Here is a 72,089-nt window from a genome sequence, read left to right as displayed (position 1 = left end):
ATGCATGCCCTACTAATTGTTGTTTCTATAGGAAAGAATTTACTAATGTAATTGAATGTCCTAAATGTGGTCAATCAAGGTGGAAAAATGTTAACGATACAAATGAAGGGAGAAAGAAAATTCCCTCAAAAGTGATATGGTACTTTCCACTAATTCCACGATTTAAAAGGCTATTCAGAAGCATAGAATGTGCTGAAAACTTGACATGGCATGCTAGTGAAAGAATTGAGGATGATAAGTTACAATATTCAGCAGACTCTCCAACATGGAAGTTAGTAAACTTTAAATGGCCAGACTTCAATTTTAAACCCAGAAATTTTCGTTTAGCATTGTCAGTCGATGAAGCAAATCCTCATAGTGACATGAGTTCTAAATACAGTTGTTGGCCGATAGTGATGGTTGTTTATAATATTCCACCATGATTGTGTATTAAAAGAAAGTACATGATGCTATCGATGCTAATTTCAAGGCCAAAACAACTAAGAGATGATGTAGACACATACTTAGTACCACTAATTGAAGATTTAAAACTTTTATGGGAAAGTGGTGTTGAATGTTATGATGCTTATCCATAAGAACTATTCAACTTAAGGTTAATTTTGTTGTGGACAATCAATAATTTTCCTGCATATGGTAACCTTAGTGGATGTTGTGTGAAAGGGTATAAAACAAGCTTAATTTATGGAGATATTACAAAATTCTACAAGTTAAAGCATGGGAAGAAAATAGCATACCTAGGACATCGAAGATTTCTAGCACACAATCATCCGTATCGACAACAAAAGAAGTAATTCAATGGTAAAAAAGAACTTGGTACAATTCTAGGACCACTTTCTGGGGAGGCTGTGTATTTATAGTTTTAAGATCTTGAATTTCCTAGAGGAAAGAACCATAAGAAGCTGTCGATGAACAAAAATGAAAAAATTTATTGGAATAGGTTATCTTTCTTTTTTGAGTTGTTATTTTGGAAAGATGTTCATGTCAGACATTGCTTAGATGTGATGCACATTATGAAAAATGTTTGCATGAATATCTTATGTACACTACTTGATATTCTTGGGAAAAGTAAAGATGGGTTGACTACTAGACACGATTCAGATCACTTAAGGTGGATTGCTCATGGCCCTCATCCTTTGTTATTACATAGAGTGGTTATGCAATAAATAGATGTCTGTATCACACAAAAAATTGTGATAAAAATCAAAGTGTACAAAATAGTGGAGTTAGCTTAGTTCCAAAAACAAAGCAAGTGTCTAGTCCTAAAGATAAAAATCTCGTCATTGAGATATGTCATTCTATGGAGTGATACAAGAGATATGGGAACTCAATTATAATATGTTTAATCTTCCTGTGTTTAAATGTGATTGGATTCAGAACAATGGCGGTATTCGAATCGATGCACTTGGTTATGTTTTAGTTGATTTAAATAGAATAGGACACAAGTCAGACTTCTTCATACTAGTAAGTCAAGCAAAACAAGTATTTTATGTTGAGGATCCATTTGATGTTAGATGGTCAGTTGTGCTTACTCCATCATAAAGAGACTTTAAAGATAGATATAATGACGATGAACTTGGTTGATACAGTACTACAGTGTCAAGGAATGCCCAATGATATGTCAGATGTTGATTTAAATAATGGTTTGGATGAAAACATCTTAACGTACGAACGATCAGATTGTGAAGGCACATATGGATACCTACATAATATTATAATGGTGTGTTTTCAAAATTTCAAACTAATAGTACCATAAGTTCATCATGTTCATTCATTCCATTTCATTTTTTATTGTTTAAAACTTGCATATCCTGCTAATTATTTCTTGATTTTGATTGACAACCTTTGATTCATATGTTACATGGACGATTTTAATGAAGAACTTGGTGTTGGTGAGTTGAATGAAACATTTGAAATTGAGGATGGGGAAGAAGAGATTCATATTGGAAATGAAACCCCAAAATAGATAAAGAGACCACGAGGACCTACTATTATGTTCGATGTCACTCGTATTATAAGTTTGGAAGAGAAGAAGGTGGTGAGGTACAATGAAGACGGAGTACCTATCGGTGAGAATGGACGAAGTTAAAGTCTTTCATAGGGTCTGCGACACATTATCTTGTCCCTATCACATATATGTCTTGTAAAAGTGTGCCTACAGTACTAAAAGATAAGATATTCACTACAATTGAGGTATATATAATTTCCATGTGTTTATATTAATATTGTTTCTTGATGTACTTACACTTTACTAAGTACTTTTAAATATTTAGGCTGCATTCGTCACTAATCCAAGATCTAGGAAAAACATTCTCCAAACTGCAAGCATTTCGTTTCATCATTTAAGAACTAGCTAACGACGAAATACATTATGCCACATAAAAATGAACTGCAACTCCTACAAGTTCCATAAAAAAAGTATTCATATATTCATCAAAATCATTGGGAGGAATTTGTAAGGTCAAAACTATGTGAGACTTTTAAGGTATGAACAACGTTTATTGATCAAAATCATTAAGAAGATTATTTATTACTTTCTCATTAATAGAAACATTTGAATATAGGAAACAATACAATTGCAACAAGATCAACGACTTAAGAACAAGTACAACCATAGAATTTTAAGGAAAAATTATGCCAATCTTATTGAGAAATTGGAATTATTGAGGAATTGGAATGTAGAAAAAGGAGGATTCAAATGAAGCTAATTTCGATCGAGCCAACATGTGGAAAGAAAGCTTGAGTTAACAAACAAGGGGAATATGACAATTACGATGTTCAGTAAGTCATCCATTAAATAGTAAGACTACTTGTAGATTACACATTTGAATTAACCATACAAAAGCATTTCTATAACTTAGATTCGTATTGCTATCTTTTTAGAATAAGATCTCAATGAATACAGATTCATTGTCCCTTAAAGGACACTCTTCTAATGATGTCTTAACCCAAGCATTGGGTACGAAAGAGCATCATAGCCGTGTCTGTGGGGGTAGCCTATATGACATAAGTCAATTTCATTTCTTTGCATTTAAATTTATGTAGCTCGTTTACGAGCTTAGAATATTTTGTAGGTACTTATATTCATTTATTATTGGTTCGAAGGAAAATTTACAGTACGTTTGTAGATTTGTCTCTCATCACTTTTGGACATAACTCACAAGAATATCGAATTCGAAACTTGTGTAGTAGATTGATGGTCTCAAAAGCAAATCAAATAGTTCTTGCTCCTTTTAATCCTGGGTAAGTCAAGTTATTTTATCAGTTGCATTGACAATAAAATAGTACTTATATAATTAGAGGTCATTGGCACTGCTTGCCATAAATGAGTACGACGATACAATTTTCTACCTTGACTTACTAAGGACAACATCAAAAGCAATTACAAGATATGTAACTGACACGTAAGTTGATCTTCTATGTCATGTAGTGTTGATTCTAATGTATGTACAATATTTTAAAATTTGTGCAATCTTATCTTTGCAAAACAGAGCAATAGCAATCTTTTAGTTACAAAAGAACATTCAGCAAAGCCGAAAACAAACTTTATGACGAACAGTAAAAGCAAGTATAAACATTTATTACATATTTATTGTATTTTGTAGACTACTAGCAATTATGATTACTTTGTTATTTTAATTTGTTGTTTTTATATAGTGTCCTCTAAAAGGTAGAAGCATGGATACTACATCATGAGATTTATGAGAGAAATTGTGACTAGGGGAAGCATTGTCATATCAGAATTGGTATGTTATATATCAAATTATTTCTTTTGTGGGAATAATAACTTTCATGAACACTAACTTAGAGAACATTATGAGAGCATTTAATTTGTTGAGACTTGAGTTAATTGGTTTGCTTGGATGTGAGTTAATTCATTTATTTTGCATGTTTATGGATTGATACACGAAGATCATACTTACAGGCCGAGTTAGACGAAGTGCGAGTTGAGTTAGCTAACTTTCTGGGTTCATACATGTGATTGTAACTTATTTGTGATTTTGAAGTAGAATTTTTTTTTTCGTGGCTGCCATTCTGAAACTTTCTATATAGATAATATAGGTCAATTTTTTGAATTGTTCATATGGGAGGGGAGGAGTTGATTAGTACACTTAAGGACACAATCATATTATTGATTAGTATACTTTTTAAGATTGACGATTTTCAAAAGTCATGAACACTCATACTCTTAACTATTTTTAACTGTCATGAACATTTGTATATTTGATGTTTTATTAACTGTTAAGAACTTCGACTTTCTTAATGCTGGCTTCAATGACGGTTTTAAAATCGTCAAGAATAATAATTATGGATGATTAAAAAACTTCAAGAGAGTATTTTTTGAAGTACTGTTTAAATAACATGTAACGACCAAACTCCTTATACTAAGCCGAGGTCCCTACTAATAAAAAGGAAAATAAAATTTCTTAAATTTAAGTAGAAAATAATACAAAACCTCAAATTACTCATAAAACTTTGAAAACAAATGTATATAGAAATAAATCAAAATAAATAAAATAAAATTCTAACTCGGGTCCTATCTAATTTTAAAAGGAGAAAATTAATAAAAAAATACATAAATACTGAAATATGAACAAATAACATAAGGCGGAAGCAAAAGTGTTCTCTATGGCTCGCCACGGTCACTTCTTGTCATTCGCCAACTTCCCTCTGCCCTTACCTCTACCTCTGCCTATAAAATTAAACAAGAAAGAGTGAGTATAAAAATAACTCAATAAGGGACCTACTAATAGTCCCACTAGGTGTCTCTTAACTTCCTATTAGAGTCATGTAAAGTAATACCCTTAAACTGGGACGTTCCCCAACATGTGCGATCTGTGATCCCGTAGGAACATCTCTGGTCTTCGGTGAACCCAAAGGAACACCTAAGACAATCGAACTATGAGTGACCCTGTCGAATCACTCATAATTATGTCTATATCATACTGGACTGGTGATCCCATCAAACTACATAGTCGTAAAAAGGTGGTGATCCCGAGGGATATCCATGTGGGTACAACTCTAATAGGTAAAGATAACAATGCACCCTAACCGTAGCATGAACATATCATCACATCATCATAAACATGACATAAGTATCAATCATAGCATTCGTATTCAAATTTTATCATCATAAACATACCTCTATCGGATCTATTAGTCATCATAATCATGGAATAATCCTGACTACCAATCACCATACATATTATCATATTATGCATACAAGCTACATCAAAGCATAATAGAAGAATTTCATGCAAGCTCTCACTTCAATATGAAGGTATAATAGGAGATTAGCTTAACCAAATGTAATCCTAACAGCAAGGTCAAGCTTCCAAGGAATAATCCTAAATAGTAAGGGTAAAATACTAAGCAGATAACTTGCAATTGATTTAGGATCCAAAAATCCAGTTAATTCAACTTACCCAAAATTAATGTCGGATCCAACTCAACCTTAATTTAGGACGACGCTTTACAGCTCACTTCCAATCCTTCAAGAAAAATAATTCAATTTAATCCAAAATTAAATTATTTAGGGTCCAACTGATTCTTTCTTGGACATTAACTAAAACCCAACTAAAACTTACCAAAAGTATAGGTGAAAATGCCAAAATAGGCTTGGCAGCTAAAACATGGTTAGGCAGCTCGACTAAATGAAGGAATCGGCTCGGGTAAGGCACGTGGATGGCTCAACGACTCGCACAGGCGCACACAGCTCGGACATTGGCTCAGGTTCATGTGGATGGCTCAGCGGCTTGTATAGACGCGCACGGCTCGGACTTCACGCTTGAAGGACGAAACGCAATTGGGAATGGCAACTCGCACACGGTTGCGAGGATGGCTAACGCGGCTGGGCTTCAACAGCGATGCACGAAACGCAGACGACTCGACGGAATGACAGACGGAGAAGTGGCTCAGCTTGATGAACGACGTGAGGAGACGATGCACGACTAGGGCGAACGCGAACGATCGACTACGAATGATGATAGCGGCGGTGGTGGCTTGCGGAGGAAGATGGTAGCTAGGGTTTGTGAAAAAATTTAGGGTTTTCTTTTGTGAGGTAGGGTTTAAATGAAGAAGATGATGAATAGTGGAATTTCACGGTTTTCAAGGGGCCTTTTTAAAGAAAATTAATAATAATATAAAATTATCATTATTTTCTTTTATTTTTCTTTATTCTTTTCCAAATAAAAACTCAAACCCTCTCTCTTCATTTAAACCCATCAAATCCCCTCTTTTTACTCAAATCTCCCTCTCTCTCCAATCAAATCACCTTTACCTTTTAAAAAATATATATATATAACCTTAAATAATTATATTTTATCCTTAAATTCAATTAATTATATACCAAAACATATAATTAATTAAAATTCTTTCAAATACAAATCTCCCAACACAAACTACCTTAAAACTAACTAAATCAATCATTAATTCCAAATTCAATTAATTAGATAATTTTCTAAAGTATCTAATTAATTCAAATTCCACAAATCAAGGATTTCCACAATTTAAATCATGTAACACTAAAAAATTTCAATAGTTGTTAAAATTTAACTTAGGATAAATAAACTTAAAATTACCTACTTTGAGGCGTTACATAACATCTCTAACATGGGAACTAAATAATTATAAACATATACACACACTGTATAGAACAATTCCGAAAACGAAAAAAGCTCACAAGTCTACAATGAAAAATACCAAAAATGGTCTGTCAACCATACCGTCAACAACACGCGTAATATATTTTGTACACGAGCGTTTAGATTTTCTATTGTTTGGTACACGATCGTTTGGATTTGGTTATTGTTTAGATTTGGACAGCCAAATCTAAACGATTTTTTTTTTAAATTCTATGTACATGATCATTTAATCTGGTTATACGATTGTTTAGATTTAGCTAAACAATTTTTTTCAAGATTCTTCTGGTACACGATTGTTTAGATTTGGCTACACGATAGTTTATTTTTTGTACACGATCATTTAGATTTGGCTACCCAAATCTAAACGATTTTTTTAAAGATTCTTTGGTACACGATTGTTTTTTCAAGATCTTTTATATTTAGTACACAATCTTGAACAACCAAATAATAACAGTCTGAAAAAAAATTAAAAAATAGATCTTTTATATTTAATACACGATCTTGAACCAAATAACATATTAGAAAAAAAGGAAGAAGAGAAAGAGAAGAAAAACGATGGAAAGAAAAAAAATAGTAGAGGAAGAAGAAAAGAAAGACGATAAAAGGGAAGGGCGAATCTGGAATACTTAAGAAAAATGACAAACTTTGAGCTTTTTCATTTTGTTACACAGACCGTAAATATTACATATTTGTTATATTTATGAAAAATTTCCATATAAATCTATGTGTGTATATGTATATATATATATATATGTATATGTTTATTTTAGGTTAACTTACAACAATATAAATTAATTAGTTGCACGCTTTTTTAGAATATTTAAAGCGCTTTGGAACACAAAAATTCATGATCATTGTCATTGGTTTTGCAATATACTTGTTTATTGTTTTTTTCTATAAAAGTAGAAAACTCTTAGGGTGTGTTTGGGGGAGGGAAAGAGTTATGGGAGAAAATGATTATGATAATCCTAAGATTATGATAATCTTAGTGTCATGATAATATGTGTTTGGGGGAAGTGTTATTATTGGTAGTGTTGTTATAATATGTGTTTGGGGAAAGAAATATGAAAGGTAGTGTTATGATAGTATGTGTTTGGGAAAGGGATTATTATACTACTGTTATAATAATATGTGTTGGGGAAATGATTATTATTGTAATATTATTATAATATGTGTTGGGGGAAGGATTATTATTGTAGTATTATTATAAATTGTGTTTGGAGGAAGAGTTATGAGTGTAATATTATTATAAAACTTGTTTGGGGCAAAGATTACGTTAATTGGATTTTTGATATTTTTTTAAATAAGGAATGTTAATATAAGAATAAAAAATTTATAATTTAATATATTTTTTAAAATGATCAATATTCAATTATGTAATTAGAATAACCAAAACATATTTCTGTATATACTTTTGAAATATTTTTTTTACGTACCTGTGAGTAACAAAATATTCATTTTCTAAAATAGTTATATTAAGTCCCATTTAATAATTTTGTTTCTTCTCTTATGTTATGTCGTGCAAAATTAATTCGTAAATCCGTAAATTCATTAGCACATTTAAACAAATTATTTTCAAGTGTACGCAATTTAGAAATATTGTAAAAAAGAACTTGAACGAAAACAGTACATTAATACGATAATACAACAATATCAAACCATTACATTGGAAAGCGAAATGAAAATACAAACCAAGCTTGAACAGAAAGATAAGTTTGTTAGATAATAAGACAAAACAAGTAAATTAATGAACATATAGTCCAAGTACAAAAAACCACCAATACAAATACAACAAACAAACTAGTCATCGGTTTTCTTGAAGAATGATGTTGCAGTACGGGTACTTCATATTGTTGGGAACCTCAAGCCATTCAGCAATGCGGTTCAGTTGTTCATTTCCATACTCAATCGCAGTGTGAAGTATGTCCCCACTGTCTGCGGCCTGTCTCCACGTTTTCACTTAGACCCGCTGGAAACATACCTACCTTCATTTACCCGAGCATTTCTTGTTCTCATCAATTAATCAGGCAACATGTTCAATCCTTGACTGTACATAGGCTGGAAGTCCATATCCCACGCAGCATCAGTGGCAAATGGCTCGTACCTAGTAGGATCGTTTGACCCAACGTCTGCAAAACTCTCGGTCCGACCTCCTGTTGCACGATCTTTGTCAAACACATACGACAATTCGTCATAGTGGGGAAACAACTTATTAAGGAGGCCCTTGGCCGCCAGATGACTCTATATAAGTGCAATAATAAATTGTTAATCCAGTTTTTGAAATATACTACAATAATAACACAAATGACTAGCAACGCACCTTGACCCAATTGTCGAAGACTTCTTTCTCTGCGATGATGCATTTTTGTTCATCATTCCACCCAAGTCCACTGCAAGTTGGGCCAAGCATCTCTGCAATTGCATGAAACATTCTCTTCAACAATTTTATTCGGCTATTGATCGTTGAAGCATGGACGTTAGAACCTGGGATCTTGAAGGCCATCATTCCCGCCAGCTGATTTAGGTACGGGCCAAATCGTCCCGTTGTCGGACCTCCACCCACCAGCATTGACTAACTCCACGAGGCACTTGACGAGACCTGCCTCTTCCTCTTTAGTCTAATTGTGCTTAAGTAGTCTCGATGAACTTTTCATGCTAGAAATGAAATGCAAACATATTAGTTTCATTAATTTCCTACGATTACATACGTAGTACATTCAAGTCGTACTGAATAACAGTTTGCCATTAAAAAGTTCAGTAATCGATACATTGAAGATAAATATATTCTGAAAAGTATGACAAAATTAGAGCCAGTGCAAGCACTACTTAAGTATGAAAATGAACGGTGAATATTTAATAGTTCTACTGGTTACGCAACACCCATTCACTAAACATTTCTTCAGCAAGGTCGTCCCTCCACTGAGTCCACTCATTGGACGTCTCTATGTAATGTATGTCATGGGCGACACTAGTCGCGTGGGTAAAATCAACCTCATCTATGTCGTCCACTATATCAAAGGTTGTCATCTCTCTATTGATAAGGTTGTGGAGGAGACAACATGCGAGTATTGTGCGACATTGAACTTCTACAGGGTAGTATGACTTTTTCCGTAGTATCACCCATCGACCCTTCAAGACATCGAATGCTCTTTCGATTACATTACGAGCAGAAGAATGCTTCATATCGAAGAACTCTTTCGAAGTTGAAGGTGCATTTTCAGCGCCACGCCATTCTTGCAAGTGATAGCGTTGGCCTCTGTATGGTACAAGGAAACCCTTTGCATTTGGGTACCCAGCATCAACCAGGTAGTAATAACCTGTCATCACATTGTAGGATTAAAATGTCGCAGCTATTAATTGGAAAATTGCATTTATAGGTACAATGCCGTTGGTAGTTACCCTTGGACACCTTCAGGCCAAGAGATATAAGTCTTGAAATGGCATCATGGAGGATGCGTGAGTTCGCAGCTGATCCCTCCCAACCGGCAAGTACGTAAACGAAATCTCCATTCGTGTCACACACGCCAAGTACATTTGTGGCGACCTCCCCCTTACGTGTTCAGTACCTAGCCTGGTCACTTTCTAGAACGTTGACTTTTATGTACGTTCCATTTAATGCACCTAGGCAATTCTACAACGCATATATGATGATTATTGACAAGATCAAAAATCGTTGGGGTGGAAATACGAAGTTCTAGACAAATGTGTACCTCAAACCACTTCTATCTTTGATCTGTGTAATCGTTACCACTGGTTGTAGTTTTTCAAAAGCTTGTCATGAAGTCGAATAATGACCAACAAAACCATGTGAAAATGACGGAAAATTGTCTTACCCAACCGCATGAACTCCCGTTGAATGACACGATTTTTTACGTCGTGCGCAAGAATGTGGAGGAACATTGCTACCATCTCCTCAACATCGACGACTTCGGACGACGTTAGTCCACCAATGGTCCTTAGTAGGTGGCAGAGAATGGCGAAACATCTTCAATCCATTCTCGTACTTTGGCGACACACTAGGTCTGAGGTATGAATCATGCGGAAATAGGCTAACTGTCTAATCCTATGCCTAGTGTCATGAGGGATGTGTGTTATCCTTTTCGTGTCGTTATTTAACAGGTTTGACATTAGTAGTAACTGACGTTGGGATGTTATAAACGCATTTAGAAGTGACGCAAATTCGTGTTCGTCCATTACAAATACTAGATTTACAACCTGTTCAAAAAGAATTCTAAAAACGAGTTACATTCAAATGCTATTAGCTTAATGAAATACTTGAAATTAAATTTAAAAATGTTGGCAATATGTTGCATTTTAACATTTCTTTATAAATTAACCAGTGCATGTTGTAAAATATGTTTATAATTAACTAGTGCATGTTGTAAAATATGTTTAAAGTAAAGAGGGGAGTTTGTAAAAAATGTTTATAAATATAAATTTGTTTGTAAATTAATTTAGGTACTTTGTAAAATGTTGATAAATGGAATTTGTGTTTAAAGTAAATGGGGGAGTTTCTAAAATATGTTTTTAAAACTTATTTGTTTGAAAATTAATTGGGGGAGTTTGTTTCATTATGTTTATAAATATACATTCTAACAAATTAATTGTAGGAGTGTGTAAAATATGTTTAAAAATATGAATGTTTTCTAAATTATGTGGGGGAGTTCATAAAATAGCTTTATAAATGGAATTTGTTTGTAAGGTAATTGGAGGAGTTTGTAAAATATGTTTTCAAAATTTATTTAATTTTAAATTAATTGGGAAAGTTTGTAAAATTATGTTTATAAATATACATTTCTTTTGTACATTAATTGTGGGAATTTATAAAATATGTTTATAAATACAAACATTTTATAAATTAATTGAGAGAGTTTGTAAAATTGGTTTATAAATGGAATTTGTTTCTAAAACATTTGGAGGAGTTTGTAAAATATATTTGTCATTAATTTGTTCTAAAGTAATTGAAGGAGTTTCTAAAGTAATTTTTTGTAAAGTAAAATGTTTGTAAATTAACTAGGGGAGTTAGTAATTTTCTAACCCACTATATATTACATAAAATAAAGTTAGTTAAAAAAATTTACTTCAATTTTATTATCATTTAACATTACTTAATACAACCCAAATTATTTGTAAATAATAAAATAATAGATTTTAACATTGGTCCTCAGTAGGTTACTTAATACCACCCAAACTATCATTTAACATTACTTAATACCACCCAAGTTACATACATCAATGTGTCAATAATATTGTTTAAACAATAATGTCAATTTTCTTATCTATAGCTCACTGTGTTATTATTTCTATGTATATACAATCAACATTTCTTAAATAAGAATGTTAATTAAGTTTGATGTATGATAAAATTTGTTACGTTATTATGTTTTTAGTCCTAATAGGTACATGTTATACTAGTTACTTTCAGAACAGTAGCTAAGTAATGAATATGCTATTCATACATACGGGCAGTGCGAAATATATTATGGAAAGAAATGAATAAACAATAGTATCACTTAACATAGTAAGAAAAATACGATTTATAAGCTATAATGCGAAGCATTTGATACAAGAAACATAAATCAATAATAACTGAAGAAAAGAATTCATTACAAAAATAATTAAGTAGACCACATATATATCAACTTCATAAATGAATGAGGTTTAAAGTTGTTGTACCTCGTTTACGAATGCTTTAAGCACGACAACCTGAAGATTCAGACAAGAAATGACATTGTAATTACATATGCATGCCCGTAAAGATTATGTATTGTAAAAAATAAACGAAAAAAATGCAAATGAAACATACCTTAATTAAAAACGAAACCTTACAAATCCATCGAACCGTACAAAAAATGAATGTGTTAGTACATAATGTATGGGAAAGGAAGTTGCCTCAGAGTTAATAAATTCCCTCAAAGACGTTTAAGAAGAACGCATTTGCGGTAGAATTTAGTGCGGTGGACTCGATAACATCATATGTAAAACATAAGCAACCAAAGAGAGATATAAAATAGAGTACATGTTCACAAAACCATCGCCAGTGTTACAACACAGTGCGCAAAGAAACATAGACCATTGAAAACAACACTTATTTGTTGTGACAATGCATGAGGAAAAAAGCTATAGGGAGAAAACAGAGTACAACAAAAAGAAGTCATAGAGAGAAAACAAAGTACAACAACCAGATATGTTTTGTAAAAAACAAATAAGTAGGAGAAATTTGAAAAACATAACAAAGATTCATTAAACGAAGAGCAATGGAGCATTCAAAACAGGAAGAAAACAAATGTACTTTCTAGTGTATTGTAAATAATTACATACAGTGGCAAAGAAGGCAAAAGAAAAGGGTTGAAATAACTGTATCTTTCACCATAGAAGACATATATGAAGTGTGGCTTTAAAAGTTAGATTAAAAATGATTGAATTGTAAAGTACTAAAAATCGTGGCTAAAGTGGAAAATATAATGGAAAGAAAGTAGACCAAACAAATTTTATGAACATACCAAAGGGGACTGGAAGTATACCAAAAGGGGAAGAGGGTCGGGCATGGAATGCAGGGAGGAAGGTCCAAATATATAGTAAAGGGAGTATGATAATAAATAGGGCAACAACCATTAATTAAGTCCAACAAGAATCCCATAAAATAGGGGATTTCAGAAATGCAGTCAAACCCGAAAAACAGTGGCCGGTCATTTTTTTCAACACAAGTACACAGTAGGCAACAATTGAAATTGAACAACTTGTAAAAGAAATCCATATTCAGAAGACAGAGTTGCAACATAAATGATCACAGAGGAAACAAAAAGAAAATTGATCACATATGAATGTCAAGAACAGAGAGTGATGATGGTTAAAAAAGTTCAGAAAGCAAGCATTAAAAAAGTGTGAATAGAATCATGCATAACATTAAACTCATCACTGCCAATAAAAAAAGATATGCATAATTGACCCACAATTGATCACATATGGACGTAAAAAACAGAGAGTGATGATGGTTACAGAAGTTGAGAAACGAAGATTTTAAACAAAATTGACAGAATCATGAATATATAATTCAACTCATCACTGGCAATAGAAACAGGAATGCATAATCGACCAAAAATAAGAAGAAACATGAAAAAATAAAATCAGACAGACCACTACAATACTCATCATAGGCTGACCATACTTTTGGTGTACACCGAGAACCCCTGCCATGCTCCCATGCCCCTACTCGACTTCCTTTCACCGATTTAGTGTAGCATGTATGACAACATACCTGTTCGGTACAAAAAAAGTGCAATAAACTGGTTATACGATCGGCAAGAGTGGGGAACGACAAGGGTTGTTTGGTAGATGAAATGGTATGGAAATATGGAGAGAGGATGAGAAACGTTTCGGAGGTCACGCATGTTCGTGGGAACCGATCAACGAAACGCAAAATAGAGAGGATGAGAAGCGTTTCGGAGGTGACGCACGTTCGTCACAATCGATCAACGAAACGCAAAATAGAGAGGATGAGAGGCGTTTCAGGGAGATTAGGGCAAAAAAAATGGAACACGAACAACATGGATAGATCGTTCAAAAAAGAGACGAATGAAATGTAAATCAACTTGAAGAGGAAGGGAGAAGAGATAGGTAAAATCGAGATAATCACACAAAAATAGGAAGATAATGCGAGGAAAATGGAACAAAAAACAGAGGGAGAACGAAGGATTTCAGCCGGAATTTGGCAGGGTTAAAAGAGGCGGTCGGCGGGTTATGTGTAGGAGAATATAGGTGATTTGGGGATTAGGGTTTTCCTAATCCCCTTTTAACATAATACTTGGGCCAAACAAGGTTTGGCCCAATTTCCTTTTCCTTTTCCCCTTATACACGAGGCCCAAACACACCCTTATTATTAGAGTAAATTTAAGAATAAATCAAAATAAAAAGTCAGAGATATGTATCATATACACTATAATAAATTACACTTTTAACACTCAAGGTTTGGAGTTAATGCTATTTGGTTATTAAGGACCCGTTTGGTAACGTTCTTGTTCCCTGTTTCTTGTTTCTTATTTCTTGTTTCCTATTTTCTGTTTCTTCTGTTTCTTCTTTTCTTTAGAAACAAGAATGTATTTGATAACTGTTTTTATTTCTTGTTTCTCGAAAAAAAAAACAGAAACGAAATATGTGTTTGATAACTGTTTCTTGTTTCCTGATTTTCTTCAAGATTTATTTTTTATTTTATTTATGTTATTTTATTCACATTAAACAAAAATATATGTCCTCCATTAAACATAAAAAGTAAAATTATCAAAAGTTTATTCATTTAGTACAAAAAAGTACTAGTGAACAAATAAAAATAATAAAATAAACACAAAATTTGTATCTATTCTTCAAATGTTGCCCAAATTTGATTGACAATATCATTTTTCACTCGGGTCGGACCATTTCTCTTAGATGATGTCATCTCACTTCTTAATCCATTAATTTCAACAATCTCATCGATATTTGTGACATCTAGAATGTAATATTAATTTTAAAGTAAGTTATTATGTCTTCAATATTTAAAATTGAAAGAAAGAAAACAAAAGTTAACCTTTAACTTTACTACCTATGATACTTTAGAGAAAAACCTACAACGAAAATCCAGATCCGCATAAAAAGGAAGACGAAAACTATGGATCTAGCGAAAAGAACAGGCGAAAACTTTGGATCCAGCAAAGAGGAAGAGTTGGCTTGTAGAAGAAGACGATGAGACGCGAAGAGGAAGACGACGTGTAGAAAAAGACGATGAGAGAAAGAGGAAAAGGATGATTATTTGGGGAAGACGATGGAGATAAGAGGAAGAAAAAGAAAATTACATGGAGATCTAAATGGAAAAGGAAAAGGAAACCAATGAAAAATAATTGAGAAAAATGAAAAGGAAACCAATAGAAAAATAATTAAGAAAAAGAAAAAGTAAACCCATAGAAAAATAATTGAGAAAAAGAAAAAAGAAACTAATAAAAATAATTGAAAAAAAGAAAAAGGAAACCAATAAAAATAACTGAGAAAAAGGAAAAGGAAATCAGTAAAAATGATTTAAAAAAATCGATAGAAATAATTGAGAAACGGAATGGAAGGAATTACTTTTTTTTTTCTTAATATTTCCTTGTAAAATAGGAAACGTTTCTACTTTTTTTTAGAACTAGAAACAAGTAACGTTACCAAACACCTCTGTTTTTTTTAAAAAAAAGAGAAAACAGAAATAGAAAGCAGGAACGAGAACATTACCAAGAGGCCCTAAGGTTTCAAAGTCAACATTTTAGTATGCGAAGTTTAGAAAATTATTATAAAGGTTCCCTAAAGTTTTTGACTGTTAATTGAAAATAGGGAAGGATGATGTGGCAGTTAATTAAAAATGAGATGGCAAAAAATTAATTTTATATACTGGTTGGATCTCTCACGTGGACCTTTTTTTTTCATTCTCACTCTCCTTTGTTTCGGGTCCTGTGGTTCTGGAACTAAAACTAACTTGGCGAGGAACCAATCCCAGCTTTCTTTACCTAATTCGATTGTGGGCACTCTTTTAACATTCTTCATTTTTCTAAACGAAAAAAAAAAAATCGAATGGAAACGCACCCATGTTTCAGAAAACGATTGAATGAGAGAAGCCAAAAAAGTAAAAGAAAAATCAAGTCTTCCACTGTTGTGGTAGGTTTAATTTCGAACACAGAGGGATGCGAAAGAGATGGGTCGTCTTCTCAACAAAGCGTGGATATGCCCAAACACTAAAATATTGTTACCATATATGACATAGTTATATATGGCAGGGATGGATAAATGAAAAAAATTGAATTAGACGACTTTGATATATTGGGAAGAATGATAATGAAATCAGAAATAACGTTCATCCTTTCTAAGTAATATATATATATAATCATGTTATTGGGTTCTATAATTTTGTTTCAATAATTAGTAGTAACGATTGGTTAATCTATGTCAAGATGAAGTTTGGAGTTGTGAAAATTAGGGTATGTTTCATTTGTAATATTAGTGGTGCAGAGAGAGTAAAGCAAAAGCCAGAAAAATAAAGATGAAGTGAAAGTGAAGTTTAAGGAAAGGAAATATACAATTCTTTCTCAAATTAGTTGATGTCCACAGAAGGGAAGATAAAAGATATGTTTGGGGAAGAGGAAGAGAAAATGATAATTAAGAGAAAGAAATAATACATCATTATTATTATTCTTTTTGCCAACTTATTTTTAACAGATCTCATTTTAGTTAAGAACCGAATAGACATTAAGTAGAAACCTCATGGACCAAAAAGTGTAATTTACCTTGTATTTGTTTTAAATTTTTTTGAATCTATAAAATTTGATTAGGTTGTTCATTTTGTTTTGCATGGATAGTTCTCCTGCGCAATGAATGAATAAGATATATTTAATATTTTGATATAATATAATCCATATATCAAAGATCTAAGTAATAATAATAATAATAATATAAAATTTGAGAATTAACAAAAGGTTAATTTTTATATATATAATAAAATATCCAAATATTTACGGTTATGTAACAAAATCAAAAAGTCTATAAAGCTGGTTATTTTTTTAATATTCAAGGTTTATTCTTTCTTTCTTCCCATTTCCATCATTCTTTTTTCTCTTCTTCTGTAATTTTTTTTTTCTTTTTCAACTGTTATTTGATGGTTTAAGATCACGTGTCAAATAGAAAAGATGGAAAAAAAAATATTTGGGATATTGGGTAGTCAAATTTATGTGTACAAAGGTAGACAAATCTAAACAATTGTGTATAAGGAATTAAAAAAAAAGGTGTAGATTTGGGTAGCTAAAACTAAACGGTACAAAAAAATCTTGAAAAAAAAATTCGTTTAGATTTGACTACCCAAATTTAGACGATCAAATCTAAACGATGGATAGAATAGTCAAATCTAAACATTTCTTAGTAAAGAAATTTTGAATAAAATCGTTTAGATTTAACTATTCAAATTTAAATGATAAAATCTAAAGTCAAATCTAAACGATTAAATCTAAACGATAATGTATCAAGAATAGCCAAATCTAATCAATTATTTATCAAATGGTGTGAATTAATTATGGGGTTTTTGATATTTTTTATTGTTGGAATGTGGGTTTTTTTTTATTTTTAAAATTGTTTTATAAGGTGTAAATATTGTTACGCTTTGTTATATTTTTTGAAAAAACTCCTAGAAAAACAAACAACTTTATGAAATATATTTGTTATGTTTGAAAATGGTACAAAACAAAAAGCAAAAAAGAAAAAAAAATAATAAATAGAAATATCGGAGATTTATTTTTAATAATGTATTTTTAAAAAATATTGTCAAAAATAGGGTAGAAGGCAAACTATTGACAAAAATAGAGTGATTTAGGCAAAATCGTGTACCACGTACACGACTTTGCTTGGAAGTCGTAGAAGGGGTCCACGACTTCAATGCGTGGACCCCACTTTTCCTTTCTTCACATTATTTAATTTATATATATATATTTTAATATTTAATATATCGTGGACCCCACATCCTTTAAAAATATTTAGTGTATATATATATTTAATATTTAAATATTGTGGACCCCACATTTTATTGTTAAGATAATTAATAGATAATAGTTAATAATTATTATATATATATATATATATAATAATTAATATATATACATATATATTAAATTTTCAAATTTCAATTTTTAAAAATAAATTTTCTCATTAATTATCTTTTCAAATTTCAAATTTCAATCTTCAATTTTTTTAAAAAAAGATATATATTAACAAAATATGTTATTAAATATTTAATGAGATATTTCTTGATATGTCTTTCCAAATTTCAATTAATGAGATATTTCTTGATAATTTTTACAATTATCTTTACAAATTTGTTAATATATATATTTTTTTAAAAGATATTTCTCATTAATTATCTTTCCAAATTTCAAATACCAATTTACAATTTTTTTTTTAAAAAAAGATATATATTAACAAAATATGTTATTAAATATTTAAATCTCAAAATTATAATTTTCAAAAATATATTTAGAGATCGAAAATATATAAGAATTTATAGAGATTGGAATTTGAAAATTGGAAAGATCATTTTTTAAAATTGAAAATTAGAATTTTGAAATATTTAATAAGGAAATATATATTTAAATATTTAATAACATATTTTGTTAATATATATCTTTTTTTAAAAAAATTGAAGATTGAAATTTGAAATTTAGAAAGATAATTAATGAGAAAATTTATTTTTAAAAATTGAAATTTGAAATTTGAAAAAATATTTAATAAAAAAGATATTTTTTATTAAATATAAATATATATATATATATATATATATATATATATATATATATATATATATTAATTATTAACTATTATCTATTAATTATCTTAACAATAAAATGTGGGGTCCACAATATTTAAATATTAAATATATATATATACTAAATATTTTTAAAGGATGTGGGGTCCACGATATATTAAATATTAAAATATATATATATATAAATTAAATAATGTGAAGAAAGGAAGCAAAGTCGTGTACGTGGTACACGATTTTGCCTAAATTACTCTATTTTTGTCAATAGTTTGCCTTCTACCCTATTTTTGACAAAATATCCTACGGTGTTGATCTAAGCCAATTTGCTTCAACATTGTTAGCACTTCTCTCTTTGAACCTTCTATTTTTCCTTTCACATCTCTTATTGGATCTTCTCCATTCAAACTCAATTCTCACTTCTTCTTGAATGAACGAATTCTTGTTTCTTCTTCTTTTTTCGACGGGTCTTTTAAAAAATATAATAAAGCAGCAAAAAATTTATGTTGTATAGAACAATTTCAAAAATTGAAAAAGCTTATAGATCCATAATAGAAAATACTAAAAATGTCTCATCAACTACGTCATTAACAATAGACGTACTATATTTCGTACATTATCATTTAGATTTGGCTATTGTTTGATATATGATCATTTAGATTATTTGGTATCCGATCATTTAGATTTTGATATACAATCATTTATTTTTTACACGATCGTTTAGATTTGACTACTCAAATCTAACTTTTTTTTTTTTACATATTTTTGTACATTTAGATTTGGCTATTTTTTGTACTCATTAGATTTTGCTACCCAAATTTAAACGACGTTTTTTTCAAAGTTTTTTAAATATATTTAGTACACGATCTTGAACCAAATAATAGTTTGAAAAAAAAGAGAAAAAATACGATAGAAGAGGAAGAGAAGAAAGACGATAAAAGGAAAGGGCAAACCTGAAATATTTAAAAAATGGCTAACCTCATGGATTAGCCAATTGGAAAACAGACATTTAGCAAATTGAAAATAAAAAAAAAAAAGTTTTTTAAAAATATAACAAAGCGATAAAATATTTACAAGAGCAATTCTGAAAACGGAAAAAGCCCAGAGGCTCATAATGAAAAATACAAAAAATACCCTGTCAACCATGTCGTCAACAACGCGCGCGTAATATACGTCGTTTAGATTTGACTATGGTTTGGTACACGATCGTTTAGATTTGGCTGAACGAATTTTTTCAAAATTCTTTTGGTACACAATCGTTTAGATTTGGCTAAACGATTTTTTTAATTATTTTGGTACGGATCTTTTAGATTTGACTATACGATTATTTTTTTTTTTTACACGATCGTTTACTTTTTTTTACACGAGCCAAATGTAAACGATTTTTGATTATTTATAAACAATCTTTTAGATTTTGTTATTTTTTGTACAAGATCGTTTAGATTTGGTTACCTAAATTTAGATGACGTAACAAAAGAAAGAGAAAAAGAAAAAGAAGAAACACGATGGAAAGATTAAACAACGTAAAAAAAAGAGGAGGAAAAGAAGAAAGACAATGGAAAGAAACTGCAATGAAAAAAGGAGAAAAAGAGAAATATGATGGAAAGAAATCGCAGCGAAAAAAGAGATGAAAAGAAGAAAAACGATAGAAAGAAATGGTAGGGAAGAAGAGAAGAAATACTTAAGGGCAAACCTGAAATATTTAAAAAATGGCTAACTTCGTTACATTTGTTAGAGGGACAGTAAATATTTTATTGGTTTATTATATTGAAATATTTAAAAATGGCGAACTTCGTGGAATTTGTTAGACGGACAGTAAATATTTTGGTGGGTTATTATATTTATGAAAATTAAAGAAGAAAAAGAAAGAAAATTGTATTTTCTCACATATCTCATCAAAAGTTGTATGAAAGGACGATTTTTGTTTGTTGAAGAAATTAGGGAATATTTAGCTTGCATAAGAGATAGAAATACTTTTGGATTCACATGAAAAAAATGATAAGTAAATTTATAATACATAATACTTACGTACAATTTGAGAATGCATCTCCCCCTCTTCAGGTTAATTAAATTTATGGAAAGAGAGGAGATCGATTTGGTGTCGCACACGCCTAAACTAAAAAACGAAGAAGACAAAAAAAGCATTGGTGATTTACTTCAATGTTTGATTTCATCTTCCCACACTATGAGCGGCTAAGGTAAGTTTTTTCTAGCTCAAGGTAGGATTGAAGCATGCAGCTCATAAATCTTTGATTGGGAGAGGCTTATATCTTCAATCCATCAATGTATGTTTATTGAATTTGTATTGTTTTTGAACAAATGGTTCAATCCTATGCATTAAACTTGTTAGTTTCTGGCCATCTCTACTTCATTTGCTCGTGAGGAACATCTTTGTATTTCATTATCTCGAGGACAAGAGGTTAAAGCATGCTTTGTCGTGGATTTTAGTTTGTTTAGAACGATCCTCTCATAAACATATTGCATGATTAACCAATTTCAAGAACAAATTAATTGGTAACTTAGTCGATCAAGGTTATTAATCAATTTAGCCCGACTAAATTTCTTAGCGTGGATACATGTACTATGTATATAGCCTCCACATGGTTAAACAGACTAGATTTTTTCTTTAAAAAAAAGTTAATTAGTTCTCTATTTGTTAAAAAATTATTTGTATTTTTTTCAAAAGTAGTTGCAAAATTATCCTTGACATTTTATAAATATGATCAATTGTTGCAATCTATAATACAACGATCAATCGCAAAGAAATTCCTTTGAGGAAAAAGTTGTAAAAGAAAAGAAAAGAAAAGTTTCAATCAAATCAAACTTTAAAAGTATGTTTTTTCTCTTCCCTTTTTTCTTAATATATAATCCAAGGCTTCTTATGTATCAAAGAACATACATGATCTCTCTAGCTACTGCAACTACTAAACCTAAGTATTATGGATTACTCTACTCGATCTTGTTTACCAGAATTGTCAATGCTCTTGGAACAGGCCCTCTTCTGCAAAGTCAAATGAGGAGAAGGTCATCAAAATAATTAATAAAAATAAAAGGACTACATGAAGTAAAATGGAAAACAAAAAGAGTCTATAAACGCATATACATGCCATTGCAACGAATAATGCATTTTTCTAACATGGAAAGTAGTATAAAATAATACTAAGAAGGTAAAAACGTTAGAACGCTACTCAAATTAGTATAATATAAAATATGGATGTTTTCAAATATTTAAAAGAAAATTGAGATAGCTAACTTATTGATAAATATAACAAACATATGTTTTCTACCCATCATTGATTACGATGAAATTAGAATAGACATCTATCAAGTTTATATAGATATAAAGTAAAATTTGGTTATATTGAATGATTTTATTATTTAAAACAAATTTCCTAAAAAAATATCTGGGGAAAAAGTTAACATTTTTGTTTTGAAATGAAGGTTAAATATATATGCCATCCGATGAATATATTGGGAAGAATTGTTGAAATATTTAAAAACACACCTTTTTGTATTGAAATTGAAATTGAAAGTTGATAAAACTTGGCATCTTGAATTGCGTTCTTCAAAGCATCTGGTCCCAAGTGGACAAGAACCTGTTATGTATAGGAGAATTTGCGTAAATAACAATTGAAAATACGTAAAAAAAAAAAAAACAAAATTTCAGGTCCTATTAATTATATATATTAGTTGACTTCTATTAATATCTTTTGATATGATTAATAGACATTGATAAAAGTTTATAATGATAGATCTAAAATTGTCACATTTAATAATATATAAGACAAAAAAGAAAAAAAACGAAAGGAAGAAAAAAGGATTAAATGCAAGAAAGAAACTTGGAATTTTTGTTTAAAGTTTTTTTAAGTACAAATATGGTGAGAATTTGAACTTGTGACCTCTTAGTCCTTAGGTACGTACATATATCAGTTGAGTATAACTCTCGATGGCATATAAGCTTGAAATTAATACTCTGTTAATGAGAAAGTAAGGAAACAAAAGTATAATAACAACAATTCAAACGGTACTTAGTTTAAAAGTATAAATAATACTTCAATATAGGAAAAAAAATGTAGACTCTTGTTTTACATGGATGTATTATATTCACACAATATTCAAAATTTTGCCAAAAACTAGTTCATCAACTAGGATAAAGTATGTATTAACGATTAAAGTGATCTATGATTCAAATTCCCAACTCTTATTATACGAAAAAAACCATCAACATCATTCATTCCTATTATACAATTCACTAGCAACTTTTAGAGGTGCAAAAACTTTATGAATAACTATTGAAAGGAGGAAGGTAACCTCATTGGCATCCTTAAAACGGTTGAAGCCATCTTTATATGGCCAATCTACTCGCCAACATCTGTTAATCCATGAAACAAAGTCATGATATTTTATCCATATGAAAGGGAAAAATTGAATTGTCAGTTGAACTATGTTCATTTTGTCGGATATAAAAGTTTGATCTCAATTTATAAGATTATCAAACCAAAAATTTACACATGAGTTGGGACCTGTGTTTTCCAAGACGACGTGCTAGCTCTTCTGCCAAAGCTTGCCCTGGTACATCGCTATCAGTGGCCAAGATAATGCGGGAAACCTTGTAGGTAATTAAGAATTTTGTAAATGTTTCAATGCAAGTGAAGAAACTTAGAAGTTTGTTTTTTTAACATTAAAAGGCAAAAGCAAAACGATTATCTAACATATATTCCTAAAAACCACTTTTTTTATGCTTTACTAATTTCAGGCACAATGTTATACCTTATCTAAGTAGTCTTTGCAGCCCCATAAATATTGGTATGCAGAATCCTGAATTCATCCCACCACAATATGCAATTCTATAGAGATTCAGTTGAAGTACACTAAATTGAACAGTTTCTACATGTTATATAAACAATATAAATTAAAAAACAAAGATATATAATCACAAAAGCTAGGGTTAGAATCACTTCTCCAGCTCTTACACCTCATGTGAGAACTATTTTTGTTTTCAAACGTAAGCTTATAAAAAACAACACTTCCAAGTTCCAACCTTTTTTTTTTCTTTTGCTTATTTTATTGTCTACCTTTTGTGGATGTTTCCAAAAATCCATCCGTAAAGTATCTGGTTTTTCAAAATTGTGCTTCACTGCTTCTCTCTTTAGAATTTGATCAAGAAATCAATTAAACGTGTACTTCAACAAATTCTTCAAAAGTAGAATTTTCAAAAACCAAAAGAAGTAAAAAGAAATCAATCAATTATCAAAGAGGACCTTTAGTCTTTGGAATTCTCAATAAAAAAATCTATCGATTAGTTGTGTTATATGCAATAAAATCTCTAAGTTGGATGGTTCATTTATAATTTACTCGGTTCCCACTTGATAACTATTTCATTTTTTGTTTTTTAAAATTGAGTGTATTTCCTTCCAATGTTTTAGAATGGTGTGATTTTTTTTATTAAATTACAAGAGTTGTATTCTTGGACAAAATTATTCAAAAACAAAGATCGGTTTTTATAGTCTTCAAATTTAATTTTCACTTGGTTTTTTAAAACATTGATAAAAGTAGATAACAAAGCAATAATTTAAAGGTGGAAAATGTTTATAGGTTTTAATTTTTAAAAACTAAAAAAAATGAAATGGTTACCATATATGGCATAAATCTTTCTTATTCTTAGTTGGTTTCTAGTGGAAAAGGTGTGTAGAGCATTTCTTATATGACGATGCTCTTGTGGCCCTTTGGCTAACTTTTCAAAAATCAACCAGAAGTTTAGTTTTAGAGGAAAGGGGAAAACGGATAATTAGAAGCATAACTGAGACAGCTAGGAAGAATGTAAAACACACACGACTGACATGATAGAAGTATTTGTATAGCATATAACCTTTTCAATTGGTGGAATTGTATCAGTTGAAACCTTGCTTGGGGCACCACCAGGAACACTGATACAATTCAGGAAACCAGCTTCTTCAACTGAAAGTTTATCCATTTCACCTTCAACCTTCAACGGTATATACAGAATATTACGAAAAGTGGATGACAAAAGCTATTAACATATCAAATAGAACCTTAAAAGATTAGGTAAAACGTGGATTACAATGATGAGTTCATCTGCATCATTAATGTCATCAATCCCATACAGGAACTTTGCTGTACCCTTCTCCTGAATGTTGACATCACATAGAGATTAGATTCTTTGTATAAGAAATTTGTTCTATGTCTAATGGTTAAAGAAGGCGACAGATGAAAAATAAGCTATGCATGGGAAAGAAACCCTTTAAAATTAAGGAAAATTGCAATGAGCAGCACTTTTAGGATTAATAATTAAGTTTATAGAAACGTTTTAAAAGATTTACAAATACAGTAAAATCTATCGATGATAGTCAAGTCTCTATCGCTGATATTTCTATAAGCAATATGGTCTATCATTAATAAATTTTGAGAGTTAGATCTAAATTTTGCTATATTTGTAAATTCTTTTGCTTTATCTTATATTTGAAAATACGTTAACAATGGACCCAACTGCTATGTAACATTTGTTACAGTTGCAAAAGATTACATATACCTGCCAAAATCTCTTGTCCATGGTTCGATACTTGCAACCGACAAGCTGTCCATTTTGACGATAAGTAAATGCAATAGCAACCTGCTATTGACCTTTAAACTTGTTAAAAGTTCAACATACAAAGGAAAAAGAGAGAATAATCATCGTTAATTTAAAACACTAATTGAATGCCTATTCTATAATATCATCATTTAATTATATTTAAACAATAATTGAATGCCTATTCTATAATGATAGGCCTCGATAGAGAAACCGTTCACCCTTTAGGTAAGGATATCCATCCACAATTTAGAGCTAAGATCCTTTCTTCATTGAGGAGAGAAATATAATGCAAATTTTAGGTTTTAAAACATCCAAACATCTAATTATATAAACAAAAGAATGCAACATACTTTGAACAAACGAAATGGTTCATTGGAAATACCATGACATAAAGATAACATATAGATTGAAGAATATCAAGTCAATACTAATAATGAAATTAGGCAGCATAGCATTTACAAGAAACCAAGTCTAAAATTTCAGTTATAAGGCATGTACAGAAAAATATTATTTCAAGTACCTGACGACCAACTACTTGCATAACAACATTCCGTTCTAAGGTTTCTTGGGATATCATTCTCATGCTGAAATAAGAGATTAGCTGAAAAGAAAGATCAAAACACTCATGAATTATGTTCGAATCATTTTCTTATTCCATAGCAACCAAAATCAAGAGCTAACTCAATTCTTGTTTGAACCGATAACTTATGTTTGTGTCAAAAGATTGAAACAATATTGAGGTATTAGTGAAAGTATGACTTGTTCATTTTTTTTTTTTTTGACAAAAGCAACAACTTTCATTAAAAAGAAAAAATGAAAGGATACACAGACATGTAAAAAACCCCAGCTCCCAAAAACGACATCACAGGAGGGGCTCTAACCATGTAGAAGAACATCTATAGAATATTTACAAAAGGTATTCGAAACCAAAACTGACAAAGAAACGTGAAAGTGGACTAGGGACTAAACTTCACTAGAGTTCTTATCCAAGAAACATGAAAGTGTTAAGCAAGAGTACGACTTATTCATCGAAATGCAAAGAAATTTGAAGTACCTCATCACAAAGAGGCTCCAAAACCAAACTTTCCTTTGAACTCCGTCCAACCATTTTTTCAGTTTTGCTGAATCCATTAAATGCCAATCTGCCATCTGCAAATATCTAAACCAAACAATCATTTTGCTGAGCAAAATTCTCAATGTTTAATTGCAAGATATGAGATTGAAAAAATATATTATAAATACACATTTATGTTTTTATAACGTTACCCGGCCTGCCCAACCACACTCAAACCGGAAACACCTCCACATTGCAAAATCTCTATGTTCCAAATGACAGAATGTAATTAACAACATACCCCTCAATCAATCTAAAAAAAAATGAAGAAAATGAAAAAATAGTAAAAGTATGGTAATATTATTACTTACCCAGTTGGAATCACATGAAGAGATAAGCTCCTCTCCATTAAACGACCACCCTTGCACTGTCAATCGAGAATATATCTAATTATAGAGATAATAATAAAAGAAGGTTGTATTACAAGTTTGGTCTCCTAGCTTCAACCGTTATGTTTATTTGGCTCCTATAAGAGGTTTCATAACAGGTCTTATATCCTTTAAAATTGTGTTCTATTTAGTCCTACAACTTTCATTAGGTCCCTGAATTTCTTAACTTTTATTCCAATGAATCTATGTCATGTCATTAGCATTTGACAATTTAGTACTTACTTGACATACTGGCTAGATCATGCATGAGAAGACATGACTCCTAAACTTATGAAGTTAATAGTAGAATGAAAGAAAAATTTTAGACACAAAACTTGAAGTTAAAGAACACATTATAAACTTTTTAAAGTACATAAGCAAAATAAATAAAAACTTCTAAACTTTTAATCACTTAAAAAGCTTCTCAAAATATAAAAATTAAGTTTAAATATCATTTTAGTCTTCCCAAACTTTAACTTGGTTCTATTTTGATTTCAAAAATTATAAAAGGTACTTTTTAGTAGTAAACATAAAAAAGAATTAAAAAAAGAAGCTTGTCTCTAACTCTATAATCTAACCAAAAAGAAAAAGACAATTCAAATGAAAAGATGGGTTTGGATTTTCATGCATTAATTCAAACCACAAAATGTAGAAACAAGGGAAGCAGATAACCTTGGGACAGAAGAGGCAATAGTACTTTCCAGGGATACAATGTTCATCACAAACGATTCCAATAAGATCCATCTTCTCCCTAAGAACCTTCACTTTAGGGTAGCCCAAAACGTTAACCTCAAAATCCGAAAACAAACAAAAGGGTGGGGTTTCATTTTCTATACTCTAGAAAAAAACGAGTACCTGGCGGCGGCAACGGTGGAGCATGAGAAAGGGCGGAAGATAGTCTGGTAGTGCAGAAGCGAAGAAGGAATCGGGAAGGGGAAGAGGAAATGGAGAAATTGTTTAGAGAAAGAGAGGAAGGGGAAGAGCGATGAATGAATTTGAAGTTGAAGTTGAAATTGGAATTGAAGGTGAAAGTTGAGTTTATTGGCATTTGAATTGAATGGATTTGGAGAGAAATGGAAGAGCAGAGTGGAAGAGGCCTTATCTGCTTCACACACACACACACACACACACACACAAGGTTTTCTTTGTTTATTGGAAGTTATGACAGTTGGAAAAAGATTGGGTATCTTTATTGCTTCCATCAAAACAAACAGATGCTTTAAGCACATGCCATCTTATTATCTTGGGATAACCCTCTTTTTTACTCCAAAAACGGGTCAAACCTTATTTCAATTGCTTCTCAATTATACTCATTTAAACACTTGCTTTTTTTAATAGTCAAACTACATAGCACTTACAAAAAATGGGTCTTATCAAAACTATTTGTAAAAACAGTGTTCATTATTTAATTTTTTTTGTTTTCGTTAGATTTCGGTTTATTAGAAAGGGTAGTTAAAAAGATTCAAGATTTTTGGGATAAAAAGTGAAATAGTAAGAAATAGAAAGTCATATAATATATGAAGTTGTGCACTCTTAAAATATAAAATTGACGTGTTTTTTAGTGGTAGAAATTAAAATTGATATATTTTTAGTAGAAAGATCCACCAAATTCTTAGGTAAAAAAGGGTGAAAACTATCTCAAACTCCACATTTCCGTTATTTTCACTTACCAAACCAAATTTTATATGTGGGTTTTTTTCTTTCATCAATTGTTTTTCTTTTTACCGACTAACATTTTTAAACTACAACAACAACAACCATATTTTCTTCTTTGGATCTAATTCAATGTAATTGATTATTAAAATATGATTTAATTGTAAATTTAGTTCTATCATTTTGAAAAAGTTAAAATTTTAATCCTTAGGATTAGATATAATCTCATAAAATTTTATAATGATCTGATAAAATTATATTTATGAATTTTAATTTTTACAAGGATTTTAAGTATGTCTACGTGAACTATATTCTAATTAAAACTTATCGTGACTTTCACCAATATGTAAGGATGCAATCTATAGTTTAATCTTAAAATTCCGTTGGCATGTCGATATATCTATAAATTGTAAAAAAAAATTAGAAGGATTTTATTAAACTATAAGAACTAAATTTTAATTATCAATAATAGAGATTAAATTTTAACTTTCTCTCAATTATAGGGATCAAATTTGTAATTTAGCTTAAAATATACATTGACATGATTCACGGTTGTTTTCAATAGAATACAAATAACACTATCAATAACTTAGTTTATTAGTTTATTTATTATATCATATCAAGTTGATTGCAAGTTTTATAAATTGGGGAAATGTCATAAATACCAAAAAAAATTGAAACTATTTACACAATGTAGCAAAAAAAACTTAATGGGCTATAAATTTTTTAATGATTTTGCTATAGTTTCTAAATAATTTTAGTTTTTTTGCTATATTTGTAAATGTCCTTTTTAAATATATTTGGTAAATCTTTAACCTTTTAAATATGTATCTAACAATTGAGTTTTTATAAATTTAAAGTTTAGTAAAAATTATTTTTTTTCTTAATCATTCTAAATGGACCTTAACCTTTGAATTTTATTTTGTGATAGTTTAGTCTACAGACTTTATACTTTGTAAAAGTTCAATTTATTCCTAGTACTTTACGATTTGTAATATTTGAGTCAATGTTATAGAAAACTATATAATTAAGGTTTAATAAAATTTCTTACATATATAATTGATAAACATATTCACGGCATCATACTTGTTCATATATTATAAACATGAAATAATAATCATGTAATCAAAGTTGACAATTAAGTTTGATGAAACATGTCAATGGAAAAAAATTGACAATTGACTATTCGATTTATGGATCTTTCAAGGGTAGTTTACAAAATTGTTTGCTTGGGCGAACTCTTTAATTTATAATTGAATAATGATTAGCTAGGTATAGTCTTGGCTACATCTATCTCCATAAAATCTATTACTTATAACATATTGTTAATCACACTACATGTTTGAACTAAATAATTAGTTGACTACATGTAGATGTTAAAAATGACATGTGGGCCTTGACCCATTAACAAAGTTGAGTTAGATTGTTCCAGGTTGATAATTCTAAAAGAAGTGAGTAGGTATAAATGCCAAGAAGAATTCAAACTTTGTTGGTGATGGATAGCATGTCCGTGTCACTTATTGTTAGACATTCTTACATATATTCCAACCCTATAAAGGATAGTCACCTAAGTACCTCCGATGGCCCCATTTCAAAGGTTTTTCTTAATTTTCTTTTGATTTAGCCATCAGTAATAGCATAACTTTTCCAATAATTATGATTTTAGAGACCGAATACAACTCTACTCCATATTTCGACGGCGGAAAAGCTATTTCAAAAAATCCCGTCTGTTAACGAGCTATTGGAAAAGCTATTTCAATGGCGGGAAGAATCTTAATCGGAAGTACCGCATTTCTCCGACGAGTGATTTCCACCTCAATTCTTTCCTCCTCGTTCCAGCAAATCCACCATATTTCAGCTAAACCAGTTCCCACTTCCTCCAATCATCCCCAAATTTCCTTGAATCACTCTAATCTCCTTCACAAGATCGGCTTCACACAATCCCAAATCTGCGATTTCCTTTCACAGAATCATCTCTTCTTCACCAATTCCAATTTCCATGACATTGAAGCTTCTCTACCCCTTCTTCTTTCCTTCAAAATTCCCCCGAAGGATCTCGTTTCCATCGTCTTCGACTGTCCCGCAGTTCTGGACTTGGAGTTTCTCAAGAAATGGAAGGTAAGTTTGTCTCTAATTGATTTACCCGATGTTACTGTATCCATGATTCGGAGTATGCTGGTATTATCTCAACGGTTTGAGCTTGACCCGAATCTTTTTCGTGGAACTGTTGATTTATTGAAACGTTTTGGGATTAGTGATGCTGCCGTGATTAGGGTTTTAGAGGATTACCCTGAAATAGTGTTCACGGACGAGGAAGAAATCTTGCGAACGATTGAATTTCTGATGGGAATTGGAATTCGAAGGTATGAAATTGATCGGATCATTTGCTCGATTCCCAGAGTTTTAGGGTTTAGGGTCGAGGGCAGATTGAGGAGTTTGATTTGTGAGTTCAACGATTTGGGGTTTCGTCAAAACGTGATTGTTAGAGAAATTGTTAGGGAACCGAGAATTTTAGCCACAGAATTAGGAGAAATTTCAAGATGTGTCGAGTTGCTTAGAAATCTGAAATGCAGGAACTCAATCAAGGAGAAGATCTTTAGAGAGGGTTCTTTTAGAGCTGCATTTGAAGTGAAACAGAGAGTTGATTGTTTATGTAAACATGGGCTGATTCGTACAAGGGCATTTAAATTGCTATGGAAAGAGCCGAGGTTGGTCACTTATGAAATAGAGAACATTGAAAAGAAAATTGACTTCTTGATTCATAAGATGAAATATGGTGTTGACAGTTTGATTGATGTTCCGGAATATCTAGGAATCAATTTCGAAAAACAGATTGTTCCGCGTTACAATGTGATCGAATATTTGGACTCAAAAGGCTGGCTTGGTTCTCAGGTTGGTTTGAGGGAAATTATCAAGCCTAGCAGGCTCCGGTTCTACAACCTTTTTGTTAAGCCTTATCCAGAATGTGGGAAGATGTTTGGAAAATTTGCGGGAGATAACAGAACGGAGAGCCCAAGTCGGCATCCTATTGGACTATGGAAGGCCTTCAAACCACCAAGATATCCAGAATCAAAAGAGGACATTGAAAACATGAAGTCCTTCATGGAATCTCTTGTTTAGTGAAAGCTTGGTAAGAATGAAGAAGAAAGGGATCATCTGGTATTGGAAAGGAAAGGCAGCAAATCAAGCTGTATATGTGAGTACTCAAAAGCTCTTAAGAAAATGAGGGAACCCGAGTGACATCTTGTTTGAATTTTACCGTGCAAACTGTCCTAACAAGACGGCTTGGCAAGAGCAACATGAGAAGAACCTTTTGGACAATGGGGAGTTGAGATATAGGACCTAATTGTCAAAGGCTTCTGATGCTGTAGAAGACGATGGAGTCTGAACTTTGGTTTTGTTAAGCTCCCCATTACTAAAAGTAAACGCATTCGAGTTTTCTTAAGCTGATGGCTTCCTCACGATGTTGTTCCTGTCAGATATTGTGTTTACACAGTAGCAAGCCATCGATCCAATGCACAAAATTGAGAGAATGGGGTTGGGATGTATGATCAAACCTGGTAAGTCGAACCACGCCCTAGAAGGATTGTTTAACCTTTGAATTTACTTGTTCAAGCATGCTGATAGAAATGTCGTTTTGATTTCATTTGTTCAAACATGCTGATAGCTATAGAAATAAGTATGACATTATCCATTTTTGTGGAAGATCCATTGTTTTCACAAAATTTAGTTTAAACAATAAACTTGAATATCTTTGGATCATCCAACCCTTAGCTTGAAAAAGTAGTTAAATTAATCTTTCTGACCCAAAGTAGTTAAATTAATCTTTCTGACCCTCCTCCTAACCGTTCAATATAATTAGGAGATCATTAGAATGTCTTGAGTTTTAGAGAGCATTAGAATTCTGTGGGAATGTGAAATTTTTAATTGAATTGGATAAGTAAAGTCTAATTTAAACTTCTCACTTAGACTTTACTTTTTGTTACTTTAATCTAGTTATGTCTACAAGAAAATATTTTCTAATGGTTCTATTATAACTAAATTAAATTAAATTTGTATATCATATATATTTTTTTTAATTTTAAGTTGACTAACTTAATAAGCTAGGCAATGATCAGCTTGAAAGCAAATGACATTAGGAAGGTTTCTAAAAATGACCGTGTCAATAAATTGACATATGTTCTATTTTCATACGACTTAGTTTATTTGGTATCGTATATGTTCTTTTCATGTTTAAATGCCATTTTGGAACTTCACATTTTTAGGTTTGTTTTTCTAAATCGATTAAATTAATTGGGTAAAAAAATGGATTCAAAATTGTTTGGACATATACTAAAAAAATTCACCGACTAAATTTATAGTATAACAAAATTTTATTTCCAACTATGATTTAAACCTTAATACATTAATTAAGGATGTAACTAAACTTATAATTTATGTCATGCTTGTTTGACAGGAGGTTTGCTAGGATTTTGTCATGGATAAAAATCTTCTTTATTTGTTACATCAATTTGAAAGTTGAAACTTTAAAACAATGAGTTAAAATGTGATCAACTTAAAAGTTCCTTGAATAAAAAAAAGAAAAAAAAAAGATGATTTTTAGGTACAACAATGATTTTCTCAATTTTTAGAAACAATGGTTTTTACATATGATTCTTTTTTTTTTTTTTTTACCATGGAAAAGAATAAAGTGAAATTTATCAACAATTGTTAAAAAAGTACAACTGAAATTTAATTATATGTTGGTTTAAATTATTTTAATACAAGGTAATTAATATGCTTGTATATAGTGCACGTATTAATGACATTAAAAGAGATAAAACAATTCTCTCTCTCTCTCTTTTTTTTCTATATTTAAACACAGATATTTATTATCTTAACATTTAAAATTCAAAAGTTTAATATGGATGATATCTTATAGGATCCAAACAATCATAAGTGATTTCTTGAAAATTTCATGATCTCCATTTTGACATCAATGTTCAAGTGTTAGATTTTCATATGGTTGTTTGTGTTCTAGTTGGTTGGATATTCTTACATTTTTAATATTGAATTTGGGCATGTTTTTAGCCGATTTATCTTTGAAGCAAAACTTTTAGTTTAAATTTGAAAATTGTTTACAATAATCTCTAAACATTTCACTGTTTTTTCTTTTACACCATTGACTTCAAAACTTTTGACTAACTGTTCAATATTTTACAATCTAAAACAAAATTACTAAACTTTGTTCCATAAAGTATGATGAATTTTTCCAATAAAAAAGAAAAAGACCTTATATTTGTCTTTTTCATCAAAATTCTTCTTGGACAAGAAAAATTAACACCGAATGTGTAGATCTTCATGGATCAAAATAGGCATATTTACAATATTTAAATATAATTTAATGTGCAAAGTTTATATTTACATATAATGCAAAAATAATTTGCGTAGTGAGCAAGTAAATGCGGATTTGTGGAGAAAACAAAACCTATTTATAGCACTAAAATGAAATTAAAATAATAATACAGCATAAAATAGAAAAGATCCATTTGATACTAAAATACATACTCAAAATAATAGTATACAAGATAATTCACAATTCAAAAATAAAAAGTAAAAACACAACCTTCCAAATTTAAATACAAACAAAAATTTAACTTCCTTAAAAAAATACATTATAGTTATATATAAGGTTTGAATAAATAGCTATTTTTTTTTTTTCTTCTCAAGTTTAGAAATTACATAGTAAAGATTCATATATCAGTAATGCTCAAAAGTCAAATTCACCATACAAACACCTTGATTAATATATTTATTTCATCAAAGTTGTTTTTGTTTTTGTAAGAGTTTAGTAGCCGCCAAAAGCAAATAATCACACACACATATATTTTCTCCATTGCCACCAAAAAGTAACTGTTTTTGTTGGTCATGAAAATAAAAACCCTAATCCTACAATTAACTAACAAAACACAAAAAGAATTGAAGAGAGAGAAATTAGAGAGAGAATCGTGGGTTAAGAAGTTGGGGGGTTTCACGGAGATTAATTAGCCTACTAATTCCTCTTCTCTCCATAACTGATTCCTCATTAATCTCTCTCTCTCTCTCTCTTATAATCTCAAAACACTCTCTCTCTCTCACTCACTCTCCAACTCTCCAAAACTCTTCAACTTCATTCTTCACATTCTCTCTGTTTCTTCTTCTCCTTTTCTTCCTCTCCAATGGCTGCTCTCACCTTCCACTCCAATTTCTACTCTCCTGACCCTTCTTCATATTTCCACTATTTCTCCCCTGAATTCTCCCCTGATCTTTCTTACGTCCCTCCCCCTCACCTCCTCAGCGACCCCGCTGCCTTCCCTTACGTCGACGATTCTGTTTTTTACCCCGCCGCAGATACTCTGTTTTCCGACGATGCTTTTCCTTTTCTCTTTTCCGATGCCTATCCCTATTTCTCTGCTCCCTCCGTCGATGAGTTCCTTCCCGTCTCCTCCCAATTCTTCCCTTTTGATGAATTTGAATTTCATTGCCCCAAACGTCAGAGGGCTGTGTTCGAACAGAGTTTTTGTTGTGGCGAAGGTGTTGGTGACGGTAATGTAGGTGGTGGAGGAGAAGGAGCAGGAGCAGGAGCAGGGTTCTTTCCTCCTCCGTTGGCGGAGTTTTTTTCGGGTCCTTGGGATTCTAGAATGGACAATGCTGAAATGACGAATGATTGTTTGAAGAGTCAACCGTCGCCGGCGCCGCCGGCGCCGTCGAGTAATAACTTATCAGCGCAGACGATTGCGGCCCGGGAACGGCGGAGGAAGATTACGGTGAAGACGCAGGAGCTCGGAGAGCTGGTTCCGGGTGGAAGCAAGATGAATACTGCTGAAATGCTGAATTCTGCTTTCAAGTATGTGAAATTCTTGCAAGCACAAGTTGCTATTTTGCAACTCAAGCAAGAAACAGAGCAAGAGCAGGAGCAAGAACAAGAAGGACAAGAAACAGAGAACCTTAAGATTCTTGAATCCACTTTGATTCAAGAGAAGTTATACTTAGAAGAAAAATGTTTGGTTCCAAAAGGGTTCATCCAAAATCTTGCAGATTTCCCTGAGATTCAATCCCATCCGTCCATTTTCAATTCCATTAATAAGATCCTTCACAACAACAGCTAGCAAAAAACCCAAAAAGTTTAACGTTGAACAGATGTAGAAGCAGAGTAGCTTGTTCATCATTTTGTTTTGCTAGTTGTTGTTGTAGCTAATCTAAGTTTTAAGACTTTTTGTTTTCAATTTTTAACCATTTAGTTTAGAGTTTTAGAGTTTAGTTTCAATCAGATGCTAACCTCATGTTTATGATCCATTAACTTTTGTTTGTAAAACTTGTCCATTTGATTAAATGAAACCCCTTTTCATTTTCTTCCAATTTTACTGCTTTATTATTCTAAACAGCTTACGATCAGAAAATCAGAGCAAGCTCTGATTCATGAGAAAAGTTTTCTTTTTTAACGATGGTAATAAAATTTTCTTTGACATTCAAACATAAAATAAAAGTAAGACTGGACATTTCGTAAATTTTAAGGTTATTTCATTATGAGTATGATATCTAGACAAAGATTACAGAAAGGAAAAGAAAAATCTTAAGAAAGTTTTTCTCTTTTAACTGTAATCAATTTTTCTCCAACATAACCGCCATAGCCTCCGAAAATGGCGGCTTCCACTTTCTACTTCATCACTAACCGTCAAAATTTTCGGAGAAAACAGTTAAAAAAACATTCCTAAAAATTTCATTTCTTTTCTCAAATTTCCTAAAAACTCAAATCTTAATATCTCATAATCATCAATAATAATGGCGCCCATGTCTGAAAATTTCATCTTCTTTTTCCTCTTAACAATGGCAACTTGTTCTTCTGTCATCTTTTCTGCATCCGTCATTGAAGATCTCAACACCTTACATCCCCCGTTAGACTTCAACTCTACAATCTCCAAAAACTGTCATTTAAACCCTTCTCTTCGTTATTGCTCTGCTTCTCCAATGGATCTCATTGAAATTTTCAAGTCCTCCATTGTTGCTAGCCATCTTTGCAATGAATCGCGCAACCCCAATTGCGTCGAGTCATTTCCAAAAATCGATCTTCGCAGCCGCCCAAAGATTGCTCCTTTGTATCTGTCGTTTCACTTCTTCTGGAAGTACTGCCCTTTGAGTATCCATTCCATTGATTTGTCTAACAATTCTTTGAAAGGGAGTTTCCCTGTTGATGTTTTGGAATGTAAACAGATTGAGGTTCTTGATCTTAGTCGAAATGAACTCGATGGAGAAGTCCCATTTCGTATCTTCTCTGACCTTACTAATCTAACTGTTCTAAATTTGTCTAACAATAAGTTCACTGAGAGTAAGATGTCTGATTTAGAGTTGTTCTTTAAAAGGTTTAATTCGTCGAGTTTTATAAGTTCTGGTCTTCTCCCAGATCATAGGAAGTATCAAATGAAGGCAGTGATCTTGTTGTTTGTGTTTCCCATTCTTGTGATTGTAGTAGTGTGGTTCTTGTGGTGGCTTTGTTTCCATAGGCCTGATTTCTTGCCAAGGATGTTAAGGAGGAAGAACAAGTTCACACCGGCAATGCTCAGGGCTGCGACCGGTGGATTTTTGAAGAAGAATTTGATTGTGAAGTGCAAGGGAGTTGATATTTACAGTGGAGTTCTAAGAGACGGGACTGAAGTTAGGATTGAAATCTATGGGAATGAGATTTCAAGGGAAAGTAGGAAAGAGTTTATTGAAGAATGCAAGATCTTAGCCCAATTATCCCACAAGAACTTGGTGAAATTACTTGGCTGGTGTGGTAACCGAGGAATGAGAGCCATCGTTATAGAGTGGTTGGAGGGTGAGAGCATCGATATGTGGTTGTCAAGGTCGCCTCCACCGTGGAAACGCAGGCTGAAAGTAGCCAAAGGAGTGTTGGAAGGTATGCTTTATTTGCAAGAGGAATGGCCTGGTGTTGATTATGATCTTAGGACAAACAGCCTCTTGTTGACTAGAAAGCTAGTGCCATTAATTTCAAGGTTCAAATTGGGTCATCGAAATGGCAGCTCAAACAGTAAGTCAATCTGAAAGAAACTTCACCCATCGTTTTAAATACTACGATCAAATAATTGGCAAATTCAACTCTTTTTTTTTTTTTTTTTTTTTGGTTCTTTGATGAAAAAGAACATAAGCTGTTTAATAATATCAATGTGTCAATAAATATTTCTCTGAATAAGTTTTCATGAACTTTAGCTTGAGAAAATTAACATGGCAGTTGATGTATCAGATATCTACAAATTCGGCGTGCTCTTGTTGGAAATGATAGTGAATCCGCAGCTGCGGGATGAGATCAAGCAAGGCGAATCTGATTTTGTTGGATACATAAAAATGCAACTTCCCAACAATTTGCAAGCAGTGATCAATGAAGATATAGAGCTACAAAGAGAGAGCATGGTGAATCAGGGTAAAGCAGCAATAAACCTGGCACTGATGTGTACAGATCAATCAAGTGGGCATCAGCCAAATTTGAAATACATATTTGACAATGTAACTAGATTTTTAAGTAATCACAAGATGCATGAAACTGAGGAAGGTAGGCACACAAGGATTCTATCAAGATAGTAAGAGCCTCGATACTGAAAACACTTTCAAGGATTTTTTTTACTATATGTTGAATTTCCTCAATAACTACAAAGAACAAATGAAAATATAACTTCACACTGTTTCTCCACTCAAGTGGTTCTTGCTTTCTCCGTGGTTTTTGAACATTTGAGTCTCTTTGTATTTATTACAAGTATAAAATAATCATTAAATCAAAGCAGAATACCCCCATGTTTGATCCTCTCGTGTTGAAACAGCCGTGATCACCTAAACTCAAAAGAGGTATCCATAATTTTATGTATAAAAGTTGACTAAACTGAAGTTCATGCTACCAGGGAATTTCCTGACCATCCCAAGCAAAAAACTTCCCGTTGTCTTGGCTCTTTGCATTGTTGATGATTGTCATGAGCTTTTGGACTGAAAACTCTTTCGTAAAAAGTTTTCCTTCAGGAACATTTCTCTGAAATGGCCTAGACAGATCGGTGTCCACTGTGCCTGGATGCAACAATATGCATATGATTGGATCTTTCTTCCTTGCAAATTCTACCGACACGTTTTTTGTCACTTTGCACGCAAAAATGAAAGATATTTTAGATCAATTAGGATGTCATAAAGTGTAACATTTAGCTCCTCTGTACTGTAATTTATGCATACAAATAATTAACAAATTCATAAAATATCTAATATGAATAACTGGTAAGCGGAAACTGCAGTTCTTCAATGACCAAAATCAAGTTTTCATGGTTTAAACGATTATGAATTTCTGCAATGAATGTGTATGCGTTCGTATTGAAGATGAACTTTTTTTTTGTTTGATTGAAGAACGTGAAAGCATATTATCATGCAGAAAAGATATGCAAGAAACAAGAGATATCTGAATTCAAGTTAAAAGACTAAAGCATAATCAGAAAAAAAACTATTTCTGTTTCTTTCCCCTTTAGGTTGTCCATATTATCCAACGATGTAACAGGGAGAGGGCAGGTTAATGTAAAGACTAGAATGAAGACGATATACATTGGTTAAGTGCTGTCTTTGAAGCTCGGTAAGAATGCCAACCCCCAAGACGGTTATCTCCAATTGATCCCACCCGAGCACTGATATTGGCAACGACAGCAACTTCTCTTTCTGTTCCAGAACCTCCCCCTGCCTTCAGAAAAGGCCACAAGTGCTGCTCAAATAAACCATAACACACAGCAGTGAGTGCTAACTAAACAATATGCTTGTACTTGAACTTGAGGCAAAGAAAGGTTCAATTGGTGGTTTATTTTGAGCAACCCTTCAGACTAAACAGAGTTAGTAACTGGTTGAAAGGAATTATACATTCCTTTCCCAAATAGAAATAGAGTGATGGATTTAAAAGCCAATAACTACCCCGAAATTATTTCAGCTGCATGAGCATGTTTAGGGAAGTAGTTTCAACTGAATGGAAATAAAGACAAGTTTTTGAAGAAATGTGGAACCAATTGCAATGTCTAAGATTCAAGTGGAACGAGCCTAAATTTCTTACTGAAAAGTGAAAACTAATATTGTAAGCATTCAGAAAAGACTCGAGTGAGTTTTACCTTGATCACTAGAATAGGACCAACAGCATTAACCTCGTAAGCATGAAGCAAAGAAGATTTCTCCACTTTATTCAGGGTAGTTTCTGCATTGGAACCAGAACATGACCAATAGCTAAAATCACGGCTACTAAGTTACATGAACCAATAAAGGAAAAAAATTGAGTCAATTGTCAATTCTATTATGTAAATCAGACGTATATCTCAATTTTAGGTCAAGGTTGGAGGAAAAGAAGTAAAATCTATAGTACACTTGAGAAAAAGTCGACTACCATGTTGCATAAGAAACCAATGGCATGAATATGATGGGGACCGTAACCGATTAACCGTAATGCTGTTCAAATAACCATGGAATTTTTAATTCTGAGAAGAAATACCTGGTAGGAGTACATTAGGAATTGAAAGAATGCCAGATGCATTAATTAGCAAATTCAACGACCCATATCTTTCTTCTATAGACTTTGCAGATGCCTGAAATACATTGTAACATCGACAAACAAATAATAAAAATCTTACACGAAACGCACAGTAAAAAGAAAAAAATATCTTCATTATAAAGTAGATTTCACAACCTAATTCAACGCTTAAAACTTGTGAGAGTATTCTACTTTTACTTGGGGTTCAGAAAAAAACCTGCTTCTACCAATCTGTAAAATCCCAGATGTACCAAAACCAAAAACTAGCTTAAATCATTCGAAGATTAAACAAGTATAGAATTTGATACAACTTCAACCAAAACTTCTATCTTCAATAAAAAGGTAAGCAACCAAGCCAACCAAACCAATGTGATCTACTGTGAAAGATAAAAGTAAAACCATGTTTGAGAAACAGAGTTAAACCTTAATGGTGGTTTCGTTGGTCACATCCAACTCTAGAATGCAAAGGCGCTCATCAAACTTGTTTTTCAGCTCAAGAAGCCCTGTAGCTTGTCCAGGATTTCGACATGTAGCAACAACATGTCCTTTTTCATTATTCTCCAGCAGATGTTTAACCTACACCAAGATGAGTTTAAACCCAATTTTAATTTGTTAAGCAACAGCTAAAGTAAGTAATGAGAGAGCAATTTGGAGGTCAATAATTCACACCACTTTCAGAGAAACTAACTAACATCTACAATAAACCATTACCAAATTCAAAAACTCAATGCTTGGATTAAGAGAGAGAGAGAAAAGAAAAACCGACAAATTCGAGGCCAATTCCTCTGGAAGCTCCTTGCACCATTGAAACTCCACCTTCCCAATTGGGAGAAAGAGAGGAAAAAGTGGGGCTCCGAGCGAAGGATCTGAGGGTTCTAGCGGCGAACATTGGGTGATTCAAAGGGAGAAGGTTCATAACCTGATTTGATGAAGGAAAATGCCACGGCCAGAGCCACAGGAATCCATTAATGAAGTTGTTAGGAATAAAGTGGAGGCTAATCTATGCAATAAATTTAGTAGAAATGGTAAGGAGAAGTCCATTGGCGAACTATCAGAAGAACTTATGGCTGGCTTAACGCCACATTCTACATTTCACTCTCTTTAATCACATGACACTCAAAAGTGAAATTCTCTAAAGTTTTCTATGATAATAAGTGGGATTATTGTATTCTTTTTAAGAAATTTTTTCATAAATAAAACAAATGCCTTCATATTTACGCAACAAAATGAAAAGGTTTATGAAATTAGTCATTTTTTATAAATATTTTAGATTTTGTGTTCTTCATTCTCAAAGTCTTCCATCTTTTTGCAATTTCTTTTTTTATGGTCTTTATTCTCTTCCTTTTCTTTTGTACCAAAATATAAAAGATCTATTTTTTTATATTTTTTTCAATCAGTTATTTGGTTGTTCAAATCGTCTATTCAATAGGTATTTTTCATTGTAGGTCATAGGACTTTTTTCATTTTCGAAATTGTTAGTGTAAATATTTTACTGCTTTGTTATGTTTTTAAAAAAACCCTTATTTTTTTACTTTTTAAGTTTAAGGATATTTATGAAACTTTTTGATAATTAGAGGTATTTTGGAACAAAATTTTAACTGTTTTCATCCAAAACTAACGATAGTGTAATTCTGAACTCTTTTTAAATTTCTTATGAAAGTTTAGATACATTTTTTTATAATTAATATTTTTTAATTATTATAAAAGATATTTGATGAGGAAATTTCTAGTATTATTTTCTATTCTAGCTTTATTAATTACTGGTTACGTAGGCAACTATTAAAAATTAGGGTGAGATTCATTAAATAAATTAATTAAATCATTTAATGGTGTATAAAAAATCAATGAGGTAGTATGTGTAACGCCCCGAATCTTCGAAGTAAACTTTTATCGTTTTGTGTAAATCTTTCGGAAATTTAAAATTTTTGTAAAATGATAAAATAATAATATAATATTAATTATATTATTATTGTTAGGTATTATTATCATTATAATTTAATATAAATACTTTTATTATTATTTAATATTAATATTAATATTATTATTTAATATTATTATAATTATTTAATATTAATATTTTATTATAATAATAATTATTATTATTTAATATATATATATATATATAAATTATTTTAATTTTAAACCCTAGACACGCGCGTGCGCCGCCCCCCCCAGTCCTCCTTCTTCCTTTCTCCGTCGGCCTTCTTCTTCTTCGTTCTCTTCTCGTCCGACGCCGCTGCCGTCTCCCAGCTTTCTCTCTTCCGCATTCGCCGTCGCCATTCAATCTCTCCGTCTCCCTCTCTCTATGGTGGTACCGTTTCCGTCTCCGTCGTCGAAATCTCACCGCTCCAGCTTTCGTCCGCCGCGACCCATCCATTTCCGAACTCCCTCTCGATTTCACGCACCCGGACGCCGCCGTGCGTCCTTCATTCCACCGTGTCCGCCGACGCCCTGTCACTCTCCATCGCGTTGAAGCGGAGCCAGTCGTCGGACTCCTCCAAGCCACGAAGCGTTTCCGTCGTCGAACGCCGAAGACCGATGTTCGTGGTCGCCCCGGTTTCAAGCTGACCCGACCCGAGACCCGCTTCCAGTCCGACCCGCGATTCAAGCTGCAGATCCAAGCCGAGCCGCGAGCCACAAGCCGAGCCGAGCCGAGCCATAAGCTGACTTGAGCCGAGCCGCGAGCCGAGCCGCGAGCCGAGTCAAGCCGAAGACCGAGCCGAGCCGAGCCGTAAGCTGACTTGAGCCGAGCTGCGAGCCGAGCCACAAGCCGAGTTGAGCCGAGCCGAGCCGTGAGCCAAGGCCGAGCCGAGCCGAGCCGAGGGTGAGCCAAGCCGAGCCGAGCCACCTAAGCCATATTTTCCTCCCTCCACTTCGGGTCACGGTGAGTCTTCGGTAAGGATTGTTTTCGATGAATTCCTTAATGTTGCTACATCCGATTCGAGTTTGAACATTGGAATAAGATATGGTCCTACCTTTCATCCCTTGAAGGTATTAAGGAGTTGACGTATAAGTTCTCGGGTTCCGCGGCAGGCTTGTTTGGAGATAGTTTCCTTTCCTTGGGTAAGTCAACGGATGTTGCTTAGGACCATTTAAAATGACTTCTACTGGTATCATCGATTAAAACCTTTGTGTTTTCGTTTAGGTGGATCCGTTGAGCGTGGACTCGATCGAGGGGCATAACCGAGTTTCAGGTAAGGGTTTTCCTACTACTGGACATCGGATCGAGGCTGGAAACGTAGTAATCCACAGGGGATTACACGTTAGTAACTGTACCGAATAAATGTATGTGTGTTTGACTTTTAAGTATTGTTGCTATACTCTTGTCTGATGTAAAGGTAACTCGACCGCTAGTTGTAGCTTGTGTGCTATCGGGTGTAAGGAGTTGCTTGCGGATAGACCCCGATGCTGGATGTTCGGTATAGTGTGGTTATGTTAATGGGCTACGTTGTAGATTAGAATTTTATGTCGATGGACCCTGAAGTTTACGATTAGGTACGTGGTAGTCATTGGTCTGGACATTGATCACGGAGTTTGGTCGGGGAAGGACGGTGAGTCCGATTTTGATTGATTAGTTGACTGAGTCTAGGGGTTATTAATGGTGTGCGAATTGGAAACGCGTATAGTGACTGCGGGTGTAGTTGTTTAAACCTACACTATCTGACTGGCAAAGCCTATGGTGAAATTGTAATATGAGTGTTGATGGGGTATGACTGTGGTAGACGGTTTAGTATGGACTGAGGGGTAACGGTTAGCTTCATCTATGGGGTAGTGTACCTTACGGATATGTGCATCCTGCGGGAGCACTAAACTGATATGTGCATCCTTCGGGAGCACTAGACTGATATGTGCATCCCTCGGGATCGCTAGACTGATAGGTGTATCCTTCGGGATCACGAGACTGATATGTGCGTTCTACGGAACCACTAGACTGTTATGTAGGGTACCCCTGAATAGGAAGTTAACTGTTGTTCCCTAACGGGCCCAGTAGTGGGTCCGTTACTGGGTATGTTTATACTCACCCTTTTCTCTTCTTAAACTTTTCAGGTAAGGGCACAACTAGGGGCAGACCGACGAGAGGCAGGAAGTATGCGTGAAGGCCATATGGACGCGTCTGATTTTCTTATTGCTTCCGCTGATGTATTTTGTTAGAATATTTGGTTTTGTGATTTTGAGTTGATGACCTGAGTTTTTATTTGAAACTTTTGTGACTGTGATTTAAAATAGGGCCCGATACTGTTTTTGTAATATTTCTAACGTTTTAAGAAATCGTAACCGGTCCGTTATGAATTTTGTTTTGTGTGGTCGAGTCTTAGTACTGAGTAGTGACCTCAGCTTAGTCCGGAAAGTTGGGTCGTTACAGTATGTATAAAATGTATAAAATAAATATTTAATATCAATCAAAATTAATTGATATTAAAAGAAAAAGATATCTTTCTATCTCAAACTTTTGGGTTAATATCTATATATTCCTTAAGTTTCAATATATTACAAATAATATAGTATTTAAATTGGTTTCAAGTTAGTTATAATAACTAAATATTACTAACTTTTAGCTTTTAAAATTTACGCTTTTAATTTCTATCTTTTTTTATTAAATGCGTCACTTCTTGTATTTTATATAAATGTTTATTAATTAATTTAAAAGAATTCAAATAATTATAGTTAATTAATACTAATTTTGTGACTATTAAAATTAAAATTAAAATTGATTAGAGGATGTTTTCCCTTTTCCATATTGGATGGTCTTCTAATTGATGTAACTAATTGAACGAGGGATCCCATAATTTTACTTTTTACTTTATAACATAGCTAAATTACAAGAAGATAGAGAAAGAGAAACACAAATTCGATTAATCAAATCCTCTAAACCAGGAGAGAATTAAATGGTCAAGTATGAAATATCAAACTATACATCACTTCAAATCAACCTTTATAAACACATGTTCAGTACCACAAAATATGTTTTTTCGAAAAATCTTGTATAGATATATATAAGTAGAAATATTGTCAAAATAAAGCCCCTTAAAAATCCCTAAAGACAAATTATTCAACCTACTTATGTGTCATTAACTCTAAAGTAACTATACATTTATTGGACATGAGAAACTTTCCATACAAACTTAACCAACAACAGTTAAGTTCTAGAAATTGATTGTAACATTCTGATTATATATTAAAACTACTAAAAAGGCAATATCATGCAAGCTATGGGTACACAATCGGTTCGATTGCTACCTAGTACTAGAAAACATATACCACAACAATTATGGATTGTGATTTGTAATTAGTAAAATCAACTTTAACTAACTTGCTTAATTAATGAAGGCATCAATCCAACAACAAAACATGTATGTAATCACACAAAATTTAAAAATAACTGTACGTATAATTAACTAAATATTATCCAAATAAACTTTACTCAGTGATAATTAAGATGACATTTTATCATGAAGTTGAAAAGTTCAAATCTCGTCTCATAATTATGTTATTAAACAAAACAGCAAAATATTATTACAATGACCTCCTATTACTCTATGCTTATTATACTTTCCTTTGATAGATTAGTAAATGTACCCTCTTGTTAACATATGGACCAAATCATGAATAATTATTTACTAGTTTTCACTATTATTTCATTTTTTGAGTATATGATCAAATAATGCTTAAATAACAACCTTTCTGTTTTGAAATTTAAGAATTATTTGTTAACTCTTGCTGTTTACTGGACACTGTTACATCATATTGTCGTTTATATTAGAAAACAAACTAGAGGGTAGTATAACTCTCATTTATTTAAATAAAACTACAAGTAGGGGTAGTTCAAGTAAGAGAGACGAAGAGATTCATATTTTTAACTAGAGCTTCCATAACTTGGTTGCTTTGGTCGAATGTGAATACCTTTAAAGATCAATCCCGATTTTCGATCCTCGCTGTGGTTATACATGCTAAACTCGTACTCCTTGTCACTGTCACAATCATGTTTATCTTCGACCTTGATTTCCCCCACTTTGATCGTAAACCAAATACTTCGTGGTCTAGATTCGAGGTTTTCTTTGATCACAACTTTCGCTGCTTTTGGGAAGGTTAATGCAAAGGTAGTAGGTTTAATAAATCCAGTGACATAAGGCTTTATCAGAAGTTCAAACAATACGTCATATGTAAGGGTAGATGAAAGCATATGTTGCCTGATCTTCCCATGTGCTTCTAGCCAAGTTATTTCTTTAAACATAGCCATTGCAGATTTCTTACTGCCAAAGCATTTTTTACATCATCGTCAACAAATCAACAACTTTAAAAACAGTAACTACCAAAAAAGAAAAACACTACGATTATGTATTTTATTTAATTTTATTGGTTCAATGAAAGTCTTTTTTCACATCTTATTTTCGAAACCGTAAATTTGGTCATTACTTTAGAGAAAGTTAAAGTAATTTGTTCTGGTAATTTGATAAATTCTTATAAACAGTCTTGTAAACAAAGAGTTTTATCAAATTATAGAGACTAACTTTTTTAACAATAGATTGAAAGTTAAATTCTAATTATTTTTTTAATTATAAAGATCAAATTTGTAATTTTAACCCATAAAATAAATAATTGTATCCACTTTTGTTCTGTAAAATTATTCTTCAAAATTCATCAATCAACAACTTAATAAAAATGCAAACTACTTAGAAAGAATGAAAGAAAAAAATAGACCATTTTATATATTCCACTAACTAGAATCTTTCAACAAGTTAGAATTTAATCTACCCTATAAATACTGTCTCATAAATAGAATATGTTATTAAATCATGGAGAACAATAAATTTTAATTATAAATTGAAAGACTAATTAATTCTAACCTTCTTCTGATTACAAGATCAATTTTTTTTGTAATTTAACCTATTTGTTATGTAAAAGTAAAACCATTCTTCAAAATTACACTCAACAACCCTTTTAGTTTTGATTACAAAATAAATAATGAAGATTAATTTCATTCAAATTCAGACCTAAGCTATCTCTTCTTTTATGTTTTATTTTAATATTATTTTATCTTGGTATATACTTTCAACTATTCATCACTTTGTTTTACAACACACAAGAAAAAGAAAAAAAAAAATCCAATTTGTATAGTTTAAATTTTGTTTAATTACAAGCCATTAGCTTCAATAATAAATTTTAAATTTAGTAAAATTGTTTATAGATAACGAATAGTTTATTTATTTATGTAAAATCAATAATATTAAACTAGTAGTCAAACTAAGTTAACTAACTCACAAATATATAGTAAATCAATGATGTAGATATTATAAATGTATATTAGTGTAAATTGTGTCATTTTATTATATTTGAAAATGATATTTTAAAATATAGAGACTAAAGCGATATTAGACAATGTGGTTAAAAATATAAGTATATCTATGGACATCCGTATTTTTCCATCTCTGGTCTTGACGATCATCAAGTAAAGAAATTTTGAGGGCTTTTGGAGATATAAAGAGCGCATTACCCTTTGCCTTCTCATCAAACCAAAAAATCTACATATAAACTAAGAAACTTTAAAAAATATAGATGCATAGAAGAAAAAATTATTAGAGGTAGAGAAGAAATCTAACGAAAAGAAACATAGTTTTAAAGAAAATTAATTTAAGATGCGTCAAACTGATTTTAGTAATTCAGTTTCAAAACATGTGCTTAGGACTGATATCAAATGATTATACTATAAAAGAAGTGTACAAATAGTGTTACACTTGCGTTGTTTCCATTGTGTAGGTAGATCCCATCACAAAGTTGTTTATAAAGGTTAGTGTCGAGGGGGGGCGAGTGCGACAGCATGATCTCCATTTAATTGTAAAATACAATTCAAGCACTGATATTTCTCCATTAATTTCAATCTCCATCTTTCTTCTTCAAGATCTGACCAATCCATGTAAAGAGGTTTATTTGAACTATTAAGAGATTGCAGATATGGATGAAGATGAGAGTGATGTAAGGCGCACACACATATAGGCCCTTTTTTCTATGTCAAACTTGGTACGTCACAATTAGCTATACTCCATTTGTAAAAGTATTTGATACTTTTAAAAGTAAGATTTAATGACAAACTAAAAAAAAAATATAAAGAGAAAAAGAAAAAAAAAAGTAAAAAATATTTAATTCTTTATATACATCTCTACTTTTTCCTCTCTTTTCCTATTAACTTTTTCTTTCACATATATATTCCTTTTTATACATTAATTTATGTTATACTAGTAAAAAGACACGTGCATGACATATATAATGCGTAGCTTTAGATTATAGTAAACAATGCATATATATATATTTAGGTTGGGCTAAATTTACTAAATTCAAAATGTAATAGAATTAGATGTAATCGGGAAAAAGTTACAATAATTAGATTAAAATGTAAAAATTTAAATGTAAGACTTCCATATATCAAAAAAGAATTCCTTGATAAACAATATTTTTTTTTGTACAATTTGAAGGTAACTTATTATCATTATGGACTTGATCCAAATTTTTGTTGTCTTCACTGAAATTCCTCTAAATAGTGCAACATAAAGTTGTCTATGAGAAAACACATTTTTCAGGAAGATATATTCCAACATTAGGAATTGTTTGTCCTTGTACTTTGTTGATTTTCATTGCAAAGCATAAATGAATGGTGAATTGTTTTCTCTTGAACTTAAATAGATGTCCATTATCATTTGGTAGGCTCAGTGGTATTCGTGGAAGAAAAACTGGGTGATCATGTAGGAAAATAATTGCGCTATTTCAGCATGCATAATATATTTTTACTAAATGATCGACATACCAATCTTGTCCAATTACACAATCCATTGGATGGACCCAAATTTCTCAATAACAATGTTGGTAGAAAAAAAAGTCTTTTATATAGTAGAAAAAAATGTTACAAAAACTTTTCAACTTTCAAGTCTTTAAATTTGTATTGTTAATTGGAATTAATAAGATGGTTAATTTTAGAGCTTATTTTATTTTAGGGCTTTATTAATTGATCTGAGACTAATATGTCCCAGTCGTTTATGCTAAATTTGTCGTTCTTCTTCCTTTGTTAGATTGCATACTGTTATTTCAAAATCAAAGATCCATAACAATTATTGACCTGTCGAATTCCTACCATAAAAATTGAGTTATTTTTGTTAAAGACTACACATTCTTCTTTACAGTAATTATGTATAGCCTTGATCACATAGTTAACTTACACTAATTAGCTTAGCAACTAGACCTTCAACAAATCTGACTTCTTGTAAATTTGGTGGATCAGGTTTGAGTATATTACCTTTACCTAAAGTTCTGCCCCTACCACCATCTTTGAAATTTACATGAGCAGACATACATTCCTTTAATTTAGAGAAGAAAACCTGGTTTCTTGTCATATGTTTGGAGCAACGACTGTCAAAGTACCAATCTTTTGTAGTTGTTAAATGAATGGTGGTAAAGACTACATTGCATTTAAAAGTTAGGTTTATAGTTAAAAAGATCGGACTTTTTGGGGACGTTTTTCTTTTGAGATGAGTTGTAGGGCCTTTTTCTGAGTAAATTGTAGCAAAAAGGACCAATATGTTCACATTTACCACAATAATGGCACACCCATATTTTAGAGTTCTTGAGTTGTGGACTGCAAATTACTCTTGATTGTGTGATCTTCATTGTGTCCTTTTATTTCACTTGTTTGTGCATGAACAAAAATAGTTTTTTGATCTTTCTTCATTTCTCCTTTTTGTTATTATAAAAAAATACCTTCTTTATTAGTATGGTTGTTTTTGCTAGATTCAAGAACTAAATTAAGATTTTCAGTACCTAAATTTAACCTCTTTACTAATTTGGTGATGTTGTCACATTCTAATTTTGTATTTGTCAATTACAATTTTAAAGCAGAGATGATAGTTAACAATTGATGTTTATCTTCAAGTAATTCTTGAATTTTGTCTTTATGCTATTTAAGAAGAGACAAATCTTCTTGCTATTAGAAGCATAGTTGGTTATAAGTCATGTGATTATCTAGAATGATAGCAGTTGAGGTTCCTAGAGTTGAATAAGTTTTATCATCAATAAAGATACTACTAATGAATGCATGATTATTTCTTCATTACAAATGCTAGTATCTAACTCATCATCAGAGAGTGTTGCAGAAAAACTCCTTTTTTGTTTCTTTAGATAGTTTGGACAATTTGCTTGGTAATTTTTGAAACATTCACATTCTCTACATCTAAAGGTTCCGTTAGTTTTAGTATTATTTGAACTTTTATCGATGTCTCTTCTTTTATTTGAGAAGTTGTTCTAATTTTAGTTGTTTTCTTAATAATTGTTTGATCGCTTATTGAATCACTTAATAACTTTAGAAAATTGCTTTGTTAGTATTGTTATAGATCTAGTCAAATTTTCATCACAACATTTTTCTTTCTTGATAGAAGGTTCTTCATTATTAATTTATGGACTGAAAGACTATCCCTTTATCCTTTTTGTCTCATTTGTCAGTTATGGACATCTTGAAGGTATTCAAAGATCCAAACTTTTAATGTTGCAATATCTTAAGCTTCTTCTATTATAGTAACATTCTTGTAAAAACACCCCGATAGGGAACATAAAACTTTTCTAACAAGTTTTGATTCAACAATCTTTTCTTCTGGAGAAAATAACTTATTAGCAATATTTAATACTTTAAGATTAAATTCAACAATTGTTTCCTCTTCTCTTCCATCAATTTAAGAGATTTAAATTTTAAGCTTAGAATATGTAAACTTGAAGTTTTTACTTTTGATGTTCCTTCATAGGTGACTTCAATAATCTTTCATGCTCCTTTGGAAGAAATACATGTGTTTTTGAATTTAAACATATTTTAATAAACTCCATTTTAAATAGCATGTAGTGCACGAGAATTTTTTAGAAAGGCTCGATCTTCTGCATTGGTTCATTCTAACTCAAGTTTGAGAGTTGTTTTTCCTTCAGTTATTACACTGGGAGTTTCCTAGCCAGTAACCACAACGTTCCATATTTTACTGTCAATGGATTTAAGAAATGCTATACAAGCCGTCCAATAAGCATAATTAGTGCCATTTAGTAGTGGAGGCTTGGTTGTAGACCCTCTTTCTTTAATAAGATCCATTATGTGTAACATTTCTCTAATGTAAATGAAAAAGTAAAATAAATTATTTTAATTAAAAGTTGTGACCTAAGTTAAAAGCAAGGCTGATAATTGAAGGAATAGTGAAAAAAATTAACACAATAACTTTGATAACCCAGTTCAATGAGTTAATTTATTAAGATTCAAATGAGCACAATTTTGTAAGAATGCTAATTAAAATCAATAACGATACATAACATAGTATTAAATATCAGTTTAGATCTTCATATGATGCTCTCCTTAGATTGGTACTCTAAGTAATATTTATATTAGTAGATATGACTCCCCCTGACATTCATATTTGAATCTTTTCAAAGATAATAGCTAGACTCGACCCTGGTATTGATATAAGTTGAATCTTCCAATTGACAAAGTCTTCCTTAATATATTTTCCCTTTTTTCATGGATCAGCCTTTTTGAAGTGTTCAACTCTACCTGTAAAATATTTGTTAATTGAAGGTAAATATTTACCTTACAATTGGGTGTGTTTCAGCTACAATTTGTTTTTCCTTTTCCTTCTTCGATCAGTTTTTTAAGAGAGTCAACCACCTACTTATAAACAAATTTGTTGTAATTAGAAGTGATTAGAAGAATTATCTTAAAAAATTTCGGTCAAAGGACCTTAAGAAAGCCTGTCGACAAAGAAAGCAACAAAATATATTCTCGTGGGAGAAAAGACCTATCAACCAGGGGATCAACAAATTCCTAAAATTTTGGAATAAAAGAATCTAGAGATAATATATATTTTTTTTTAATAAACCTGAAGAATTATAAAATCTAAATAAAATTTATTGTCAAAAGATATAACAATAACAATTTGCTTAATAAACGAGTAAATATACCCTCTTATCAACAAATGAGTCAAAAATCATGAATAATTTACTAGTTTCCATTATTTCATTTTTGAGTATATAATCAAATACCGGTTAAAACCAACCTTCTCTCTTGAGATTCTAGATTTATATGTTTACTCTTGCTCTATACTCCTAATAAATATGCATGTATATATATATAAAAGTATAGTGAGTAAAAGGTAAATTTATATATCATATATATCTTTACTGTATTACATAGTGATATTGTTGTTTATATATTAGAAAACAACTACAGTTTGTAGTATACCTCTCTCATTTATTTAAACCAAACTACAAGTAAAGTAGGGTATTGGGAGTGAGAGATTTAGAGATTCATATTTTTAGCATCCGCAACTTGATTGCTTTGGTCGAATTTCATAACCTTTAAGGATCATCTCCGTCTTCCAATGTCCACCGTGGTTATACATGCTAAACTCGTACTCCTTAGTACTGTCACAACCATGTCTATCGTCGACCTTGAATTCCCCGACCTTAACCGTAAACCAAACATCTCGTGGCCTACACTCTAGGCTTTCTTGGTTCACATATGTTTTCCCATCTGGAAAGGTAAGTCCAAAGTTAATAGGTTCATGCCATCCAGAGGCACCAGGCTTTAACAAAAGATGACACAATACTTCGTATACGATGCCAGGTGATAGCATATATTCCTTTATCTTCCCACGTGCATCTAGCCAACTTACTCTTATAAGCTCAGCCACTTCAAGTTTCTTACTGCCAAAGTTTTTTTTACACCATTATCAACAAATAAACAACTTTCAAAAAAAAATAAAAAAATACTAAGTATTAAAAAAAAAAAACCTATTTTTATGTGTTCCACTTAATTGTCTGTACAACGAAAATCTTCTTCTCAAGTCATACTTTTTAAATCGTAAATTTGTTCTCTATAATTTCAAAAAAAAGTTAAGTTCAATTTAATCCCTTCAATTTTTAGAAAGTAGTGTAATTCCATGAATGAAACATTTTATCAAATCATAGAATAAATTTTAATTATAAACATAAGGGTAAATTCTAACTTTTCTAATCCATTAATTTAACCTATTTGTTCTCTGTAAAACCATTCCTCAAAATGACACCCAATCAACCCTTTTAATTTTGATTACTAAATAAAGATTGAAATTGATTCAAATTCAAACCTAATCTATCTCTTCTTTTATGTTATAATTTTTCTTTTTATCTCAGTATATACTTTCGATTATCAACATTTTGTTTTTGAACACACACAAGAAAATGAAAAAGAACAAAAAAAAAAAAAAAAAAAAAGGAAAAGGAAAATGAAAAAATAAAAATAAAACGAATATAAGGATGGAATGAAATATATTTGAGGTTAAAATTCCAATTTTGTTCTTATAATTTAAATTTTATTTAATTTTAATCCATTCCTTTCTATAATAAATCTTAGATATAATCGCTCACGTGAATATTCGTTTTCTAGACTAATGGTAAAATTGTTTATAAATAACTAAGTTAATTAACTGACAAATTTATAACAAATTAAATTGATGTAGACATTGTAAATGTGTATTAGTGTATGACATTTTGTTTATATTTGAAAAGTATACCCGGAGAGCTCCACAAATATCCATTTCCAGTACCGACGATCATCAATCCAAGCTATTGAGAGGGATTTTGGAAGTAGGAAGTACCCATTACCCTTTCCCTTCTTATCAAACCAATAAATCTGCATACAAACTCATCATACTCAGCTCTTTAACAAATTTTAATTAAAGGTTAAAAAATTAAATTAAACTTTTTTTTTTTTCATTTTTAAAATTATTCTATGCAGTGTATTTTACGGTTTTGTTATATCTTTTTAAAAGATTCCTTAAATTTGCATATTATTTGTGTTTTAAGTTTATTTCTATGTAAAAAAATTTGAACACTAATATCACCGCATGTATTAGAGTGTTTTAATAAATAGTAATTTTAGACGAAAATTTATTTTATTAACAAGTGATTTGTTAAAGAATCATTTTAATATTTGGTTCCTCACTTTTAGAAAGTAAATTCTTTTTGGCAGTGGTGTGGTAAATCATGCCAATTTATTTTTTTGCTTCGTACTTGTAGAAATAGGTGTTTTTTTTTTCATTCAACGTACGATCTATTAATGTTTGGTTTTCAAGGTTAGTTTTAGAATCATCCAATTACTAAAAATTACATTTTAGTTGAATGCAAGGAAGTTAAGATTATTGGACGTAGTGAAAAAATCTGGAGATAGAAAAAACACGCAGTTATAGAAGAAAAGTGATTTGAAATATGTCAAAATTCAAAACCATTCCCAAACATACGTCTTTTAACTCCGTTATAAGTCCAACTATATAATACTGTAAAAAAAATTAAAAATAATGTTACACTTGCCTTAGTTCCATTGTTTAGTGTGATCCCTTCACAAAGTTGTTGATAAAGCTTAGAGTAGGAGGGCCAATGCACCACAGGATTTCCGGTACTTGGCAAAATATAACTCAGGCAATGACCAAATTTCTCTTTTATTTGCAAGTTCTCTCTTGCTTCAGTCTCTAGGCAAACCATTTCAAGAGGTTAATTTGAATTATTAAGAGATTGGAGATATGGATGAAGATGAGAGTAATGTAAAGCACACATATATATAGCAACTTGTTTCGTATAATAATGTTTTAAAGAAGGGACGTGGTAATTACCTACTTTTTTATGTCCCTTATCTAAAGGTATCTCTTACTTTTAAAAAGTGACGATTTAATGTCCAAGTGAATATTACTCCATTGATATAATAAATATACTCTCACTTAATTTTAAGATTAAACATTTTGATTCTCTATCTTTATCTATGGTCAAAAAGATAAAAATAAATAAAGTAAATGATTTAATTCTCTCTATCTCTTCTTTTTCCTCTTCTTTCCAGTTAACATTTTATTTCACATATATCCGCTTTTTTTTCTACATTAATTTAAATTTAAATGTTTTAATTAAATGAACAATTAATTGACATCTTTTAAAAAATATAACAAAGCGAAAAAACATTTACATGGTATAAAACATTTTCGAAAAGAGAAAAACCCCACAAGTCCACAATAGAAAATATTAAAAATGTCTCATCAACCACGTCAACAACAACGCGCGTAATATATTTGGTACACGATCGTCTATATTTTGCTATTGTTTAATACACGATCGTTTAGATTTACTTGCACAATCATTTAATTTGGTAACATGATTGTTTAGATTTGGATAGCCAAATCTAAACGATTTTGTTTTTCAAAGTTTGGTACACGATCGTTTAGATTTAGCTAAACAATTTTTTCAAGTTTTTTTGGTACACGATTATTTAGATTTTGCTACTCCAATCTAAACGATTTTTTTCAAGATTCTTTGTACACGATCCTTTAGATTTGGCTATTTTACGAATCATTTAGATTTAGTTACACTACTAGAAAAAAGGACTTTCTTGATGGTTGTAGTTTTTATTTCTTGACGTTTTTTGAAAAAGCCGTCAAGAAAGTGGTGATTGGAAGAATAAACCATCAACAATTTTTAGGGAAGGCCAATTTTCAGTATTCTTGATGTTTTTTAAACGTCAAGTAATATGTATTTTTTCTTGACGTCTTAAAAACGTCAAGGATTATCTATTACATTCTTAACGTTTTTTAAAACGTCAAGAATATTTATAAATTCAATATTTTTGACATTTTGTAAACGTCAAGTACTATGTACTTTTTCTTGACATTTTAAAAATGTCAAGTTATATCAATTAAAATCTTGACGTTTTAAAACGTCGAGAATTTTTATAAAAGAGTAGAGGGAGTTATTTTCCAAAGTTCTTGATGTTTTTAAAACGTCAAGATTTACTAAGTAATTAAAATAAATAAAATATCAAAATTTTCATTAATTAAGAAATTTAAAGCCCTAAAAATTTTCTTTTTGCCTCCCCCATCGCACCGCCTCCTATACCCAAAATTTTCTTCTATTTCGTGCCTCGCTCATCTGTCGTATTTTCATCGTCTGCTATGTTTCCGTCGTCTTGTCGAACGTCGCTCCATCGCTCTGTATTAAGTTCCATCTTCAGCTTAACATCATTCTGGTTATGGTTATGGCCAAACATTGTAATTAGTGGTTGTTATCGAACGTCGTCTTCAATCTTTGACTGTATTGAGTTTGCCGAACGTCGTCTTCCATCTTTGGCTGTATTGAGTTTGCTAAACGTTGTCTTCCATCTTCAGTCGTATTGATTTTACCAAACGTCGTCTTCCATCTTCGACCGTCGTCTGCTTTGTTTCCAAAAGCTTAAGAAGATGACACTGATTCTTATTCCATCCAATTCACTTGGTTTTCTTTTTTCAATGATCTCTGATTTCTTTTATGCATTTTCGAGGATGTTGTTGTTGTGTGGTTTGGTTATTTAATGCTACATTTTGGGGCTTCTCAGTTCCGTAGTTTCTTTAGCATTTCATTGATTTTGGTTTCTTTTTAGTGTACTTATAATCACTACGTTGCACTAAAATTGAGAAGAGGAAAATTAAAGGAAAGGACTGGAGGTGGAAACTGAATGTGTAGACTAGAGGTTATAGAAAGTGAAAAAACAGTAAAGAATAATCAAGGACCCTTCAATTACGACTACAGTTAATAATGTTAGTAATAACTAGTGAGACAGCAGAAGAGAATAACACATGAGACTTTATTAATCCAGTTCGGCCAATATTGCCTATGTCTGGGGAGGTGCGCATTGCTCGGATGAGTAATTTTATTAATAGTCACCATAAACATCAAAGCATCAATATAGCTTATGTATACTTCTCAATACTATAACTATATGACATGTGTATTAACATCAGACTCCAGACTCCCTCTGGAATAAAAAAAACTCCTGTCAACAGTGTCTGATGGTCAGGCTCTCCCCGAGTGTATGCATGACTCTATTATTAATCAAACCATCCACAGATTCATTCTGTATATTACTCATCCGCAGAACTCTAATTTAGGTAGTCATGTTGTTTCAGAAGACATAACTCAAGCTACCTTTCATTGTGGCGCTTCAGTGATAAACTCGAAGTCCCTTCTCAGTATCAGCAACACGACTTTTCTCACTGTTTCTGCACGCCATCAACACTCTTCAAAAATTATATTAAACAAACATATCCAGACTTGTATCTTTAATAAGATCCCTAAAGAATAGGAACTTATTATATTCTTGGAGATAGTTAGAGAGGTTCCCTAAATATAGGAGAATCAAATATTCATTAATTATCTTCTCTTTTAAATAAATCCTCTCTTTTAATTTTAAATATAATCTTTTAGACAAAGAACACTTCAACATAAAGTTTTAACCTTTGTTAATTTGTATTAGTGGCAGTTTCATGCTCATGGTGTTGGGACTTGATTTCCTTGTTACTTAAGTAGTTCTATGTGAAGCTATGAATTTGGGTTCTACATCATTTTGATGAGGTGAATATAATGCTCAAATTGCTGTAGTATGAACATTTTGTTGTACAGAGAATGATATTCATGAATGCCTCTTTAAGATTTTTTTATTGTGGGGTTTTAATTTTTTAACAAGAAAATGAGTTGAATTAATAAGAAGAATAATAATAGATCATAATTGAAGTAGCTAAAGGATATGGGTTCGTATGTTGGTGGAAAAAAGCATATGGGTCTTCAATGGTTGTGGCTCTCACAAACTGTTTGTTTTAATGTCTCAATGAAAATGAACCTTATTTTCTTTATTTGTTTTATTGAGGGAAAATTTGTGATGGGGGCTTGAAGAAACCTAATGTTGTGTAGGAATTTATTTTCTTTATTTGGTTAGTTGTGGAAAATTTAGTCTTATTAAGTGAATGTTTGTTTTATCTTCATATTTGTTTTCTTTTTAATAATCTCAACACACTTTTTCAACTAATTTAATTTACTTTATTTCTCATTAGATTTACAATTATGGATAAATCATGGATGCACAAAAGTAGATTATCTAAAGAATATGAGTTGGGTGTGGAAAATTTCATCAAATTTGGATTTTCGAATACAACTACCTCTTACATTCATATAAATTGTAGTCATATCTAAATGATCGCGTTGTAGCCATATATAAACGATCATGTATATATTGAACCATATCTAAACGATCGCGTATAAATCGCAAATATATTTCACGTGCGTTATTGATGGCATGGTTGACGGGGCATTTTTGGTATTTTACACGGTGGGCCGCTAGACTTTTTCTGTTTTTGAAATTGTTCTATAGAGTAAATATTTTACCGCTTTTTTATATTTTTTAGAAGACCCCTTATTTTTTTTAATTTTATACAATATATTGCGATAGTTCTTTTTTAGTTTCTTTCTTTTATTTATTTTTTAAAATTTTATCAAGATAATTTGATTATTTTCGTAATTTTTCTTTTCAAATATTAGTTTAAACAAAAATATAATATCATCTTTTCAATAATAAAAAGCTTTTAAAACTCATTCTTTTGTATATTTACAATAATCTAGCTTCTTTTCGATTTCAAACTTTATCACAAACATTTTTTTTTTAAAGTAGAACAAACCTTAAAATATTATCAAACAAGTAAAAAATAGTAACTAAGTCCCTAACTCATTGATGTGCATTTATAAAAATATGAAATTGAAAAAAACTAAAATTTAAATGCATAAAAACAATCAATCACACTTGAAACAAATGTATAGATCAGATATATGCGAATATGTGATCTCTCATTCTACACCTCAAAAAACATAGAATCAGAAAAAAGAAAACCATTAAAAAAAGAAAAGATACCTAATTCACAAAAATTGGAAGAACTAAGGGTAATGTTTAAACATTCAAGTCATAATTTAATTTTATTTTCAATCAAAATATATTAAAGTAAGGGTTTTTTTAAAAAAATATATAACAAATCAGTTAAATATTTACACCGTATATAACAACAAAAAAAGCTCATGACCCACATGTAAAATACCAAAATTATGTTAGTCAACATGCAATAAATCGGCCACATGAACTCGATACACAATCGTGCATATTTTGATACACGATCTCAGGTAAACCATGTTTCCAAATGAAAGAATTTTACCTTTAATTCATTCGATAAAGGGCATACAATGCACCGAGATGACCTGAGATGAAAGACAGAAGTGTAGATCTACATGATATCCTATATTTCATTTTAAACAATGACATTCAAATTTAAATGATCGTGTAGATCATGAGACTCAATTTTAAGCCTTAGTTGCACCAAGATATCTTGGGATGAAAGATTTTTTCATTTAATTCATTCGATCTCGAGTATACAATTTCTTAAAATGTTTCGAAAGGAAAGAATTTTTCCTTTAGTTAGTATCAAAGTACTGATGTTAAAAAGAGAGTTTAAGAGTGGTAAAAATTATAAATAAAACAATATAAGAGGATGATGTTTTTTGGAAAAATTATAAATAAAACAATATAAGAGGATGATATTTTTTGGAAAAATTATAAATAAAACAATATAAGAGGACGATATTTTTGGGAAACAAATAAAAGATTTAAAAAAATCGTTTAATCTTTGTTAATCAAATCACCTAATATATCCTAATAACTATTAACTAAAATGAGCAAAACTGGAGAATCATTAAAAAAGATAAAGAAGAAGAAGAAAATTAGGGAGGGAGACAGCCCATGAAAAATGAGAGATTTAATTTATAGAGAAATTTATATTTAAAATCTTAATTTGATTTCATTTTTAACCGTATTTTATTTGGATTTCAAATGATAATTTAGTTTTATCTTCAATATGAATAATATTAATGAGATAATAAAAAAATGAACAAAATATTTACCCTTCACACATAAATAAATAGTATTAATTTTTTTTTTTTTTTTGTCTTTTTTCGTTGTTTTTTACTAAGGATAAATAGTTAGTGTTCTTTTAAACCCTTAGGAATGATTAATGATGATATTAATTTGAAATAAATAAACTATTTAGATAATATTTTTTTAATATTTATCAGTGGAGATATATTATATCATAATAATCATCAACTAAGAAGGACAAAAGGGAAAATCAAAAGTTTACAAACCCAAGTATTCTTTTTAGATAATATAGATTTAGATAAATAAGAGAGAGTTAAAAAATATTATTCAATAATAATTAACATTTTTGTTTGAAACATAATTAAAAGGATATCATATGTGATAGTGTATTATAAAGTCAAAAAAATCCTAAATGCAACCAATAAGTTCCTGCCATGTGGTAAAATTTATTTTATACATATATTTAACACATTTTTTTTGTTTTGGTATGTACAAAAAAAGAAGATGTCCCTATAAAGTAGTATCCGTGAGATAAGGCATCAATTAGACATTAGGGGAAAAGGAGCACAACTCTCTTTTCAAAGTTCTAGTCCTTAATTGGAGAGTTATTCCCTAGTCAATGATGTTTGATGCTATATGCTTGTTTGTTAAGGGAAAATGGAATAGAAACTCTCTAAGAACATGAGAATGTTCAAGGGAGAATAAAATGAAAGAATGACAATATAAGTCACTCATTTTTGGTATTTTTGTATAACACACGAGTCCATGATCTTTATGAGAAAAGAGAATATTTAAAAAAACATAATTCAAAGATTTAAAAATAATAACATAAAAGATAACATGTTTTATGGTCCCACTTCATTTATTTAATTATTTATTTAACTTTTTTTTAATTAATGCTTCTAGGTTAGGTTATTTGGTTTTGGGTGTGTTGAGATTTGGTCCTATTATTCCGATTATGTCGAATTGCTAGTTTCGGTTCTTATGCGGTTCAAGTTTGTTTTCAAAAGAGTGTCTTGGTGTTCTATTTTCGGGAAATTCTTTCAAGAACAAAAGTTAAAAAGAAGTTTTTGTGCTATGTGGTGAGTGATCAAGAAATATTAATGAAAATCAAGTGATGCTTGATTGAACAATTGCATGGTGATGTCTAATTAAGGGGAGTGTTTCCTTTGTTGTTACTATGACAATCGTTAGTGATTATTCTTCTGATTCATTTGTCAGTAAAACGTTATCATTTTGTACAACATGTTTAGAATGTGTATAGGTGTCTGTACTGTTTGTCAGAACTCTATAATCATGAATTATATCACAAGACAATATATAATCTCTTATCATGGGTCAAGGACCCCCAGATGTAGATTTTGTGTCATCAATCTGGGTTACCAATGTTCTGTGTTTTGATAGTTATTTCTACCTATTATATATTCTATCAATTGTTACATCAGTTATTAACTTGAGTGTTTTCTAAAGACATCTTGTTAATTGTGTCATGTCTCACCACAAATGCAACTCCACGCAACCATTTGGAGGATGTGCTGACTATATACTTAATGCATACCCCACGCGAGATAGTACGCTAAACACCTAGTGAGTGAAACATCTCTTTCTTTTGTCTCTTCACTTAGCTCTTCCTAGTGAACCTAAGAGACATTCATTACTTTTGCAGCAGAAAACACTCAAGAAATAACACAGCGGAATAACTTAATATTCCTTCTCTTTATTAACTTAATGCTTACAGAAGTACAAATTTACAATTTATAACTTTGCTTTATATAGAATAAGTCAACTTTAATATTCTCACATTCTTCTTCTTTCCACCAAGTTGCAGCCTTTTGCGACGTGGTGGTTAAGCCTCTGATCCCATCTTCTTTCCCTTTGTTGTCCATAATCAACCTCAATGGCATCTCTTATGATATTCCCTTCTTTCCTTTGCCGCTTCAATTGCTTTTGTGAGGAAGATGATTAGAGTTGTGAAGCTTCTTCTTTTATTCTTTACCTCATTCACCCAATTGCCTCGAGTTTGAAGAAAATCTTCAGGGGCTTCCTTTCTTTGCTTCAGATTCTCAAAGATCTCATGTCTCTCTTTCCTGCTTAGCGGAGTTTGGGTGTTAAGAAGCGGTCACATTACCCTCCGACTCCTTAAACACATCATGAGATGCCATGGCTAGCATGCCATGTAAGACTATAAAGTAACTCTTCCTTCCCTCCTTAACTAGGCTACAACACCTCAAAAACAACCTTTGCATAGCCTCAACACTTAACAACTTGGGAGGGAAAACATTTAAAATGTAAGTCAAACAGACTTAATGAATGACGAGTTTTAAAAGAACCTTTTTGGGAAAAACACATAACAGATAATGGTAATAATAATAATAATATCGAGTAAAAATAGATTAAATACATCACATAGAACAGTTAACACGCATCACATGATCCAGAACAGTTCATTCATCATACAATGAGTGTTACAACGCCATAAGCTAGATTCATTTCGCAACATGCTTAATTTTTAAACCTGGGATTTTCCCCTCGCCTAGATTTAGGATTTGTTCTCACCAGTATCATGCGGGTGACCTGGGATTCCACCAGCGTCCTGCCACATTCATGCATTCTCAAACTTGGGAGCCATGCTCAACCAAAGTCCCATCATCGTCTTACATAGATTTTACACATCGAGCACTACAACACCATACGCCCTGATGGGTGATGTAAGGAACTCTGGCATGTTGCCTTTGTATGGATAGAACCTTTTATTTATTAAAAACTTCTTACTAACTTATGTAGCGGAGATAGGCCCTTCTGAATCACTTTCTTCATCCTCTTTCTCAACTTCTTTCTAAAGATTCCTTTTTTCTTTCTCTGCTTGCCTCTTCACGAACTAATCTCTCAATACATTCTTTTTCATTATAAACTTTCTCTTTTTCGCTGGTCATATCGCATCTTCATCCTCCAAAGAACTTAATTCGTTAATTTCCTTTACAAACTCCTTTACCCTTCTTCGCGGAGAAGGCCACTTTGTCCACACTATTTAGGAGCTCTTTCCGCTCCCTCAATTTAATTTCCTTCTTGTTTTCGGCCAAGGCCTTAACGCCTTGTGCCTTTACCTTAATTTTGAGAAGCTCAGTTCTAACTTTCTCAGTCTTCTCTTAGGCTTTCTTTGCCACCCTTTCGAATTTTTTTCCGCAATGGACGAGGAGGAATCTATCTCCCGTATTTCCTCTCTACTTCCTCACGTACTTCCTCTTGCTATGTTCTTTCATTTTCTTCTTCTTCTCACTTCTTATCCATCTCTTTTGCTTCCTTCTCTAACCTTTCTTTTCTCACCTTCTTTTCCTCCTCTTTTGTTTTCTTCTTAGTTTCTGCCTTCGTCCCCACTACTTCTCTCTTCAATTTTTCCTCTTGGAGTAATCTGAGCTCATCTCTATGTTTTCCCTCATCATTGGTATTTTTTTTGCCATTAACGATGAATGGGTTCTAGGCTTCTGATTCGACTCTCAGAGTTGAACTAGAACCTTTAGCACTATAGGTCATGGGGTTGATTTAAGCTTGCTTCGACACAAGTCCATCGAAGTGTGCTATTTTGGTGTCCTCCGTGGGGTTGTTGTTCATGGTTGCCTTGGTGGTACTTCCCGAAGTTTTGTTACTAGCCATGATAAAAAAAAATAGAAGGGATGAACTGAAAATGAAATATATGGAAGGGATAACTTACGTGCTTCATAGGAGAAGATGACTGAAAGGCTTAAAGAAATTCAGAATCTTTGAGACATTAGAGTTTTAGAAGTTCATGCGGCGAAAAAGTTGAATGGGTTCTTGATGCGTGACGTAGTCATTGCAATAAATTTGAGTTTTAAAACGAAAGGTTTGACATTCCCTGAAACCCTAATCATTATGAACTTTCCTTCTGCTCAACACACTTTGCATGAAAGCCAAAAATGCCTAATGCATTTCGTTACGAACCCATCTTGTGAAGTAGTTTCATCATGCAAAACCCTATTTAACTCGCTTAATGATTATCCAATACGATTTTCGTTTCCTAACTTGTTAAAAATTGGAAACTAAAAGACATAAAACTAAAAATATGAAGGAATTACAAGTATCAAATAACTACAAGTATGTTATACATAAATTAATATATACAAAATTACGGATGCAAGTTGTAATGAAGATAGGAAAAGTTTATACGTTACAAAAGTATCCTTGCGTTCAGGTTCTTCAATGAGGAAAAACTGTGGTCTCATCACATAATGCTCCGCATAGCCATCCTAATCATGTTATTTTCTCCTAACGTCTTTCATCATTTGTTGCATGACTCCCCGCTTCATGATCGTTCATTACAATAGTCTCTACTCTAAATCATTTATCGCAATGTTCAAATGATCCTTTTCGATCCTTTTATCGGGTAGTTGGTCAAGGCACAAGGTCTTACTAAGCTTTATGCGTGGACACTTTCTTTGATATACGCCTTAATAAGGGTTCTTAATTTCAACAGATTAAACAATTAAAATATAAGGCGTTTGAGGTTCTCAGCTTCATTTGCACATCCATTGAGGTTCCTCTTATCACTTACTGAAATATGCACTTTATCTTGGGGCCAGTCCATGTAACCACAAATTACTCCAGTACCATGGACCTCTTGAAGCAATTTTTCGACTGAATGCCTGATTCACAAGAATCAAGTGTTTTGCCTAAAATCAAAGTAAAACTCTATTCTTAATTTTGAAAAATCAACTCCCCGACAATGACACCAAAAACTTGGTAAGAATAATTTTTGGACTCACCTTGTGCAGTGTTGTATGTGTCTATATCTAATTCTAAGCGATAAGGCATGGTCATTGCATGCGAGATGCTCTCTATGTTTCTCGTCCTCGTATAATTACTAAGTTCGCATTGAGTACAAATTTTCCTATTGCTTGTCCAAGTATAAGAAAAATAATAGGTTTCTTTGGTAATATAGGGTCAAACACAGAGAATTGATATTAAATCTTAGTTTTAAGGTTTACTCTTTATTAAGGCTGCATGAAGTCACTTCTATACAAGAATATAGTGAAGGCGTGTCTAATGCTAATTCTACTATCTACACTAGAGACTCTATAAAAGGGGAATAAGAATGAAGGCAAGATGGACGTGTGAACTAACTTGTTAAGAAAGATTGAAGGAAGGTCTCCACATTACTAGGCGATGAAGCCATGCGATAGTCTTGATGTGATAGAGATCAGTTAGCTAGCTTATGATTAAAGCGAACACCTCTCAGTGCCTTAAATGCCACACTTGCTCGCATCTCGGAATGTAAATGATAAAGCTTGGTTAAGCGAGATCTATCTAGAAGGGTTCGTTTATAAGACTTATAGAACTTCTCTTTTAAGGGTGACAACATCTCAGCGACAAATACCCATACCTGTTCTCCTTTTGAGACACAAGTGATGGAAATTATCTCGCTAGAGTGGAGTTTGTCTCCAAACTCCTCCTTGCGCACGTTAGTCATGTCCTTGCTACTTGCTCCCTCGAGTAGTTAGCGATATATACTAGCTAAGTGTTGACTATAGCTCCACTAACGTGATAAACTTTATAAGCTAAGCTTCTTATCAAGAACTTATCACTGACTGAAATTACATATAACACATTGACAGATGAATAGTAAACGAATGTTGGATTGAAAAGGTATAAACATGCAATGTATTAAAGAATATAAGCCTTAGGCCACTGTATAATATGAACACATACATTACAAATAAGTATAAAATGAAAAGTAAAGAGAATGACTTTACAAGTTAAGGGAAAGGAAAGACGAACTCTTCTCTACTCTGACTCCAAGCTTTCACTTACATGCAGACTGGAGAAGAAGAAGAAATGCTTTTACAAACGACAGAAAAGGCTACTCCTTTTCTCCACTCGCTAGGGTTTAAGTCGATCAATTTAGATATCTAACTTCTCTTAAAGCCAGCCACTATACTTGGTAGGGAAGGAGTCTTTTTATAGGCAGCTTTCGACAAGAAACTTTTATTATTCTGATCATGTTAGCGCCGAATGCAGCATTGTCAAGTCACATAAACTCCAATTATCATTCTTGTCTTCTAATGAACCTTCCTCACCTAATAACGTAGTTTCTTGCCTAGAAATTGTACTTACCAGACAGGTTTTTCTCGTGCAGCCTTTACGTGGGTTCCTCTACGATTCACTAGTTTCATCTTTTATTCTTAATCCAACGTTAAAACACTAAAAATAAGTTAAAACATGCATTAAAATTTATGTAAAATGTATTTCCATATAGTTATGAGTTTATAATAGAAGCTATGCATTTTGGTCCCATTATTTTAATTAAAAGGCTATAACAACTTGCATTTCTACAAGTTATCACACACCCTCACCCCTACCGAAAGCCAACCTTTGCACAGCCACGCACAACCCCCCTTTCGTCCAACCTCTGCTGTCACCTATAGGTCTCCAACAATCTTTATTGTCGTCTTTGCCACTCTTTTTTTCTCAAGCTCTGCTGCCTCGCACGACTGCCCTATCGTCCAACCTCTATCGACGTCCATTAGTCTTTGACGACCTTTGTTCTTGTCTCCATCGTTCTCTTTCGCTCAAGTTCTACTGCCACACACAACTACTCTTTCGTTTGCCATAAAGATATTTTTCTCGTGTAGATCTGTGTGATCTGCCATGTAGTTATGTGTCGTCGATCTTTGTTCTTGCCTAGATCTCTTGTTGTCTTTGATTTGGTACCCAATAATTTGATTCCATTGGTTTTCTACTCCAAAAATCACTTTTGATCATTCACTACAAGAAATTGTATTTTCAGTGGTGCACAAAAAGCGTCACTAAAAAGTAAAAACATGTCTCTAAAAGTATTAGCGACGAAGAGCCATTTGTCGTTAGGCTAGTCGCTGATTTTGCATCGGTTAAAGTTTTAGTGACGCAAGAGTTCACGTTGCAAAAGAAAAACTTCTAGTAACATTATATTTGTGTGCTACTAAAGGTTTACTTTTAGTAGAATAAGTTATGTCACTATTTATTTTCTATAGTGATGTTTTGAACATGCCACTAAAGGTGATGTTTTAGTGACAAATTTTATTGTTCCTGAAGGTTACTTTGTGACCATTACAAATAGCTTTGGCGACGTATTGAAGTGCGTCACTAAAAAATCCTACAGTTTTTATTTTAAAAAAAGCAATGTTTTTGCAACGTTATTGAAAGCGCCAATAAAAGAATTTTATTACGTAAAAGAATAATATCCAATTGATTAATTATATAAACCTATTATAAAATATCAAACATAATAATTTTAAAAACTTATCACTAAGCGACATGTAGAAACACAAACTTCATCACAAGAAATATATGTCAAGAAACTTCAATATCTTCATAAATAGTTCAAGCAATGTCAACCTAAGTTATAAGTACAAAGTTACATCTAGTAAATGGATGTCCAAAGTTAGTTCCAAGTTATAACCATGAAGTTCCATCAAGAAGTTACACCTAGAAATCGAAAGTATTGTGCACAACAAAAAAATTCCTGCAAGTCTTGGACCAAAAGTATGTACATAATAAAATTATAACATTTGAACCAAAACCTCTTTCCATATTCATCCAAAGTCCATTTATGCGTCAAATCTGAAATGCATATAACAGAATAAATAAGTAAAACATGTAAGCAAAAACTGAAACTTAGGCACTTTAAATATGACATACTTAAATGGATAAAACTCAAACTTTCTAAAAAAGAATGAGAAGGGAGGGGGACATGTCTAAAGCGAAAGCAACAAACTCTATAACGAGGAAAGGGGGAATGTCTACATCAAACACAACAAATTCATTACCATTGAACTCAATAAACAGCTTCAAAGCATGACACTACTCAAACGGATGAAACTCAAACATTCTAAAACAAAGACAGGAGGGGGGTGGGGGGGAGGGGGGGAGGGCATGTCTAAGATGAAATCTCAAACATCCTCAAACAATGGGGGGGGATGTCTACATCAAGGACCAAAATAATCACAATAACGAATATATCATGTTCGCATATGCTACTCTAATCCGATACTTTATATCGAACTAGTTAAGTTGAAAGAACGGGGGGGGGGGGGGGGTGTCTACATCAAAAGAAACAAATTCATTACCATTGAACTCAATAAATAGCTTCAAAGCATTATGCCACTACACAAGCGGATGAAACCCAAACATTCTAAAACAATGAGAGAGCTGGGGGGCATGTTTACATTAAGGACCAAAAACATCACAAGAACTAATATATCATGTTTGCATCAAAAGAAACAAATTCAGGACCAAAATCATCACAAGAACGAATCTATGACTACCATAACTGTAGGATAGTCATATCAATTCACAATATACCATATTTCTATGTACAACTCTTATCTGACACTTCATATCAAACTAATTAAGTTGAAAAATTTACCTGTTGACTGTGATTTGATTGTTTTGAACTTCGTTCCATGTTTGAGGAAGCTTCTTAACATGATAATCTTCTTAAAATTGCTTCGATTGTAGCTTATTACAATTCAACTATACTTTGCAAGTGGGCAATTTGTGCTTTTGTTTCTTTTGTGTTTTGTTGAATTGCTTCATTTCTAGCATTCTTGGGTCTTAGTCCCCAACCTTGTCCTTTCATATACCCCAGCCGCTAACCAAATACTCGTTCATATATTTCTTTTCTAGAAGAGGTTCACTCTCTTCTTGTGATGAAGTTTTAATTTCATCATTTCATCATACACCATAATTACATAATAGTATATAAATTCGTTCTAGGTTAAGAAAAATTTCAACAATGAACATACAACTTTACTTACATATTTCGTTTTAGTCTCATTCACCCACCACTTCTTCTCATTGGAATGCGTGAGTTGGAATAATTCTATCTCACTTACTTCCTTACCCTCTTCTTTCTACACATGACGATTAAGATTATAAATATAAAAGTATTTTTAAGTACAATACAAAAATAAGGGTCATACCATCTTTTGCTTATGGCGTAAAAATGTTGAAGTTCCGCCAGAATGTGTGAATGGACTATCCTATAAAATGTTTTGATTTCTTGACGACATCCTACAAAATGTTTTGATGCATAAGTACAACTATAGTTAACATAAATATAATTATAAACATAAAAGTAAACAAAATAATAATGTACAATTCAAATAATTGCATAAATAAAACCATATTTATGCATAACCTTGATAGTATGATTAAAAGTCAATAGCTATCACATTCTTTGTCACTCATTAACTCATCGCTAGAATTTTTTGAATCAAAATCTTCTTCATCAACCAATGCTTCATCAGTTGCTGCTTCTTCATTACTTTGTACAATAAAGTCCTCTTGGTCTCCAATTATCGAAGGTTCAACATTTTCTCTATTAAAAAAGTTTGTGAATCTAAGTTATGTATTCAGCTCTGGGATAACATGTGGATATGGTTTCATTTGATGTTACTTCTATTTCATTACTTTCTATTTCTGGAAAATCCCACACATTTCTTGATTGAATTTGTTAAACTATTTTTCAATCATAACCAAGTTTGTAATCATTTATGTAAAAGACTTGTGTTGCTTAACTTACAAGGATGAAAGGCTCATCTTTGTACTATCGATTACGAGTACTTATTGATGTAAAGCCATCAACTATGTTGATTTGATTCTTTCTCAAACTAGTATTATACCATTCACACCTAAGGGTTTGGTTGAATTTAAATTTTGAAGTGGGTGTAGGATGAATTGAAAATTTGAAGTTGGGGGGGGGGGGGGGGCTTGAATTTAAATTTTGAAGGGGGGTTTGAGGTTGAATTGAAAATTTGAAGTGGGGAGGGGTTTTGAATTTAAATTTTGAAGTAAGGGGGACCAATTTAAAATTTGAAGTGGGGGAGGGGGGTTGATTGAAATTTTGAAGGGGGTAAAGGGATGAATTGAAAATTTTAAATAGGAGAGAGTTTAATTGAAATTTTGAAGGGGAGATTGAATAGAAATTTTGAAGGGGGTGGGGGGTTTGCATTGAAAATTTGAGGAGGGCTTCCATTTGTTTATGTTAAAAATTCTGTAATATATGTTAAGATTTGTTTTGGTTATTCTGCAGTTATGGTAGCCTTTTTTCTTTTCAATTTGTTTGTATTTGTAAGGGTTTGAAGGAGGTGGTAGTAGGATAGCTTGTAAGGTAGCGTTGTTGGAAGAGGTGGATATGATGCAAACACTACAAGAAATCTGGCCTTTAATGTCGGTTTAAAACCGACATTAAAGGCCTTTAATGTCACTTGGCGACCGACATCTTTGTAAGCGTTATTAAAGGCCTTTAATGTCGGTTGGGCTTTAATGTCGGTTTATAACCAACATTAAAGACCTTCTATGTCGGTTATAAACCGACATCTTTGAAGGTGTTATTAAAGGTCTTTAATGTCGGTTCATCTTTAATGTCGGTTTATAACCGACATTAAAGCTGTCTTTAATGTCCTTTTTAAACCGACATTAAAGATGTCTTTAATGTCGCTTATGACACATCTTTAATGTTGTTTTTCCACCGACATTAAATGTGTCTTTAATGTCGTTTTTAATGTCGTTTGTTTTTCCACCGACACACATTTAATGTCGTTTTTAAACCGACATTAAAGACACATTTAATGTCGTTTTTAAACCGACATTAAAGACACATTTAATGTCATTTTTAAACCGACAATAAAGACACATTTAATGTCGTTTTTATACCCACGTTAAAGATACATTTCATGTCGTATTTATAATAGTTTTTATGACGGCAAAACCTATATTATTTGAGTCGAATTACGTCCGGAAATGTTCGTCATCGTATATTGTAAAAAATAAAAAATTGGCTTGCACACTGGCTATAATGCCTACTACTTATGCACACAATAATACCTAAAATTCCAGCATACACTTCCATATAGAACTACAACAAATACACATCATCCAACACTTACATATAATCACATATCAATAAACACAAACTATATTCAACACTATAAGTCCAACTACTCCAAATCCTCCAATATATCCACTTATATATATAATCACACATATCAAACAACACATCCTGCCATCCATGGCAAACCAATAATAAACACCTACAATGCATAAAATCCAACACTAAAATACGAGCACACTTTTCCACACTTCCATATAGTACTACAGCAAATACGATCATCCAACACCTAAAATATCAGCACACATTTCCACCCTTCTACATAGTATTACAACAAATAAAATCATCCAACTCCTAATCACATATTTAAATAAACAACCAACAACTGTAAGTGAAAACTAAAAAATATAAAGATAATATATAAGATCGTGATTTATAAACACAATAGAAAGTTCCTTCACTAACTAAAGTATAGGTACAAACTATCTAACAAACAACAATTAGTACGGGACCACCTGCCCTTCAAAAAACTATAGGACTACCCGTCCCTACAAAAACATAACTCGACCAACTACTAACCTAACTACAAAAATCAACTACTAACCTAAGTACAAAAATCAACTACTAACCTAACTACAAAAAGCAACTACTTACACAAATCTGCTAACAAAAGCTGCCCATTCAGTTCGAATCTCATCAATCTCCTCTTGCCTATATGCATTTTTGGTATTGAACTACACACAAAGAGAAAGATATGGAAAGTATGAATTTGGATCATAAATTATAATATGTAAAAAGTTAAAGTAGAAACTTACAAGGTTAGTAATAGAAGTACTAGAATTATGCACTATCTCATGTATGTACTTTTGCACGTAGTACCCGCACCCTACAGAATCCAATTGACGAGGGCACTGCATGTATATAAATTGAATACAAATTAATCTTATGTTTCATAAAAAATAATTACCTATAAATGCAAATTACCTTTACAGGTCTCCATTTTGGAGTTGATCGATAGCGTTGTAGATCGTGTTTCGCTTGCCATGTCTTCAACCCTCTAAATATTTTGAAACATTAGAATACAAGAAAGTTAAATAAGAAGTAATAAAGTAAATACACTTACACATTTATGATTCCATGAATGTCTTCATTGACTTTACTCCGAAGAGAGTCCAAAACATAAACGCAATTTTCACGAAGATCGATAACATGCAACATCCAATGAAAACTACAATAA

General features: G+C 31.8%; 8 protein-coding genes across 13 annotated transcripts; 3 read left to right on the top strand and 5 right to left on the bottom strand.

Annotated features, from left to right (window-relative positions):
* Positions 1-9,503: 9,503 nt before the first annotated feature.
* Positions 9,504-9,965, bottom strand: LOC107990391 (protein ALP1-like). The gene has a single exon (XM_017043490.1). It carries the CDS (start codon positions 9,963-9,965, stop codon positions 9,504-9,506), a length of 462 nt encoding a protein of 153 aa, XP_016898979.1.
* An 11,784-nt stretch (positions 9,966-21,749) lies between these two features.
* Positions 21,750-28,198, bottom strand: LOC103488713 (twinkle homolog protein, chloroplastic/mitochondrial). Of its 5 annotated transcripts, none has more exons than XM_017043661.2 (14): positions 27,872-28,195; positions 27,689-27,780; positions 26,960-27,015; positions 26,801-26,852; positions 26,589-26,693; positions 26,055-26,135; positions 25,493-25,576; positions 25,025-25,090; positions 24,812-24,928; positions 23,713-23,760; positions 23,466-23,551; positions 23,254-23,314; positions 22,448-22,538; positions 21,750-21,943 (listed from the first exon to the last, which is right to left on the bottom strand). In XM_017043661.2, exons 1-14 carry the CDS (start codon positions 28,062-28,064, stop codon positions 21,918-21,920), a joined length of 1,158 nt encoding a protein of 385 aa, XP_016899150.1. In that variant the 5' UTR covers positions 28,065-28,195; the 3' UTR covers positions 21,750-21,917. The 5 variants fall into 5 exon arrangements, with proteins under 5 accessions (XP_016899150.1, XP_008445790.1, XP_016899155.1 ...); XM_008447568.2 differs by having other exon boundaries at positions 25,493-25,573; positions 27,872-28,193; XM_017043666.2 differs by having other exon boundaries at positions 27,689-27,775; positions 27,872-28,188.
* A 1,992-nt stretch (positions 28,199-30,190) lies between these two features.
* Positions 30,191-32,431, top strand: LOC103488724 (transcription termination factor MTERF15, mitochondrial). Its single transcript, XM_008447580.3, has one exon. The coding sequence runs from the start codon at positions 30,428-30,430 to the stop codon at positions 31,787-31,789; it is 1,362 nt and encodes a 453-aa protein (XP_008445802.1). The 5' UTR covers positions 30,191-30,427; the 3' UTR covers positions 31,790-32,431.
* A 2,086-nt stretch (positions 32,432-34,517) lies between these two features.
* LOC103488727 (transcription factor bHLH52) lies at positions 34,518-35,977 on the top strand. The gene has a single exon (XM_008447595.3). It carries the CDS (start codon positions 34,867-34,869, stop codon positions 35,794-35,796), a length of 930 nt encoding a protein of 309 aa, XP_008445817.1. The 5' UTR covers positions 34,518-34,866; the 3' UTR covers positions 35,797-35,977.
* Positions 35,978-36,327: 350 nt separating this feature from the next.
* On the top strand, positions 36,328-38,263 carry LOC103488741 (LRR receptor kinase SERK2). The gene is made up of 2 exons (XM_008447621.3): positions 36,328-37,715; positions 37,929-38,263. The coding sequence occupies exons 1-2, from the start codon at positions 36,470-36,472 to the stop codon at positions 38,261-38,263; spliced, it is 1,581 nt and encodes a 526-aa protein (XP_008445843.2). The 5' UTR covers positions 36,328-36,469.
* A 12-nt stretch (positions 38,264-38,275) lies between these two features.
* Positions 38,276-41,382, bottom strand: LOC103488731 (uncharacterized). 2 transcript variants are annotated; one of them, XM_008447608.1, is made up of 6 exons: positions 40,984-41,382; positions 40,641-40,793; positions 40,179-40,272; positions 39,805-39,887; positions 39,257-39,410; positions 38,276-38,806 (listed from the first exon to the last, which is right to left on the bottom strand). In XM_008447608.1, the coding sequence occupies exons 1-6, from the start codon at positions 41,131-41,133 to the stop codon at positions 38,571-38,573; spliced, it is 870 nt and encodes a 289-aa protein (XP_008445830.1). In that variant the 5' UTR covers positions 41,134-41,382; the 3' UTR covers positions 38,276-38,570. The 2 variants fall into 2 exon arrangements, with proteins under 2 accessions (XP_008445830.1, XP_050935891.1); XM_051079934.1 differs by having other exon boundaries at positions 38,276-38,737; positions 40,984-41,326.
* A 4,689-nt stretch (positions 41,383-46,071) lies between these two features.
* LOC103503413 (lectin-like) lies at positions 46,072-46,455 on the bottom strand. Its single transcript, XM_008467601.2, has one exon. It carries the CDS (start codon positions 46,453-46,455, stop codon positions 46,072-46,074), a length of 384 nt encoding a protein of 127 aa, XP_008465823.2.
* A 5,917-nt stretch (positions 46,456-52,372) lies between these two features.
* On the bottom strand, positions 52,373-54,773 carry LOC103503296 (protein PHLOEM PROTEIN 2-LIKE A1-like). The gene is made up of 3 exons (NM_001297528.1): positions 54,576-54,773; positions 53,780-53,898; positions 52,373-52,931 (listed from the first exon to the last, which is right to left on the bottom strand). Exons 1-3 carry the CDS (start codon positions 54,744-54,746, stop codon positions 52,541-52,543), a joined length of 681 nt encoding a protein of 226 aa, NP_001284457.1. The 5' UTR covers positions 54,747-54,773; the 3' UTR covers positions 52,373-52,540.
* Positions 54,774-72,089: the final 17,316 nt, after the last annotated feature.

Source organism: Cucumis melo, chromosome 12 (assembly GCF_025177605.1).
Source record: "Cucumis melo cultivar AY chromosome 12, USDA_Cmelo_AY_1.0, whole genome shotgun sequence".
Lineage (NCBI taxonomy): Eukaryota > Viridiplantae > Streptophyta > Magnoliopsida > Cucurbitales > Cucurbitaceae > Cucumis > Cucumis melo.
This window is presented reverse-complemented; position numbering and strand designations above follow the sequence as displayed.

Excerpts from the sequence above, each read along its gene's own strand:
- LOC103488741 (XM_008447621.3), top strand. The coding sequence starts at position 36,470 with ATGGCGCCCATGTCTGAAAATTTCATCTTCTTTTTCCTCTTAACAATG. Across the intron at positions 37,716-37,928 it reads TCGAAATGGCAGCTCAAACA|ATATCTACAAATTCGGCGTG; the intron begins GTAAGTCAATCT and ends TTGATGTATCAG.
- LOC107990391 (XM_017043490.1), bottom strand. The coding sequence starts at position 9,965 with ATGACAGGTTATTACTACCTGGTTGATGCTGGGTACCCAAATGCAAAG.
- LOC103488713 (XM_017043661.2), bottom strand. The coding sequence starts at position 28,064 with ATGCCAATAAACTCAACTTTCACCTTCAATTCCAATTTCAACTTCAAC. Across the intron at positions 24,929-25,024 it reads ATGCAGATGAACTCATCATT|GTTGAAGGTGAAATGGATAA; the intron begins GTAATCCACGTT and ends ATACCGTTGAAG. Across the intron at positions 23,552-23,712 it reads GCAAAGACTACTTAGATAAG|GTTTCCCGCATTATCTTGGC; the intron begins GTATAACATTGT and ends ATTACCTACAAG.
- LOC103488727 (XM_008447595.3), top strand. The coding sequence starts at position 34,867 with ATGGCTGCTCTCACCTTCCACTCCAATTTCTACTCTCCTGACCCTTCT.
- LOC103488724 (XM_008447580.3), top strand. The coding sequence starts at position 30,428 with ATGGCGGGAAGAATCTTAATCGGAAGTACCGCATTTCTCCGACGAGTG.
- LOC103503413 (XM_008467601.2), bottom strand. The coding sequence starts at position 46,455 with ATGGCTATGTTTAAAGAAATAACTTGGCTAGAAGCACATGGGAAGATC.
- LOC103503296 (NM_001297528.1), bottom strand. The coding sequence starts at position 54,746 with ATGGTTTGCCTAGAGACTGAAGCAAGAGAGAACTTGCAAATAAAAGAG. Across the intron at positions 53,899-54,575 it reads CACTAAACAATGGAACTAAG|ATTTATTGGTTTGATAAGAA; the intron begins GCAAGTGTAACA and ends GTTTGTATGCAG. Across the intron at positions 52,932-53,779 it reads ATATTTGTGGAGCTCTCCGG|TAAGAAACTTGAAGTGGCTG; the intron begins GTATACTTTTCA and ends AAACTTTGGCAG.
- LOC103488731 (XM_008447608.1), bottom strand. The coding sequence starts at position 41,133 with ATGAACCTTCTCCCTTTGAATCACCCAATGTTCGCCGCTAGAACCCTC. Across the intron at positions 39,411-39,804 it reads GTCCTATTCTAGTGATCAAG|CACTTGTGGCCTTTTCTGAA; the intron begins GTAAAACTCACT and ends TTATTTGAGCAG. Across the intron at positions 38,807-39,256 it reads AAAGACAGCACTTAACCAAT|TGACAAAAAACGTGTCGGTA; the intron begins GTATATCGTCTT and ends TTGCGTGCAAAG.